The sequence below is a fragment of the Melanerpes formicivorus genome, unplaced genomic scaffold (assembly GCF_026170545.1).
Source record: "Melanerpes formicivorus ecotype bairdi unplaced genomic scaffold, bMelFor1.0.p_v2 SCAF_3, whole genome shotgun sequence".
Taxonomy (NCBI): Eukaryota; Metazoa; Chordata; class Aves; order Piciformes; family Picidae; genus Melanerpes; species Melanerpes formicivorus.
Window position 1 is genome coordinate 41,095,345 of NW_027142355.1, and position 71,629 is coordinate 41,166,973.

Below are 71,629 nucleotides of genomic sequence, written 5' to 3' on the forward strand. Positions count from 1 at the left end.
GTAGCTCTTTCTTCACTGTGAAACCATCTGATCATGCAGCAGGATTTCACCTGAGCATCACATGCATCAATCCTCTGCCAGACTCCTGGTACAGCCCTTACAACACCGTGTTGCTGTCAGGGAGAAACAAAGAGCTGGGATCAGATGAGCCGTGAGGTTCAAACTCCCCACATACCACATCGGTCTGTTCCTATCCAACACATAATTAAGAGTACTTGCATTATTGTGTTTCTTTAAGAACATAAATATATAATGAGGATTTCCACCTGGAGGCTGCATTTGCCTTTATTTAGGAAGCAAGTCGGCTGAATTCTGCTGGAATCTCTCCGTACAACGCTCGCTTCAGGAGTCAACGGTGCAGAGATGTCTCGGAAGTGCTACGGACAGAGCAAATTAACACAGCCTCAAGAAGGCAGTTTCAAGGCAGCTCTCCCACAGACACAAGTCACTAGCTGTGAAACAGAACATGAGACATGAGGCATCATGTGACATCAGGTAGCACGTTTCTGTTTATTCGCCTCTCTCCGAGACCTCATCGTTAGGCAAAGAAGTGCATACAGGATGTACAAGAAAAGGATTAAAAGAGACTTCTTTATCCCTGTGCCCTGTGGCATGAAGGCCCACAGCCTCTAGGGGTTTGGTTCATTTTCAAAAGGATACATTTTCACTCTGGCTGAAGTGTTACCCTTCAGAGAACAACCTGCCATGGGCGGGGAAACTCTTGAGGAAGTGGGAAGTCAGCGCAACGCTTTGCGAGGCTGTTTGAGCGGACACACGCTGCCAGCTGCACTGGGAGCATTGCACCAGACACTTGTCAAAGTTGAGAGCCCCTAAGTTCATAAGGACAGGAGGAAATCTGCCTGCAGAGTGAAAGGGAGAAGTGGTTGTGGTTTCTCCCCCCCTTGCAGCAGATTCCTACCTGCTTGTATACTTGTGTTTCTGTACTTCAGTACAGCTGAGATGACCCACAAGAGAGGCTCTGCTCTGGACATGTAGCTTGCTCATAGTCCAACTCAGCACATAGTAACTTTCATAGAGAATATTAAACCCCGAGGTTTGTCTCCCAGTGTCTTTCACATGATGCTCTGTCTGTTCACATCCACATTGTATGCTGATGAACTGGAGCAGCCTCGGCCAAAATCAATAAAAATGCCTTCAGAATCAGAGTCTATCGACTCCAAAATCTGATCCACTATGTTCTCAGGGCTGGAAGAGGGAATGGGAATCAAGGAAGGGTCCCTGTCCAGCTCAAAGGATCTATGTGGATCATCCACTGAGTGGAAGAGTCCTTTCTGTTGCTCAGCTGCGCTGAGTTTGCTAGAGCATTGTACTGACCCAGCGTTGGGCCTCTCCTGGTCTCCTGACAGCGAGCTTTTTGTGGCCATCATGGAGCTCTTGGAACCATTGTCCATGATGGTGGTGAGGTTGGAGTAGCCCTGGAGCTCCAGGCAGGAGGTCATCTCTGAAACAGAGTGCCTGCGGATGCCCGTTCCATTGGCAGCCATGCCCTCGGTCTCATACTCGGCCACCGGCGTCAGCAGGGGGTTGTTGTAGCTTTTGGATCGCACCACGGGGTTCTTGGTGAGGATCTCGCCCGATTTTGAACGCCTGAAGAACCGTTTCTCTGTCAACAGAGAAAGACCCAGAGTAATGTCTACAAAGTCTCCTGGGTTTGTGGCACTAACAGTTACAGAAAGTCAGTGCCTGAGTGTTCGTTAACCTCTCTTGAAGGGCAGAGGCTTTTGTAAGCGAATAGATTGCACTGGTTTGGTAGAGCCATAGTCAGATTTGAAGATTTCTTTAGCATACTGAAGACCCCAAACCTATCTTCACAAGCAATTGTTGAGCTTCCCTTATATTCATACAACTCCAGCAGCTGGAGTAAAGCAGGTAAATGTGGAAGGCCTGATAAGCAACTGCAAATACTTGCTTTAGACACGAACAGAAAGTGCAGTTCTGTTTGTGTTCAGGCCAGAAAGGTCATCACTAATTTCTAGTAGTTGAAGTGTAACTTTTCTACCCACCCTGGGGAAATCAGATCTCTTCAAACTGGAAGCACAAGGATTAAGACAGGCAATCTTATTTATTCTGGGGAAAAAAAACAACATAAGATTCAAAGCATCATTCAGAGCCCACACAAGAAGAGCACACCGTAGCCTCTGGAAACATTAACTGGAGGGCAGTGCCCACAGCGAGCGTTTGGGGCAGCAACCCTGCACGCAATCCAGCGCTATGAACGATGCCCTTAGCCGAGCGGGTTCCTTCCAAAGAATGAACAGCAGGTGGCAGCAAGTCAGCACCGAGATCCCCCAGCAGTGCTCTAGGGCTGGGGCTAGATCAAAATGAACAAGCTTTTTTGCAGACCTCAGCGCTCAGACCTTTGTGTGCCAAAGGAAAGAAATGCTAAGAATAATAAGGCTCACTTCTGAAACTTTCTTCCTGCTACTTACAGTCTCAGGCTGCGCCAGGGGAGGTTCAGGCTGGAGGTCAGGAGGAAGTTTTACACAGAGAGAGTGATTGCCCATTGGAATGGACTGCCCGGGGAGGTGGTGGAGTCACCATCACTGGAGGTGTTCAGGAGGAGACTTGACAGGGTGCTTGGTTACTTGGTTTAGTTGGTTGGGTGGTGTTGGATGATAGGTTGGACACGATGATCTTGAAGGTCTCTTCCAACCTGGTCTGGTCTATTCTATTCTATTCTATTCTATTCTATTCTATTCTATTCTATTCTATTCTATTCTACTCTACTCTACTCTACTCTACTCTACTCTACTCTACTCTACTCTACTCTCCCTTTACCATCCCTTTGAAATGGGCATGGCTGGAAAAGTCACACTCCGAAAGTCAACCACAACTGCTGCCTACAGATCAACTGCTTTAAATGTTCAAACGAAGACACTGGGATGTATTTGCCCAGCCAACCATGCAGTTCCCTTCTAAAACTGTACTTATGCATCATTGTGTGCTTACCTGGACACATAGTCCAATCTTATGCTGCAGAACCCAAAAAAGGCCAGTTTCTATCCTTAAGATTGTATTTTGCAGCTTGGGTCTGCCTCAGCAGCAAAATAATTTACAGAAGTTACAGAAACATTTACAGAATTAACCAGGTTGGAAAAGACCTTTGAGATCATCGAGTCCAACCTATCACCCAACACCATCTGATCAACTAAACCATGGCACCAAGTGCCTCAGCCAGGCTCCTCTTAAACACCTCCAGTGATGGTGACTCCACCACCTCCCTGGGCAGCACATTCCAATGGCCTTTCTGTGAAGAACTTCTTCCTAACATCCAGCCAAAACTTCCCCTGGCACAGCTTGAGACTGTGTCCTCTTGTTCTGGTGCTGGTTGCCTGGGAGAAGAGACCAACCCCCACCCGGCTACAACCTCCCTTCAGGTAGTTGTAGAGAGCAACAAGGTCTCCCCTGAGCCTCCTCTTCTCCAGGCTAAGCAACCCCAGCTCCCTCATCCTCTCCTCACAGGGCTGTGCTCCAGAGCCCTCCACCGGCTTTGCTGCCCTTCTCTGGACACCTTCCAGCAACTCAACATCAACTCAACTGAGTTCACTTTTGGACTTTTTATTTGCTAAGAGTGTGACCTGGTAAACAGAAAAGGTTCCCTGGGGCTTGCCCTGTCACAGGAACTCTGGCCACACCAAGGGTCAGCTGAAAAATGAAGGCTGGGTGTGCTGACCAGACAGGGAAGGAAAGAGAGCAGTGGCCTCAGTCCCATGCACAGTAAGCTGCAGTTTTAAATCCTGTTAACAAAACAGCTGGACAGAACTGGATGCACTACTTTGGAAGCAGAATAAACTCAGCACTTAGGTCCCCTGGATCAAGGTTCACTGACCTGTTCAAGGGTACTGCTACAGATCTACACCTCAGACTGCTTTAAGGGGACGTGCCTGGTCCACCAACATCTACCTCTCTTCTGCAGCCATAGAATGCAACATTCATTTTCAATTTCATTGGAGTTTTACTCTGGGTACATTTTTTCTGTCCTGAAATACAGAAGCCTGTATTCAGAGAACATCAATCTGGGGCTCCACTTAAATGTTTGTGGCCTTTGCATGGTAACCAAGGAGTACAAAGGAGGAATCCTGCACCATTTTCCATAAATAGCTGGCCTTTATTTATTCACATAAAACTGATCTGTTTCTTAAATGCCTGCTGTGAAACAGCTTCAAGCTCCCTTATTGACCACAAGCAGACAGATTAAACTGACTGCAGAGAACACACAATTGAGCAGTGTGACCTGGACAGGCTGGAGAGCTGGATGTGTCAGCGAGGGCAAGTGTTGATAGAGCCCTTCTGGGGAAGAATAACCCCATGTGTCAGGACATAGATAGAGCCCTACTGGGGAAGAATAACCCCATGTGTCAGGACATAGATAGAGCCCTTCTGGGGAAGAATAGCCCCATGTGTCAGGACAGGGTGGGGGGCTGACCTGCTGGAAAGCAGCTCTGGGGAAAAGGACCTGGCAGTCCTAGTAGACAAGTTGACCATGTGCCAGCAATATGCTCTTGCAGACAAGATGGTGAATGGCATCCTGGGGTGCATTTGGATTGAGGGAGATTCTTTTCTCCCTCTGTGCTGTCGTGGTGAGAACATGTCTGGAGTACTAGATCCAGTTCTGGGCTCCCCAGTTTAAGAACAAGGAACTACTGGAGACAGTCCAACAGAGAGCCAGTAAGATGGTGAGGGCATCAGAACCTTATGAAGAAAAGTGAGAGAGCTGAGTCTGTTTAGCCTGGAAAAGAGGTGACTGAGGGGGATCTCATTAGTCAGTTAATCTTACCAATATCTAAAGGGCAAGTGTCAGGAGGATGGAGCCAGACTCTTGTCAGTGGTGCTCAGTGACAGGACAAGGGGCAGTGCACGCAAACTGAAACACAGGAGGTTCCACATAAACATGAGAGTGGCAGAGCACTGGAACAGGATGTCCAGAGAGTCTGTGGTATCTCCACATCCAGCAGCATTCCAAGCCTGCCTGGACATGTTTGTGTGATTAACTTCAGTTGATCCTGCTCTGGCAGGGAATTGGACTAGATGACCTTTGGAGGTCCCTTCCAACCCCTACCATTCTGTGATCTTTGTGCGTTAATCAACACTCTTCAGCACTCTAGAAACAGCTTCTTGCATCTTCCTCTCACTGTCCACAATGCATCACATGTTAAAGCTCTCTCCTTAAAAGGTAGCATGGCAATGCTAAGCACACTCTAGATTCAGGGATTTCTGAATGAGCACTGTTGTGATGATCTCTTTTCACCTTCTGCCACTGGCAAATTCACTGGGACTTTGTGCACTGCAAGAGGCATGGCCTCAGGAAAGGAGCCTGACTGTGCTGTGTCAGTACTGGCAGTCTCCTCTTGTGTGGGCCCTGGCCACGTGTGGACCAAGAACCTGTGGTGTGCCAAATGAAACCTCTGTTGTTCTTACCCAAGATACAGGATGAGTGCGTGAAGGGTCCGTCACTGGAATAGAGGCCGTATGTGCCCAGGTAAGGAGAAACGACTTTCTGGATCAGGGACTCCAGTTTCAAGTAATCTTCAGTCACACCTTTCGACTCATGAACCCCCTGGAAGACAGAAAATACCCAAGATGAGCGCTGTCCCCTCCAACCACAAGCTCTCCTTGCGCGCTGGGGCCAGGAGAGAGGCAGCAACAATTTTCACTCAGTTATACATCCAAGCTGCATCATGGTGTGGGGCTAGTTTGCTACTACACCTGATTCCTCTTACTCTGAAGTCAAGAGGGGCAAGTTGAGCCAGAGAGGTTCACCATGCAGGTCCCACACTAATGGGAAACACTGCACCTAGAAGGGTAGAAAGGATGACCCTGGGAAATACCGACCTGTCAGCCCCTGTGCCTGGGAAGATCAGGGGCAGATCCCCCTAGAAGCTGTGTGAATGAGAGATGGATTCAGTGAGTGGAATGTTTGGTGTACAAGGAATTGGCTGGATTGTACATCCAGAGGGTAGCATTCAATGGCTTGATGTCCATATGGAGATGGGTGACAAGTGGTATCCCTTAGGGGTCCATACTGGGATCAGTGCTGTTTAATATCTTAATCAATGCTACAGACAGTGGGATGGAGTGCACTGCAGCAAGCTGTCAGATAACACTGTTATCTGAATGGGCTGAGTGGGACCAAGCAGAGGGACCTGGACAAGCTAGAGAAGTGGTCCCAGGTGAGCCTCTTGAGGTTCAACAAGGCCAAGTGCAAGGTCCTGCCCCTGTGCCAGGGCAATCCTTGATATCTGTAACAGGCTGGGGGGTGATGTGATACAGAGCAGCCCTACAGAAAAGGCCTTGGAGTGTTGGTGGCTGAGAAGCCAGGCATGAGCCAGCCAGGTGCACCTGTGGTCCAGAAGATTTATCACAGCCTGAGCTGCACCAGAAGCAGCATGGCCAGCAGATTGAGAGACATGATTCTGCCACTCTGCTCTGGTGAGACCTCACCTGGAGTACTGTGTCCAGCTCTGGGACCCTCAAAACAAGAAGGAAATCGACATACTATAGGGAGTCCAGAGGAAGGCCACAAAAATGATCAGAGGGCTGGACCACCCTTAGGAGGACAGGCTGAGAGAGTTGGGGTTGTTCAGCCTGGAGAAGAGAAGGCTCCAGGGAAACTTTATGGCTTCCTTCCAGCATCTGAAGGGGGCCTAACAGGGAAGCTGGGGAGGGGCAGTTTACAACAGCATGTGGCACTAGGGCAAGGGGGGATGGTTTTAAACTAGAGCAGATTTAGACTCGACATTAAGAACAAGTTCTTTACTATCAGGGTAGTGAAACACTGGCACAGGTTGCCCAGGAAGGTGGTGGAGGCCCCATCCCTGGAGACATTCAAGGCCAGGCTTGACGGGGCTCTAAGCACCCTGATCTAGTTGGGTCATGTCCCTGCTTACTGCGGGGGGTTTGGACTAGATGCCTCTAGAGGTTCCTCCCAAGCCAGGGAATTCTCTGATTCTGTGACAGCTCAGAAAGAGGCAATTGCTACTTCCAGGACACTTAACTGCAGGAAGGCACATCCTGCTTATTGGAAAGACATCCAGGGAGGATGGAGAATGAGATCTGTGATGGTGAATTCAAACCAGCCCTGTAACTTTTGCTATTGCAATCTGTTGTTACCGAGTTCCCGAATGAGCTGCTGCCGAGTGCTGCACTAGTGGCTGGTGCCACAAGGTGTCACTGCCATCCGTGAGATGCCAACAGGGCTAGGAAAAAGGGGAACCTGATCACAACTATTCCTTCCAGGGTATTTCCCACAAGCAATATTTACAGTCAAGAGGCTTGTATCCCTTGCTTCTCCCCCTGCCTGGCGCTCGCCATTACCCAGGCAAAAGTCACATTATAACTGGCACGGTGAGAGTCACAGAGAGGCCAAAGCTTTTGTCCTTAACCATTAACTCTGCATTTCTACTGACATATGGGCTTGTCAGCCTGCAGAGGTGACAGGAAAACCCAGTGCAGCTGTCGTTCTTCCTTCCACTTAGAGCTGCAGCGTGTGTGCAGTGCTCCTGCACTGGCTGTATGCTCGTGTGCAGGATTCCTCCTGTGACCCACAGCAAATTCACCCTTTCATGTGTTGCTCTGTGGCCATACATCTGAGCTATCTTGTTGCAGAATTAAGATCCTAAGTGTTATACTCAGCCAGACTTTTGCTTGACTTGAGCAGAATTACAGATTGCATAGCTGGTCTGGGTTGACACAGCCTGCTCTCACAAGCCCCCTTCTCCCCACACAGACAGGATGGCATGTAACATGAGGAAATCCCCTGGGCTGAGCCCAAGGGAGTTTACTGGGATGGTGAGATGCACAACCACCTTAGCCTCTTTGCAGGAAAGCACAGCAAAATGCAGCAGCAGCAGCAGCCAGTGACCAACCCCACCCCCCAGCCAGCAGCCTGCACAGCAGAACAGACCAACACCCCAGATCTGGAAACCAAAAGCAGCAACCAGAGCAGGAAACCTCTCATGTTCCAAACTGAACTGCAAGCTCCAGGGTGCTTTGCTCCAGCCAGCACTTCCATTGTGCAGCCGGCACGACAGCAGCACGGTAGTGAATACCAGCAGCAGAGTCAACTCAACCCGTGACTCTCCCCACTGACTGCAAGAGGGGAAACATAACCCCCATTTTCCAAAAGGGAAAGAAGGAAGAACTGGGGAACTATAGGTCAGTCAGTCTCACCTCTGTGCACGGTAAGATCATGTTGCAGATCCTCCTGGAGGCACTGCTGAGGCAGAAGAGCAGCGAAGAGGTGATTTGGTGTAATCAACATGGCTTCACCAAGGGCAAGTCTTGCCCTCCCAAGACAGCAGTATTAATCTCCACCCACCCTGTTCACTTCAGCCTCTTTTCATTCCCACCTTTGAAGAAGGTCACAAAACACCACCTTTACAGTGTAAAACCACCCAATACTCACACAGCCTGTCATTAGTCTTCCTCCTCAGCTCTCCCACAATCCACAAGGTGCTTTTCAAAGCATACTGAAAAGTCATAAAACGTCTGGTGCCTGCTGGAGCCATGGTGACTTCTGTTCTGCACCTTGGCACAACTGTGCCCTGTGCACCTGTGACATCCTTCCTGCAGCTCCAGGCCTTCCTTCAGGCATCTGATGGGGCAGTTCTCTTAAACCAGCTTCTCAGTGTGGAGCTCTGGGAGAGCAGGAGTATAACAGGCTGAAGATAATGTCCTGAACTTGTACAAGGATGCTTTCCCTGCATTTCTCTCTGCTGTGTTATTCAGCAACAAACATCCTCTGGGCCTCTGTATGTCCCAACACTCAGCAAGGACAGCCTCATCTTGCCAAACCTACATTTTCCATGTGACCTGAGTGACACCATCACTGGCGAGTTACCCCAGCCCAAGTGACCCAGAGGAGTGCCTGCAGGCTCAGAGCAAGCTAAAGCTGCCTCTGCCTGGCTGCAGCTGCTGCCCAGGGCCAGAATGGCACTGCACTGCAGTCACTGTGTGTCACTCATGAAGCCCAGTGTCCCCTGGCCTGGAACCAGATGGTCCTCATGCAGCTGTGTTAACATGACACCACTGGGAAGTGCCCTGGGGTCCAGGCTGTAGGCTGTCAATAGCTGGGTCACTGCATATAAGGCACTGTTCCTTTCATTAGCTTTTGAGAAAGGCCCAGAAAGAAGGTAGCTGCAGGTTCAAAGGAGGTAGCTGCAGGTTCATACATGAGCCCACAAAAGGTTACCTGAAATGTACCAAAAGTGCTAAAATGGGCAGGGTGTGCCCACAACCCTACTGAGAAAGCAGAGGCTTTCCAGTTCTGCACTTCCATAGAATCACAGAACGGTCAGGGTTGGAAGGGACCTCCAAAGGTTATCCAGTCCAACCCCCTCTGCAGTAAGCAGGGGCATCCTCAACTAGATCACTTTGCCCAGAGCCCTGTCAAGCCTCACCTTGAATACCTCCAGGGATGGAGCCCCAGCTGCCTCCCTGGGCAAACTGTTCCAGTGTTCCACCACCCTCATTGTAAAGAACTAGATCCTCATATCCTATCTAAACTTTCCAGTAATGCTTCCTTTGTGAACCCCAGGCAGAGCTGGGGCTGCCTTTGGTGCAGCTGAAGGGAAGCTCAGGTACCAGCACCACTGAGAAAGCCACGAGCAGGGAACAGCAACCTGACAGCAGCAAGGGCTGCAGAAGCTGGCAGAGGCTGTAGCCCTGGGAGGAGGGATGCAGAGTCCCATTTCTTATTGCCTCACTTCTTATTGCCTCTCTCATGGAGAGAGTGATGAATGTTTCCATCTGCATGGATGAAATCCTGAAGTTCAGTGAATTGCAGAGGTTCAGAAGGATCTCTGGAACCATTTGGTCCAACCCTGCTGCTCAAGTAAAGCCACCTAGAGACAGATGCCCAGGAGTGTGTCCAGATGGCTTTTGAATCTCTCCAAGGAGGGAGGCTTCACCAGCCTCTCTGAGCAACTTGTGCCAGTGCTTAGTGCCCCTCACAGGAAGACAGTGTTTCCTTGTGTTCAGAAAGACTTTCCTGTGTTTCACCTTGTGCACATTGCTTCTGGTCCTGCTACTGAGCACCACTGAGAAGAGCTTGGCTTCCTCTTTACAATTCCCCTTCACATATTTATAACAACTCCCTCAACCTTCTCTTCTCCAGGGTGACTCGTCCCAGCTCTCAGCCTTTCTGCATGAGAGATGCTTTTGTCCCTTTAGCACCTTTATGGTCATTTGTTGGGCTCTCTCCATCATGTCCATGTCTGTCTTGTACTGAGGAGTCCAGAACTCGACACTGCACTCCAGGTGTGGCCTCACATGGGAGAGGGGAAAGATTCCCTCCTTCTACCTGCTGACAGTACTTCGTCTGGTGCAGCCCAAGACTTCTTTGCAGTAAACACACAGTGCTGGCCCATGCTCTACTAGCTTCAGTGGGGCTCATAATTTCTGGAGGAGTCTCCATCCAAGAGCTTCAAGTCCTATAAAAATGTTAAGTAACCTCTGGGCACTCACTAAGAGGTCCTACAAGATCAGTGGATCCATTTTGAAGAGAAACCTCAGTAGAAAGAAATGTTTTGCATCAAACTAACATGAAGCAGAAAAGGGGCAAGGACTGGGAGCTTAATTTTCCTGCTCCTGCTTCTAGTTCACTTGTGTGTTTGCAAGGATAGAAAATTTCAGGTACTCCCCTCTGGGTTTCCTGAATTCCTGCACTTTTATGCCACTCTGACAGCTCAGACACTTTTTAGCCTTCAGGAAACACACTCAAAAGAGGACCAAAAACTGCTTTGAGCAACAACTAGATTTTGCTTTGTCCCAGATTGTGTTGACTAAGCTGCAACTGATCCACTTAAAACTATGTGTGCCCTCTTCTCCATTGGGGTTTCTCTGCAGCAGCCCAAAAGAAGGATTAGAAAATGTGCTTGGGCTGGGAGGAAATGGAAGCTATCATCCCCTTTGCAGACTGGGACAAGATGGAAGAGAGCAGTTCCCCTTCTTGGAGGGCTCTCTCAGCCTGGTGGAGGGGGCTAAGAATTTATAATGGACTCATTTCCAGTAAGCCTCTAAGACTATGCCACTTGTGGTCACAGACAGATATATCTCATGACAGGAGGAGGTGGCAAAAGTAGGATTTTTACATCAAATTCTCAACTGCTTTCAGTCAGAATAACCTCTCTTAGGTTAGTAATTTTAAAGTGGTTGGCAATCCCTGCAGGCCATGACCTGTGCATTACATGTCCATTCCTAGGCCCTGCTATCCTTTCTGCTGGACAGATGCAGCCACACAATTCATGGCTGTATCATTACAAGCCCCCAGCAGGGCTCCTTCACATTATTCTTCCCTCACTTCCTTTTATCTTAAGGCACTGGTGTGCTGGTAAAGTCTAGTATACTTGAAGGGTTAAAATATGTCTTGTCTACTCTCTGTCTCCTGCTTTTCTCATAGCAACAGTGTTGAAGGGAGGGAGAGGCAGAGGAGCTTGCCACTGCCATATTGACAGAAGTCAGCACTTCAGATCCCTGTGACTGCCTCAGAAACAATGCTCCTGTCATATTCACTTTAATCTCCAGCGAGTGCCAAGTTATGTCAATGTCAGCATAACGTCAGCACGAGAAGCTGCTCTGTCTCTGTCTTCCTTTCACTGGTGGCACTGCGACACAGACAAAAGATAAGGAAGACAAAACACCCAGGCAGGGTTTGTGTTCAGCTGGTGAGGGTTTTTCAGATGGCTTGGCTACAGAAAGTTAGCAATAGGATTTTTCTCTCCAGAAAGGATCAAACAGTAAGAACAGGCTAGTCCTCCCCTGACCCACAGGAATTCAGTGCATTATTCTGCTTTAAACTGCTTTAAAACTTTTTATATGAGACTTCCCTGGAGGTGTTCAAGAGGGGATTGGATGTGGCACTTGGTGCCATGGTCTAGTCATGAGGTCTGTGGTGACAGGTTGGACTTGATGATCCTTGAGGTCTCTTCCACCCTTAGTGATACTGTGATAAAGAAGATGCATAAGCAATATGCAATCATTGGATGTAAGGAAGCTACTTTGAGGCTTTAAATAAAGTACTTAAGATCCTGCAGCAGCTGAACAGCCAGTCTGCTGATAAAGATCCAGCTACAACAGCAGTATGCATTTCTGCCTTTCGCAGTTTCAGGGCTTAGAGGTTGCCTTATTCTGTACCAAGTGACTCCCCAGAGCACAGAGAAGAGCTGCAGTCATCTCAGTCACGTAAGCTAATGTGACTTTGAAACAACCCACTGAATGGATCTGCGCAGAGGTGAGTGTCTTTGAAGGGCTGTTTGTGGAATAAACTTGAGCTGGAGTTAGTTTCTCTTCATTTACAGATGCTTTAGCACTCACAGGCACACACACGTGCACAGAACTGCACGTGCAGCTCCACGCAGAGATCGCCCTGCAAGTCACCAAAGAATTAGATGTGCTGTTTAATGTCCAAGACAATAAAGCTTCTCGTTTCTTTTTAGGCTCCCTTCTGAAGTTCTTGATGCTCGAATCACATTAAGCTCATCTAGCCTCGCTGGGGAACTGGTAACTCTGGGCACTTGAGTCTTGTTGCTTGCCTTGACTTGGAGTGTTTTCTCATTTGACATTTACTACCAAAGGAAGAAAAATCTGTCTTGCTTTTATTTTCAGGTGTGTACTCAAACAGAAAAAAGGGATGGCAGAGGCCTCCCTCAGTCCATCCAAGTTCTTTTGAAGAGACATCCAAGAAATGCTCCTGAAGAGCTGCAAATGTTAAGTTGGCTGCTGTTACCTACTTGTGAGGATTTCTGATACTGCCTTTCACAGCCACGCTCCCCTTAAAAATATACTAACACACATTCATCCCTCAGCATCCTCCATGCTGCTTAGCCTCTGCAGGTGACTGAACCTACCCAACAAATTCCCTTCTTTTCTGAAATCCACTTGAATAGACTGAGCAGACACCTCAGCTGGTTTGGGAAATTTTTGCTGGTTTTGGTAGCCACATAACTTCCATCAACAACAATTCATCCTGGTGAGCCAGAAAGCAGCAGGTCACCTCCAGATCACCTGTCTGTCCTGGCATGGTTCAGACACCAAAGCTGTCTGCTCAGGCAGCCAGCCAGCCACTCCAGACAACTGCTTACCCACAGCCTGCTGCTTATGGGGGCTGAAAGCAAAGGCAGTGGGGTAACTGGGTACTAAGCAGCACGTTCCTGAGTGAGTGCCTTGTGGTTATTCTGTTGCACAAGGAGGCCAAGCCTCCATCAGCCTTAGGACAGAGAAATCTTTTAGCCCAGGTACCCAGCAACCTGGGCCTGAGAGAGACCTCCTAGCTTGTAGCAAAAGCTTTGCTGAAGGCAACACATCTCTACAGCACAACTTAATTCCCAGTTTCAAAGTCTTTGCCAATTCAAACTACTTGGAAAGTAACTGATGAGACCTAGGGCAGAAACCTTCTCTCAGCACCACAATGTGTAGAGGATAAAAAGACACAAAGACATACAATGATACAAAATCTGAGTCTCCAGCTTTAGCACGAAGCAGTGTCCTCCCCAAATGCAAACAGTACATGGGGTAGGCAGGTGATCACAGGAGTGGCTCCGAAGTGCTGACTTCCCCTCCCTTGTCTCTATCACCCACCAGGGACATGCACACTGGCAACTCCATGCTCTGGCACAACGCAGCAGCGTTCATCAGCTCTTGCAGTAACTGGTAGATCTATGTGTAAGTTGAAACCACCTGATGCCCTGACTTACCCCTTGAAGCACCACCAGCTGGTGCTTCAATTCACACAGCATCGAACAAGCCTTCTCCTTGCTTCGCTTTTAAATGTTAGGAGCTTGTCAGGCAGAACTACTCTCATCCCTCCTCTGCTACACATGGGCCTTAGCAGAGCTGCAGTAGCTTCATGCTGCCTAACCATCTGTCCTCACGTGATTCATAGAAACATCCAGTTGGAAGAGACCTGAAGGGTTAACACTAAACCATGTCCCTAAGTGCCAGGTCGTGTAGTGAGGAGCCCAGAACTGAACACAGTACTCAAGGTGTGGCCTCAGCAGTGCTGGGTACAGAGGGATGATCACTTCCCTGTCCCTGCTGGCCACAGTGTTTCTAATACAAGCCAGGATGCCATTGGCTTTCTTGGCCACCTGGGCACCCTGCTGCCTCATATTTAATTGACTGTCAACCAGAACCCCCAGGTGCCACTCCTTGAGTTGTGGCTTTCCAGATGCAGTCATTTTGAGAAACAACAGAAATCCCCCACTGCTTCTTCCAAAGCTCTGTTGTTTTCAACTAACCAAGGAAACCACAAGAAAGGCTCATGAGTGATCCCTGAGGAATAAGGGATGGATTTGTTTTACTGGGAGCCCAGAAGGCAATCTACAAAAAGAGAACAAGAAGCCAAACGTTGTCCTTAGCCTCTGGAGGACTTCTAGGCCACTAAGGTCAATAATGTATAATTTGTCATAAAATCACCTGTGGAATGTTTGTCTCCTTGTTTTGTTCTGTTCCCCATTGGTCTGGCCAGTTACACCTTGTATCAGGCTGCACAATCTTTAGTGCAGAGACTTCATTGTGTTTATACACAGCAGTGCATGAAGGCTCTTGTCTACCGAAGCTTGGAGATACACAGTGGTTGGTAACAGAAGCAGCTGATAGCTCTCAGCTGCTCAAGGAGGAGCAATGGAACTGTTTTCATGTGACAGCCACTCTAAACACAATGGCTGCATCTTGCAAAATACCTTTCTGATGATTTCAGACAGGCTGAGCAACAGCTTTTCCACTTCCCAGCAAATAGCTTGCTTCTGGCTCTGCATTTGGAACAGAGAGCACTGAAGTGCAATCCCCTGCCTGACCCCTTCAAACAGAGGCCTCTGGATTAATCTTGAAGAGCTTTTAGGTCCAGAGCAGTTCCCTCCCCTGCCTGTGCCCCTGGCTTGCCCCCTGCAGCTCCCATCCCCTTTCTGCTGGCTGGCTGCTTCTCAGTACAACCACACTGCCATGGTCAGCCAGTTGGCTTGCAGCAAAGCCATAATGTACTGAGGACACTTGGCATGACTGCCCAGGTGCTTCACTTGTGGGCACAACCTGTCACATTGTTGTCACCTTGTGCTGCAGAAGCGTTGCTGCAGCTCACTGCAAACAGGAGAAGGCTTCTGAGAGAGAGCAGTTTAAATCAAGTAATGCAGTCTGGACCCTGTTCTGTCACAGGATTGTTCACCTTATGATGCATGTATTGCCTAGCACCATGCCACATATTATTTTCTCCTGCAGCTGCAGCAGAGCTAAGGGCGTAAGACTCTGAAATTACTGATGGAGACAATTGTTAACCCAGTCCACTCACCACAGATGCCTCCAAGAGATTCATTCAGTCACTCCCCAATCTCTTGCAGATTGCAATGCACAGCCTTCTTATTTTTGGAAGAAATACACCACAAGGCAAGTTACCCTCAGCACAAGTCCCTGGGCCATACTGTCCCTGTGGGCTGGTGGATCTGGCACTAGCAACCACAGACCAGGACAGGATAGGCTTGGTGATGAGGCTTGGGTGGCAGTGCGGAGCAGCACTTTCCATACCTTTCACAATTCCTTCCCTTCTCAGTGCACGTTTTGGATGAAGTTGGAGGCTAGGACATTTTATGTAACTTGTTTTAATCACCCTGTCAGCTTAAATGGGAACATATCTTCCCATACTATTAGAATTCTACAGCATACACAGAGAATCAGGCTAGCACCAAAACCCTAGGAGGAATAGAATAGAATAGAATAGAATAGAATAGAATAGAATAGAATAGAATAGAATAGAATAGAATAGAATAGAATAGAATAGAATAGAATAGAATAGAATAGAATAGACCAGACCAGACCAGACCAGACCAGACCAGGTTGGAAGAGACCTTCAAGATTATCATGACCAACCTATCATCCAACACCACCTAATCAACTAACCCATGGCACCAAGCACCCTGTCAAGTCTCCTCCTGAGCACCTCCAGTGATGGTGACTCCACCACCTCCCCGGGCAGCCCATTCCAATGGGCAATCACTCTCTCTGTGTAGAACTTCTTCCTAACATCCAGCCTAAACCTCCCCTGGCACAGCCTGAGACTGTGTCCTCTTGTTCTGGTGCTGCTTGCCTGGGAGCAAAGACCAACCTTTGCCTGTCCACAACCTCCCTTCAGGTAGTTGTGGAGAGCAATAAGGTCACCCCTGAGTCTCCTCTTCTCCAGGCTGAGCAACCCCAGCTCCCTCAGCCTCTCCTCACAGGGCTGTGTTCCAAACCCTTCACCAACTTTGTTGCCCTTCTCTGGACTCGTTCCAGCAAGTCAACCTCCTTCCTAAACTGAGGGGCCCAGAACAGGACACAGGACTCGAGGTGTGGCCTAACCTGTGCAGTGTCCAGGGGCAGAATGACCTCCCTGCTCCTGCTGGCCACACTGTTCCTGATGCAGACCAGGATGCCATTGGAATCACTCCTGATGGAAAGCCAGCAGCTGCCAGAGTTGCTTCCAAACAATTGATATAAGCAATGATTTGTTTCACTCTGCTGTAATTACAAGGGACTCTTCCACAGCATTGCCATTCACACCGGTGTGGGATAACCACTCCATGCCTCTGTGTTGTGGTTTAACCCCAACCAGCAACTAAGAACCACTTGCTCACTCCTCCTTGGCCCCCAGGGGAGGAGAATTAGGGGCAAAAAAAAAGGTAAAACTCATGGGTTGAAATAAGAAGAGTTTAATAACTAAAATAAAGTAATAACAATAACAAAACACAGTAGCAATTGCAATGCAAGGAATATAATATATATAGAGAGAGATAAAGCCCAAGAAAAGACAAGTGATGCACAGTGCAACTGTCCACCATGCACTGACTGATGCCTGAGCATCAATTCACCCCTCCTGACCAACTTCTCCTGGTTTATATGCTGGGTATGATGCTCTAAGCTATGGAATATCCCTGTGGCTACTTTGGGTCAGCTGGCCTGGCCATGTTCTTGTGCACTTGCTCGCTGGCAGAGCATGGGAAACTGAAAACATCCCTGAGGATAAGTGCTACTTAGCAGCGTTTAACTCATCAGTGTGCTGCCAGCATCGTTCTCACACCAAGTCCAAAGCACAGCACTGTACCAGCTACTAGGAAGAAAATGAACTCCATCCCAGCCAAAGCCAGGGTACAGGGCTGTGGTGGTGCAGGCTGGGTTCCCCCCCTGCAGCCACACCTGCAGTGCCCCAAAGGGTCCAGCCCAGGGGGTGGACATGGGAAGCTACGTATTTCATACCATAATGCCCTGCTCCCTTATAAAACCATCAGCAGGGTCCTGCACTTCCTCTCTCCTCCCTCAGCACTACCTGGTGATGGGGTGAGCCATCTCATGGCCTCTTGGGCCTGCCTAGGCCCAAGGCCGTAGGGGAGGAAGAAAGAGCCCTGGGGGTTTTGGGTGTAGCCTCAGGTGGGGGTGGGATGCTTTTGGGTATGCTTTGGGATCTCTCTTTTGTCACTGTGCTTGTGGTTCTCTGTGAAGTTTTCACTGCTCTTCCATTTAAACCTTTCCACCACTTTTGCAATCCATTTGTCTGAGTCTCATTTTTGCCCATGGTGGGAGGAACTTTTCAACCTACCACAAGGGCAAGGAGCACTGACCCTCCTTTGTCCCCAAACCAGATGTGCAACTGCCTGCCTGCCAGTGCATGCAACCAGCTCCAGCTCCTGCTGCCTACATGGGACATGGAGCTTCACAGCATCTGCATTTCCACTAGATGCAGATCAGCTTCCCAGAACTTGCTCAGGTCACCACTGCCGGCAGTGGTGCTCTGCAGTTCCAACACTTCTAAAAGATGCTCATCAGTCACAACCTCCTGAGGTGCCTGCTGCACTGGCACCTTCCTGCATTGTGTGTCCTGCCACTCTGTAACCAACTGCTACTGCTTCTCAACCCAGTTTGTAGGCATAATTGAAAACAGGGAGGGGAAACTGAGATCAGAAAGAGGTGCCTGCAAGTATAAGCTTCCAGCTGTCCTCCATGTGACTAACATGCTGACAACTACATCCTTTTTTGTCTTCCTCCTTTCTGCCCTGTGGGAAAATAAGATGGGGGAGGAAAAGAGTCAGAAGATAATGTATGGGAAGGTAAAAGCAGCCACCGAGATGATGGGAGAAGAAGCTGTGCTACCAGCAAGCACCAGCGTTCAAAATCCAGTGAGCACTGCAGATCTGAGCCTGCTGCAGCAAAGGCTCAGGCAGCAGGAGAACAGGCACACAGGCTGCCTCTGAAATCTCCTGGCAGGAAATTTCTCTTCTAGCCCTGTGCTCAGCCAGAAAACTTTAGGAAGTGAGGAAGCAGGAGCATGGAGAAAACCATTCAGGGCATGATCCGAGCCACTCCTCACCCAGCTGCACCTCTGTACAGATCTGACTGAAAACCAATGTTGATTCACCTCCAAAAAGCATGGGGAAACCCCATGTATGCAACATTATGAAACAACTCTGCACAGTCTTTCTGGGACACAAACTAGAGTAAGTTGGGAAATCAGCAGCTCAGCTGGTGTGCAGGTACACCAACACATGCAGTGTGGGTAACAAACAAGAGGAACTGGAAGTCTTGGTTCACCAGGAAAACTGTGATGTAGTTGCCATTACAGAAACATGGTGGGGTGATTCACACAGTTGGAGTACTGCACTAGATGGTTACAAGCTCTTTAGGTCAGACAGCTGAGGGAGAAGAGGAGGAGGGGTGGCTCTGGTTGATGGTAGGCTGAACATGAGCCTGAAGTGTGCCCAGGCAGCCAAGAGGGCCAATGGCATCCTGGCCTGCATCAAGAACAGTGTGGCCAGCAGGAGCAGGGAGGTCATTCTGCCCCTGGACACTGCACTGGTTAGGCCACACCTCGAGTACTGTGTCCAGTTCTGGGCCCCACAGTTTAGGAAGGAGGTTGACTTGCTGGAACGAGTCCAGAGAAGGGCAACAAAGTTGATGAGGGGTTTGGAACACAAGGCCTATGAGGAGAGGCTGAGGGAGCTGGGGTTGCTCAGCCTGGAGAAGAGGAGACTCAGGGGTGACCTTATCACTCTCTACAACTACCTGAAGGGAGGTTGTGGACAGGCTGATGATGGTCTCTTCTCCCAGGCAGCCAGTACCAGAACAAGAGGACACAGTCTCAGGCTGCGCCAGGGGAGGTTCAGGTTGGATGTTAGGAAGAAGTTCTATACAGAGAGAGTGATTGCCCATTGGAATGGGCTGCCCGGGGAGGTGGTGGAGTCGCTGCCATTGAAGGTGTTCAGGAGGAGACTTGATGGGGTGCTTGGTGCCATGGGTTAGCTGTTTGGGTGGGTTGGATTGGTTGATGGGTTGGACATGATGATCTTGAAGGTCTCTTCCAACCTGGTTTGGTTTATTCTAATAATAATAAAGGTTTATTCTCTGTATATTAGGGAATCTCTTGATGCCACAGAGCACGAGGTGGAGAATGAAGGGACTGAGAGCCTGTGGGTTAAAATCAGAGGGCAGCCTAACAAGTCTGACATCCTGGTTGGAGTCTGTTATAGACCACCCAACCAGGATGAGGAGGCGGACAAAATATTCTGTAAGCAACTGGAGGCTGTCTCAAGATCATCAGACCTTGTCCTTGTGGGTGACTTCAACCTGCCAGATATCTGCTGGGAACTTAACTCAGCAGAGAGGAGGCAGTCCAGAAGATTCCTGGAGCACATGGAGGACAGCTTCCTGAGGCAGCTGTTAAGTGAGCCTACCAGGGGTAGGCAGCAAATGAATGCCAGGACATGTTAAAAATCCATGGCAATAGGGATTAATTCCACCAGCTCCCTGGGCAGCACATTCAACAACTCTCTCGGTGAAGAACTTTCTCCTCACCTCCAGCCTAAACATACCCTGGCACAGCTTGAGACTGTGTCCTCTTGTTCTGGTGCTGGCTGCCTGGGAGAAGAGACTTTCAGGTAGTTGTAGAGGGCAATGAGGTCACCCCTGAGCCTCCTCTTCTCCAGGCTAAACAACCCCAGCTCCCTCAGCCTCTCCTCACAGGGCTGTGCTCAAGGCCTCTCACCAGCCTTGTTGCCCTTCCCTCCACACGCCCCCCAAAATCAGGAGGGAAAGCAATACAACCCCCCTGTGGCTGAGATAAGGAGTTTAATGAGAGGTTACAATGCACAATTACCATGGCCTATTTCACCAAAAACCACAGCAAAAGCAGAAGCTTCAGCCAGTGACAAAACCACCCCTCCAAGCCCACAGCCAGCCTAGTGGAAAAGACCAGCACCCCAAAAGTGGAAACCAGAAGCTGCAACCAGAAACAGGAAGCCTCTCATGTTACAACCCGAACTGCAAGCCCCGAGATGCTCTGCTCCAGCCACACTTCCATTTGAAAGCTGCCATAATGGCAATTCAATTGGTTAAACCCCTGAGACTTAGATTAACTTTCTCATGTTCCCCCTGCAGGCAACTGATAAATTAGACTGATGGGCCAAGGCTAATTGTGTGAAGTTTAACAAGGCCAAGTGCCAGGTCCTACACCTGGGTCACAACAAACCCTGTGGTAAGCTACAGGCTTGGAGACATGTGGTTGGAAAGATGTGAGTCAGAGAGGGACCTGAGGGTTCTGCTTGACAGTCAATTAAATATGAGTCAGCAGTGTGCCCAGGTGGCCAAGAAAGCCAGCAGAATTCCTGGCTTGGATTAGAAACAGCAGGGACAGGAAGGTGATCGTCCCCCTGTACCCAGCCCTGGTGAGACCACACCTCAAGTACTGTGTTCAGTTCTGGGCTCCTCACTACAGGAAGGACATTGAGGTGCTAGAGTGTGTCCAGAGAAGGGTAGCAAGCCTGGTGAAGGGCCTGGAGCACATGGCCTATGAGGAGCATCTGAGGGAGCTGGGGTTGTTCAGTCTGGAGAAGAGGAGGCTGAGGTGAGACCTCATTGCTCTCTACAACTACCTGAAGGGAGGTTGGAGCAAGGAGGGGGAAGCCTCTTCTACTTGGTCACAAGCAACAAGACTAGAAGAAATGGTTTCAAGCTGTGCCAGGGGAGGTGCAGGATGGATTCTAGCAAATACCTCTTCACAGAGAGGGTTCTCAAACATTGGAATGGTCTGCCCAGGGCAGTGGTGGGGTCACCATCCCTGGGGGTGTTCAAGCAGTGTGCAGAGCTGGCGCTTAGGGACATGGTTGGACTCGGTGATCCTCGAGGTCTCTTCCAACCTTAGTTAGTTATACTGTGATACTGTGATTTAGTGTTGACCCTTCAGTGCTGGGTCAAAGGTTGGACTGGATGATCTTTGAGGTCTCTTCCAACCAGGTGTTTTCTGTGATTCAGTGATACAGCATAAAAGTGCTCTGCCTCAAAGGATTCTTGCACCATGGGAATGTTTTTCAGCAGTCAAAATGTCTATGATATCTTTTCAGGCAGTTTTAATCTACTGGCCCAAATGGGACCACAAAAGACTTTTGTACAAACTAATGCAATTGGTTAAAACCTTCTCCCTCTGACTTGATAAAATTATGGGGTTTACAGGGACATACTAATTCAAGTAAATAATGACTTCGGGGATTTAACTCTGTTTTGTGAAGTGATTAAGGATTTGCCTACCAATGAACTTGTACTGGTTTTAATAGGCCAGTGTCATTAATGGAGGCAAACTCCAGGAGACAGACATGTAGTTTTGTAAGGACAACCTGGTTTAGCTGAGGTTAGAGACCATCTAACTGACTGGGGCTGAAACAACTCACACTTGGGTTGCACAAGTATATCATTGTGGCCTAAGGCAGTTTCAGATGCCGTAGGCAGCAGTTACACCACAACTCCACACACACCCACTCCAGCACCAAGGCAAATGTTGAGTCATTGAAGGAGGACAAGTAAGCACTTCTCACCAACCACAGTGCAAGACAGCAAATGGGCAGTAACTGCAGAACACTCAGGCCAGTCTAGACTGCTGCTGTGGTGTTTGACCAACTCTGAAGCCATACCTTTGGTTAGCTGATACCCTTCACTGAAGTGACTTTTTACTCCATGAGAGACACTTAAAATGCCCTATGAGACATGCCCAAAAGGAGTTTGCACAATGCAAATGGCCTTCTACAGCAACTGTGTTTAACTGGTATGGACAAGGTTATGGTTGTGTTTCCTTGACCACTGTTCTGTTAAGAGAAGGACCAAGACATGTTTGAATTACCACATTATGGTGTGGATTGGACAGGTTCATATACAATAGAATCCCAACAACTCCAGCATTTTATGTTGCTTTGCTCTTTTTCTGCTGCTTAAGGTTACAGAAGTGGCAACATATTATTGTTGTCGAATGTGCTGAGTGTTGTGGAGAATAATTGATTTCAAAATGAAATCTGCTCTTTGCAAATGGCAATGGTCTTCCATGTGCCTTAGTTACATGAGCACAGATCTTTCAAGGTCTGTGGTGCAGAACAGTGGCTGCCCTGGAGCTCCTAATGAAAAAGCCCCACCAGTGAGGCCTACAGAATGGTTAAGAGCAACCACCTATCTTTGCCCCCAGGGAAAACATGCTTGTGGTGAGCCACGGAATTGGTGCCAAGTAGAAACAGAGCTAAAACATTATAGAAACAAAATACCTCTGATGTGGTTTCCCTCCTTAACTGTAAGACTACAGTTTGCAAATGGAAAATGGATAGCCACCAACTGCCCCTGACTCACATCCTTACCACTTACACCAAGCCATGGCAGGGCAACAGCCCTGGACTGACACACAAGTAAGCAAAGGTTGTATTTCATTGAGTACAAATAGTGTATTTAGCACTCCTGACTGGCAGCATCAGCCAGCCAAAGCACTACTGTAATGGGCATTTAAACCTTTCTGGTTCTCTTGTGTTGCACTCAGGCTACTGCTGCTGCCTCTTTTTCAATCTCCCCAGTCAGCTCCCAACTTCTTGTTCAATACTCATTCACACAGCACATCCCAATCTGCTTGAGGCAATACTCCTAGACAAAAGAGTTCCAGCATTTTTGCTGCTTCCATGCAGAAATGTTTCCCAGCACCAGGAAGCTACCACAAGCATAAAAACCATATGAAGACATTCAAACTCAAATATGGGAAGTACTCTTCAGCAGCCAAAAGAACACAATTTTCTTTCAGAAAGCAAGTTTTCCTGCAACAAATGAATGCCAGGACATGTTAAAAATCCAGGGCAATAGGAGTTAGCTCCAGGATAACAAAAAGCATGCCAATTCAATTACTGTAAACTGCACTTGCTGATAGAGACAATAAATATGACACAGTAAGACAGAGAATATTGCTTAGAGTTGTTTCTGCATTGCACTCCAAGGTGTAAATCTTGAGGGTCAGACTCTCAGTGGTGTGTCAGTACAAAGCAATGGAGGACTCTTCCCGTTGTATCAGGTAGTGTCCTGGCTGCAGAAGTTTTTACCTGACTCCTTCACAGTATCACAGTATCACTAAGGGTGGAAGAGACCTCAAAGATCATCCAGTCCAACCTGTCACCACAGACCTCATGACTAGACCATGGCACCAAGTGCCACATCCAATCCCTCTTGAACACCTCCAGGGATGCTGACTCCACCACCTCCCTGGGCAGCACATTCCAATGGCGAACGACTCTCTCAGTGAAGAACTTTCTCCTCACCTCCAGCCTAAACTTCCCCTGGCACAGCTTGAGACTGTGTCCTCTTGTTCTGGTGCTGGGTGCCTGGGAGAAGAGACCAACCTCTGCCTGTCTACAACCTCCCTTCAGGTAGTTGTAGAGAGCAGTGAGGTGCCTTTGGGGCTGATGCAAACTACACAGACAAGCCACCCTTCACCAGGAAAGAGGAAAACACATTGAACGCATTTATACACAACCCAGGGGGAGTACAAGGGGTTTGACACGCTGATTTATATTTAAAGCGGGTCTACAACACCTATATTTATTGTTTTGTACTTGTTTGTGTGTCTCATAAACCAGTAATTCAGAAGAAGACAAAGAGAAATTAGAAGCACGTTGGAACCTCGTGCCCACCCCACGCCGCTCAGCCTGAGCTTCAGGTCTAACAAACTTACCAAGACAGCCTCCCAAAAGCAACCACCAAATCAGACAACACCTCTGGCCAAAATGAAGTGACCCCAGTTGACCCAGGCTGTAATCTCACAGCAAATCTGTTGTTCCACAGGCAGGAGCCTGCAGTTTTCTGACAGCAAAGGGCATTTGGTTTTCAACCACATTGTCTTTGGTTTGTTATGAGGCTGCTCAGACGGGAAAACAGTGCTCTGCATTTTGCTTTCAGCTTTTGCAACGTGCTTTTCCACCCCTTTAAAGCGTGGGGAGCTGAACCTGCATTTAGAAGTGTTTCAGAGGTAACAAAGAGGTCCCACTGGACAGCTTGAGGTATTTATCTTGTCTTCCTTTACAGAGAAAGACAATGGGTAAGGGAGTTAAAAGGAAGCTCAGAGAAGTCAAAAAAGGAAACCACAGGTTTTATTTTTCTCTGTAGAGCTTATGTTTGGTGAGGCCTCATCCCTGAGCGTGACACATGCTATGCTCTGCTGTGCTCCTCTAGGGGTTTTAAATACCTCAGGTCACCCAGAGAGATTTTGTGAACTGAAATAATCTGATGCTGACCAAAGGATTCAGATAAACACTAACTATTCTCTTCCAACTTTCTCAGACCTCAGGAGAGATACCTGGAGGAGAAAGGATGTTGCAGTTTCAGCGGCAAAGGTCTTCACTGCCAGCATGCTTTGGGGACTAAGTCAGACTGTTTATTCTGCCGTGGTAGTTGTGCTTTCTTTGGTTCACAGAGCATAAAGGAGAATACTATTTTCTAACCTCTCCTTCTGTTTACCCACCTTCCCCCACCTTCCTAATTTCACCCCAAAACAAAGGTCACCAAGGCAAGACTGGCAACTCGGTGTAGCTGCATGAACTCCTGCACATTGCTCTGTGCTCAAAAGCAGTTTTAGCTCTTTTACTTCCCTCAGTCATGACTCTGCTCTGGAAGGTCCTGTAACTTAAATAGGAGCATCCTGCAGGCACTTCAGCTTATGGTGTCTATGAGCAGCCACAAAGTATTAACATTTCAGTTTGTGCTTTGTAACTGGGTCAGGCTATGCTGGCAATAAAAAAATCTGAGTGGTATATGGCACTTCATCCAAGCTGTGATAAAACTACAACTGACTTCAACAGCAAAGGAATATCACTTCCCCCACTTCTGTGGGACTGCTTCTTTCCCCATAGACTGTTGGTTTGTAATTGGACCAGAATATAGCACTGGTGGGAAGTGGCTCTACTGGATTGGAGAACCCAAGTCTAATAATTAACTTGAGGACACATTTCTGATCCTCTAAATGGAAAGTACCTTGCAGCAAAGCTTCAGATATGCATCCTGCTATTATAATACCTGCAACAGCTTTATCCCAAAAATGGAGCTTCTTTCCTTCAAAGAGGGAGTGCATAGTGTAGATACAAGATGGGTTTTCCCCTGCCTTCCCCCCCCCCCCCCAGTCTTTTATGGCTCAAACACAAAGACATTCAGGTATTTGGGTCTCTGGGCAAATTGTGAGAGATGTGTCAGGTTGGGGAGCCTTTCTGAACCAAAGTGCATCTTCTATCACATCATTGCATGCCAGAAGATTGCTGTGGGTGTTAAATGCATGGCTGGTAGGCATACTTCCAGTAAATAGTTTACTTTGGACAGGAAAAAAGATTTGATGCAAAGAAGGAGAAACAATACCCTGAACAATGAAGTAAGAGGTACAATTTCATTTCAGGCCTTTTTACTCAGGAGGTCTTTGGCAGGGACTGTTTCATTCTCCTTGCCAGAGAATGGACAGCTGAGTAAGCACAGAATGTGTGCAACTTGCAATAGGTCAGTAACGTCACAGAGGTCAATGAAATTGCTCGTGTGCTGAAGCCAATGAAGCTAACCCGAGCTCGGGTAAAACATCTTCATAAGCTTTGCCAAATCATCACCTACCTCCTGAGCAAAGCCCAAGGATTGCTGCAACTTCAATTTCCTCTTTAAAAAGCTTCTCTTCCCCTCCATAAGGAAAGTGTCTTCTGCTGACAAATTAACAGAGCTCTTCCCCTACACCATGACAAGCTGAAGCATGAGCAATACCAGAAGCACCCTGAATCGGTTACCAAACCTCTGCTGCTTTATCAAGCCTAACAGGACAGACTGGCTCCTGTCAGCGCGGGCCTTTGTCAGTCTGTGACCTTCAGCTGCTGTCTTGAAGAGCATGACCTGCTCCTTAATTACATAACACAGCCACACAAGGCTGTTAAGAGCACAAATGGGGCAACTTAGTTCAACATTTGGTCCAGGGCTGACATCACTAGACTAATCTTCCAGACACGGGAGCCTGCTCCAGCGTCACTGAGTTTGTTATGAAGGAGTTATCCACAGCAGACAGAAGTAGGGACTAGACAATGTCCACACCAAGTCATTGTCTCTCAGTCAGCCTGGGAAATCCAAGCACCCAAGTCCACTATGTGCTCTTTGGGCAGCTGAATTGTTACTTCTCTTCCACCTCTATTCACATAATGAGTAAAACTACACCAGGAAAATGCCATTATTATGCCATAAATGTATAACATTTACTTTTGTTTAATGTGACATTTGAGTTTGGGAAATGTCTTTGCTCTGCAATCCAATTATTGGCTAACACTGCTAAGCAGGCAAATGGCTCATTCCCAGATCTTCTGACCTTTTCCTGTCCATTCCATTAGATTTTAAACCATGAATTGGGCAGAGCTATTGCTGTGAAAGGACTTTCACCGCTCCCACCACACAGCCATAGGTAATGTATGCAGGAATAAACACCCAGGGGCAAACTCCCTCTCAATTGGTTATTGATTTCCAACAACTGCTTTGCAATGGGAATGGATTTGGCCTTCCACCCTAAACAGGCATCCACCTCGTTAACACTTCTGGTTGCTGAAGAAAGAAGATCTTCAAAGAAACTGTCTCCTGTAGCAATGATCCTGGCAGATGACTCCACATCACCTCCTATGAACTTTCTAAAGCAGGATGTTACTCAGTTACTGGCTCACTGCTGAACTTACGCAAAGCTGGATCCCGCCTGTAGCCAAGACAGACTCTCTAAAGCAGAAGCCACACAAACCCTAGCAGATCTGTTAGCAACAACACTGCTGAAGCCTGGTTAAGAATGGACAGTTTTCCTCACCTTTGAGAAGGGCTGGGGCCTCACAAGACAACCTTGCTGTGATTAAGGCTTTTGTGACAGTACTGTCTCATGCGGGGCTCTCTAGGGTCTACAACCCAGCTGGGCTCACAATTCAATTAAGTGAATTCTTTGATGTCTCATTACGCAGTTAAGCTCAATCTCCAGTTCTTCCCTGAGGCTCCTGTCCTCTCTCCAGACACTATTTTCCATGAAACTCCTAGGAATCCTAATATCTCTGATACTGCTGCTGTTGTGCCATGATTAGCCAGCGGTTTCAAGGAACACTTGGCAAGTTGGAGGCTAGGGAGAGGCGAGACAGGCGGCAAGCAGACATCCCACACAAGTATAATTTCTGAGAAATCTAAGTTGAACACACCATTATCCTCCAACAAATGTACACTGTGATAGCAGGGCTGAAATTTCATCTCTTGACCCAGCAGAGTGTATCTTACTCTTTGCTCCACGTTTGTCACTTGCCTTTAGATAACCCTATCAAACAATTTCAGACATAGAGCTAGTTAATACAGCATTGAAGTACAAAGAAGCACATCCTTTTGTTTGCTTTAAATCTGCTTTTGTTTTGTTTACAGAAATCACCAGCTAGGAAAACCTCAACTTCCTCACCCCCTAAGAATCCACTCCTAGCTCTTTCCCTCCCTTCTACTTCATATTCCTTCTTTTCAACACAAAATGAGGCTTTCTCTTTAATTAAGAAAAAATAAACTTCAACTTGCCTTTTGCCTGGAATTCCTCTTTCTGTTTCCCCTCACTACTCTGATCTTGAAGGTCTCTTCCAACCTGGTCTGGTCTGGTCTATTCTATTCTATTCTACTCTATTCTATCCTACTCTATCCTATCCTATTCTATTCTACTCTACCCGCCCCTCCCCTCCTCTCCCCTCCCCTCCCCTATCCTATCCTATCCTATCCTATCCTATCCTATCCTATCCTATCCTATCCTATCCTACCCTACCCTATCCTATCCTATCCTATCCTACCCTATCCTATCCTATCCTATCCTATCCTATCCTACTCTACCCTATCCTATCCCTAAATAAATTAAATCTAATATACTGAAGGCAAATGCCAGTATATGATCTTAATGTTTTTTTAACAACAACTTGGATAGAATTTGGTTCCAGTGATCAAACATGACTGATTCAACCATAAGCTGCATATTCACTTTGTTGCTTACTCCAGATGTGAAGCTTCGTATCCAGAACAGTTTAATGCAGCAATATGCAGCACTTAATGGAAGTCATATCGTTACCACATACACTGGTCTGCTTGCAAAGCTTTGTATTGCAAGGCTCAAAGTTTCAAAACAAGTCTTTATTCTCAGGCCTTCTGGATCTTAAGGCATGAAATATGAACAGCTACAGTCTGTATTTTTCACTGTTAGGACCACAATCAATTGCACAGAAGCTCTGGCATTCTGGGTAAGAAGTTTTCAATGAACGAATAAAGTCAGAGACTGCCTAAGAAAACTTCAGCAATACAGCAAAGAAAGAGAGGATAAAGGAAACAGGCAAAGAAAAATTACCAGTTTACCTGGAGTATTAACAGCATCTGAATAATAGAGGGTGGAACTCTGGCTCTGGATCGTGATAATGCATCTTCCAATTTAATGTTGAGGGTAATTATATTCCTGAAATGCAGAAGCGCCAGCTGCCGAACCGAGGGCTCCTTTCCCTTAGAAACAAAGCAAGATGGATTATAAGCAGTGTGAGAATGAGTTTCAAAAGCCTCTGTTAGAATTCCTTCCTCCACTTCTGAAAGAGTACCAAGAATGGCAAACCTGAACGAGAAGCAAAGGAGCCAAACAAAGTACACAGAGCAGCCCGCAGGTCTGCAAAGCGCATCTGATCGGGCAGTAATGAACGCTGCAGACAAGGACTAAGTGTCTGAAGATGACAAAAGGTGTGGGGTTCACACCTGAGAGCAGGATTTATATGAACATTTAGGACTTTAAAAGTAATGAAATGCATCATTATGTTAAAAAAAAATAAATTAAAAAAAGCTGGAAAAGGGTTGAGGAAGGGTTGAGGAAGGGTTGAGGAAGGGCTGAGGAAGGGCTGAGGAAGGGTTGAGGAAGGGCTGAGGAAGGGTTGGACCTCCATTATCTCTCCAGATTTTGAATGCTGGCTACGTACTGTCTTCACATCATGGTGAGAATCCTGACTCTGCCCATCGATGGATCTAGCCTGGAGAAGAGGAGGCTCAGGGGAGACCTTCTTACTCTCTACAACTACCTGAAGGGAGGTTGTAGCCAGGAGGGGGTTGGTCTCTTCTCCCAGGCAACCAGCACCAGAACATAAGGGCACAGTCTCAAGCTGTGCCAGGGGAAGTTTAGGCTGGAGGTGAGGAGAAAGTTCTTCACTGAGAGAGTCATTGGTCATTAGAATGTGCTGCCCAGGGAGGTGGTGGAGTCCCCATCCCTGGAGGTGTTCAAGAGGGGATTGGACGCAGCACTTGGTGCCATGGTCTAGTCATGAGGTCTGTGGTGACAGGTTGGACTTGATGGTCTTTGAGGTCTCTTCCAACCTTGGTGATTCTGTGATTCCTTTTCTGTACAGTTTGGAGGCTATAAGGCTGGGGCAGAGCTGAAGTTTCATACTGCATTTCTAAAGACATATTTTTGCAGTTCATGAATACCTTCTCATCTGAAGAACAAAATGTTAAGCTCTGCCTGCAGAGATTAATGTTGCTTGCCTTACGAGGGGTTGTAAAAGTGTTCCTGTTTCTGGCAGCAGGGCTTTTTCCTTGGTTATCTATGGCTGTACATACATATTTTTGCCTGCAGTTATGAGTTGCTGCCAGCCCAATATTAACACTTCTGGAAGGTCTGGTATTCAGCCAGTATTGGCTTATCTTAGTTTGGAATAATGAAGCCTGACCCAGCCCTGCCCCACTGATTCCTTTTCATTTTGTTAATTATTTATACTGAAGTAAAGAAGGCTCCAGATCTGCTTCAGTTGCTAATGAACAGAATTTGCAAGAGCACATAAGCACCAGCTGGGCTTTTGGAAGTAACCTCCGAGCACTGGGCACCCAGATCTATTCAAATTACACACAGCACTTGAAGCTCTTGCTCCCCTTTAGGTTCCTTTGATACCTCAAGCAATTATTTCCATCTGAAAGGTGAGGAGATTTGTGCTGCAAATCTATTTCCAAAGGCCTCAGGAATACAAGAATGAGAAGGAGTATTTGGTGCAGCTTTCAAATCACCCAAGCAAGTTCTAATTTAGCAAACTGCTTTGGAAAGCCAGGCTGAGAGCCTCTCTACACCTCCAGGTGCCCAGATGTCCTGGATCTAAAATATGTGGCACTTAAAATAATCTCTGATTGTGTCCTAATAGGTTTTCAATACTAGCTTATTTCTACTGTTTTTGAAGGTTCTACTGGTAAGACACAAATCAAGCAGTGAAATCACCCTGTATGTTTTTAGAGCTCTTCTCTGTCAGAACAGAATTCTGTGTAAAGCTGCAGATTTTCCACAGAATTCAGATTTCATGCCTGTCATTACCTGCAGATGCTAACATCTGGACAATCATTTGAGGCATAAAATGCACTTGGAAAAATGGAAGAAAGTTTCTGAAGTTTCCCCAAACATGATGAGGCTCCAAGCTCCCACTAAAATCTGTAGGCATCTAGGTCCATGTACAGAAGGTCAGTTATACCTGTCTGGTACAGATTTCCCGGGGATTGAAGAGGTAACACTCTGTGGCAATCACTGAAGTAGAAGGTTGAGCCTTCTTCCACATCAGAGTCTTGAGAATAGGTCTTATGAGGAATGGCTGAGGGAGTTGGGGGAGTTTACATGGAAGAAAATGAGGTTGAGGGAAGACCTTCTCACAACTACCTAAAAGGAGGTTGTAGAGATGTGGGTCTTGGTTTCTTCTCACAAGTGACAGCTGATAGGACAAGAGGAAATGGCATCAAGTTACACCAGGGGAGCTTTAAATTAGACATTAGGAAGAACTTCTGTACCAAAAGCTTTATCAAAGACTGGGGCAGGCTGCCCAGAGAAGTGGTTAAATCGCAGTCCCTGGATGTCTTCAAAAGCTGTTTAGGTATGGTGCTCAAGGATATGGTGTAGTAGGAGCCCTGGTAGAGCTAGATAATGATTTGACTTCGTGATCTTGAAGGTCTTTTCCAACCACAGTGATTCTGTGACTATCTCTGACCCCTGAGAACAGCAGAGACTTTCATCTTGGAAAGACAAATGCTTTTAAAAAGTGGAGATACTTCAGAGACAAAGCCACACTGCAGAGGCCATGGCTCCAGCTATTTCCCTGTGTACATACTCCAGTTTAACATTCATAACCTTTTCTGACTTTTAATGTGAGCTAGCAGAAGGACTAACCATCCCTCTTGCACTCCACTTTTGTTTTCTAGGTTCCCCCTTCATCTTTTTCACTCCAGCATTTCAAACCTGTTTGCATTAAGTCACTTACTTGCATGACATGACTACACAGAACATCTGCACTAGGAGCTTGCCCCAAGGAGAGAGAGTTAAAGATTGCATCAATCTCTTGATGAACCTGTAAAGTTTCTTTTTCCAGTTTTACAAGATTCTATAGTAACAGTGTAATTTTTCACCTGCACAGGATAGAAAATAGCCTGAAGCATGGGCAGGACATCACTGAAGAAAAAATCCCAGGTTTCAGCTAAGGTATCCAGTAGTTTCTGCCCTGCAAAACCACAAAACAAACTAGTGAATCATTGAGGCTGTCATCAGCCAACTACAAAGTCTAAAACAGGCAGGAAACAATATGAATCTGTTATACACAAGATGAATCATGTACCAGCTACTATTAGCAGAGTGGAACTAGTACTCCCTTCAGTGTACACTGCTCAGTATTTGTGTCTTTTCAGGTCTCTTAGTACACTCAGAGACTTTGAGGGTAATATTTACTTGGAAAACAAACATGAAGAACCCAGGTTACCTCCTCCTCCTCCTCCTCTTGCAGTAATACCTACTGGAGAAGACTGTGGAGAAGAGCAGGAGGAGGAGAACACAGCAGGTTAAATGAGTCCTGTATAGCTTGCCCATATCCCCAGTTACATAGAAAAGCTCACTCAAGACCTATGTAAAAAAGCCAGTGGTGCTGTGGCTCTATTTGTCACTATAACTTGCAGTCAAGACCTGCTAGGACTCAGGCTGAGGTGGTCTTTATGGCAAGACACCTTCTTTGTCCATTCCCTCCCAGATGCAGCCACCTAGAAGCCTCCTCAGCGGAGAGTGAGGAAGCTCTGGCCAGGCTGTACTGCCAAGCTGGACACCGAGTTCCCCACAGAACATTTTGTGAAACAGAAAGGCAAATGCAGGAGCCATGACCTCCAGGTGAGGAAGTCTGGCTTGATAGCTGAATGCTGCCTTCAAATCCCTGTTGCCCAAAGCGACCTGTGTGACCATGGGGAAGCTTTTTAGCACGCCCCTGCCCCTAACCCCACTATGAAATGAGAGCAATGCCACTCACTGCATGTCCACTGGCAACTATTATGAAGATAAATACATCAATGAGTGCAAGGCACTCAGAAAAGACAATATGACCTATCAGGAAGTAACTTCAATAGCCATCCATCAATGTTACTATTGGTGTCAGACACTATTCTTAGTTTGTGTATTACAGCATTACTTAAGCCAGGGAACATTTTGCCCAGAATCACCACACCTAGCACACAGAAACTCTGCATGGAAGCATCTGCACTCAAAGTTAGCCACGTGCCAGTTTTTATTATGGGGCACTGGATCTCCCTGCATTTTTAAGCACCAGCTCTGGCCCATCTGCAGCTCCTGAGTTGCTCCTGGGCTGCTGCCTTTAAGTGCTTTCAGTGAGAAATGTGCACCACCATGATAGCTGCTGGCTTGTGAACCATGCCAAGGTCTTCCCCCCTGCACCCCCAGGCAGTTCTCTCTGTCCTACACCATGCACAAGGCAGAAAAGGGTGTTCTTGGTTTCAAAGTCTTGAAAACTTGTCTAGTTCTAGTGAAACACAGCAGGGATCCAGGTCCAAACCTTCCTAGCAGCTGTAGCAATCATCATTGACATCACCATGCATGACAACCTTCATTACTAGTGTCTGAAACACAAAGTGTGTCAAAGATATAAATCTGACCTTGAAGGAGAAGCCCAACCACTCCATGCCTTGAGGGCAGAGTTTTAAAAGGAGCTATGCACGTTAGCTGCCCACAACTTGAGGTTAAGTGGGAACTAAGCCCTTACAAATCTGGCTCCAGATGTGGGTGCTGAACATGGGTCCTTTCCAAGTCTTGCAGCTAGTAGGGCATGAAGTCAAATTACCCTGCAGAGATGAATGTGCCTTTACTGTTGCACACTCCTTTCATCTGTGGGCAGCTCGTTTTGTGCAGTGATGGATTTCTGTACAGCAGCTCGGAAAGGTTGCAGAGCCACCTGCCTTTGCCAGCCAGGCCTTTTACAGGGGATGAAGAATTCCTGCAGTGTGCTGATGATAAGTATCTTTCTCAGACAGACACATCACTTCTGTTTCCTTTCAAGAATGTGTTTGGCTTACTGTCAGGCAGAGATCCCTACACTGCCCACGAGTATTTGCCAGGTTACAGAAAGCTGGGTTACTCTACATGCTCATCGTACTGAAGCACAACAGTCAAAAAGACAGAACAATGCATGTGGCACTCTTCACAATGCTTCTAAAAGTTAATTGAAACTCCTGCAAGAAACAGAATAATAATAATAATAAAATACTTTCAAAAGAGAGGTGATAACTTTCACAGCCCCCTGCAAGACAACAGCTCTCCAGTGTATGCTCTGCAGGAATGGTTCTCGTCTCTTTTGACAACTTCAACACCGACTGGATATGGAAGCTCAAACCATGGGGTGCAGGACAATCTGGGACTGGAGGGCAGGACCATTGCTGCTGCAGACCTACAAAGGGAAGCCTGCTCAGAGTGAGAGCTCCCAAACTTTGTGTTGGGTGCTTTGGGCGCTATGGCATCACTTGACTATGGGATGGACTCTGAGGCCATGCTGCTTCTGCTGCCGGGAAACCCAAATTCCGGCCTTGGAAACTCGCATCCATCAGCACGTCCCCAGGCAAGCTAACTGAAAGCTGTCTTAGAAAGACCTCTGCCTCTGAATGAGACTCCCAAATTACAGGGACTCTGTAGTAACTTCACAGTTTTAGTGAGCTGACATTTCTGAGGATGACCTTGAAAAAGCACATGACTGATTTAAGCCTGACCTTCCCAGTGTTTCTGACCCTATTGCTAAGGGCATCCACAAAACGAGACCCCAAATTCAAAACCAAGATAAACTTAACAGCTTGCTGATATTTTGCATTTGCTAAACCTTGTCCCCCGTTTGAGAGCCATTTTGTGACTGCACATTCCAATTTCTCACCTCAGCTTTGATCTCAGACATAGTATGTTTTACTGTCGGCCAGGAGAAGCAGGGGGAAAACAGAGGCTGGGCTTTGGTAGGTCTCTGCATCTAATTTGCTGATGTGGTCCTTAAAGAAAATATTCCTTTGTAATTAACAAAACAGCTATAAGGACCTCAAAATCTTTGTAGCTTCCCTTCTGCCCTCCAAGCTGCTGCTCCAAGGAATTCTGTGCTCAGCTGAAAGAGTTTGGCTACAGGGGTTTTTTGGGGGGGGTTATGTATTTAATGTGAATTCTGTCCTTATTTTGCAGTGTTCAGGGCTACTGCCTTTTCATCAGGAAACCTGGGTCCCATAGCACCATCTTAATCTGATCAACTGTATTGTCAGCAAAGAAAGGTCACATTTAGGATACAGAGATAGCTGAAACTAATGGCAATGGTTGTCTCCAGCCCCTTTAGAGTAAGTGGTATTATGACTGCAGGTTTGGAGAAGGACAGGCACATTTCTTTAACACTGCCTCAGGACTCACCAAAGTCCTTCAGACTTTTTCTTTTCCATGGGCAGTAATTCTTACAGATACTCCAAAACCATTTGACCCTTTGATGTCACACAGAAGCATAGAATCATTTAGGTTGGAAAAGACCTTTAAGATCACTGAGTCCAGCTGCAAACCTAACACTGCTAAGTCTACTGCTAAACCACGTCCCTGTGTGCCACATCTACATGGCTTTTAGATACCTTCAGGGAGGATGACTCAACCACTTCACTGTTCCCTGTTCCAGTGCTTTATAACCCTTTCAGCGAACAAATTTCCCCTAATACCCAATCTAAACCTCCCCAGTGCAGCTTGTATGCCTGGGTCTGGGACAAAAGAGCAGATTGAACAGTGTATCTAAGTGCCACACAATACCACAGGACACAAAATGAGGGTGACTGGAAAATGACACATTGGGTGGGGGTTATGCTTGATGTTTACTTCCAGAAGGTGCAGACAGACAAATGGAGCCTTGCTGCAAAAACAAGAGACAGTGTCTGACCTTGATTATGTAAGTCTGACTCCAGAGTACCTCTTAAAGCAAGCTGCAGCGTTATTTTGGGCTTAGCCAGACACTTCAACCACCTGGGACCTTACTGTTTAGGTTTTTGTTTATTAAGATACCTCACCCCAATTTCCCCATTTTCCTGTAACACTGAGCAGGCTATAAAAATGCTCTTGCTGGAGGTAATCTCTCCTTTACTCCCCTACTGCTGCTGTAGGCAATCACCTTTCCTTGATGCAAGCCAGGAAACAGAATGCAGGAATGAATAGATACAAGCTAATCCATAGTCCTGGGGAGATAGTGGAAAGCATCACAATGCCTCCAGGATGCCTTTGCTGAACCTCCTGGGACAGAAAGAGACAGCCACGCTAAAATCCAAGTTACCTTCATAAAAGCGGATCTTGTCCCGTAGGATCACCATGCCTTTCGTGAGCAGCTGGTTCTGTGAATAAAGCACAGACTACCTTTACTCAGTTCTGTACTTCCCTACTGTCATCTTAGTTCACATTGTGCTCCTTCCTAGCTTCTGGCACTGAAGGGGGTCTTCCATTTTAACCATCAGTTGTCAAAGGCCTCCTCCTGTGTCCATATTGCTGCAATCACTCGGGACACTTGTCAAATGATAGAATCACCTACTGCTTACAGGATAGAGCACCTGTTCTGCGTGGTACAAAGTGCTCCCCAGACTCTACGTGGCTGACCCACAAAGCATGTATCCTGTCTTAGAGAAACAGAAAGAGTACTGCTTCAGCAGACAGTGTCTGCTTGCAGCTAAATATCTTTCCTAATAACCATAGCACAATAAACTTAACTGAATAATAATGACCATACCACAATAAACTTAACTCAAGAACTTCAATTTTAAGTTAAAAAAAGAATGTCTGAAGTCCACTGAAAGACAGCAGTGTCTCAAAGAAACACAGTGGCTGTACAAATTGGGCTTTTGCTATCTAAATGTACAGTATCACAGTATCACCAAGGTTGGAAGAGACCTCAAAGACCATCGAGTCCAACCTGTCACCACACACCTCATGACTAGACCATGGCACCAAGTGCCACATCCAATCCCCTCTTGAACACCTCCAGGGATGGGGACTCCACCACCTCCCTGGGCAGAGAAGGGACAATGCTGCCCAGAGAGAACACTCCTGCCCACTGCAGGCTTGAACTCATGACCTTCCCATTAAGGGTCTTATGTGCTACCAACTGATACATATATATAATTCAAATCTCACTAATCCATAAATGGCAGAACACAGAGGAGTCAGAGGACATCTCAGAATGGTTTCAAGAGTCTCCAGATCAGCATTTAGAGTGGGTGAAATGATCATGCTCCATGCTCGGTTGCATACAATGAAATCTGATTTAAACGCATGCTTACCTGTAGATATTCAGTGAAAAAGGATCCCAGTTCTGTTTTCAATAATTGCCTGTATCAAAAAGAACAAGAAAGGAGGATCTGTGTAATCAGTAAATCACATTAGGTGTGCACTGCACAGAAAAGCAACAGCAAACCATTTTCCTATGAGCCCAGAGCCTGTCCATAATGCCTGCTACGAGAAAACAACACCAAGGCTCTCAACCAGCGGCTCTGTGTGTTGAACAATATCTGCCATGCTTTTGGATGGCCCTGTTGCACAAGGAAAGGAAATGAAGAGTTGACAAAAAGAGGATGCTAATACTAATCTAATACTTGTAAAGCTGCTAGAACTGTTCTCTTGCTGTGCCAGGGTTTAACTGGTGCCTGGTGCTGCACACACGGGAGAACTCCTGATGCTTTCTGCCCACCTGTGGGTCTGAGCCAAAACCAAAGCATGTGACTTGGCTGGGGTGTTCAGAGCCAGACCATCCCTCTCCTGTGTGAAGCTCAAAACACTGAGCAGGTGACAAAACCATTAGAAAGAAACAGGAAGCAAGATGATATTCTGTGGCTTGTGTTGTGTGTGTGAAACTTGGGCAGTTTGCATTGAAATGGTCGTTATCTTCCACCCAGGAGGCTCACCAGGGTTCCAGTGAAGAAACAGGTAGGAATCTGTCAGTTCATCTCCACCTTTCATGATCCCTCTACACTAAAACTTACACAGTAATCTCAGAGAGCAAACCAAACTCACATGTAAAAAAACCCCACAACTAAACAAAAGCCTCGCAGTGCCCTCCGTCATCAATGGAATTCACTGACGAGCCCTTGGCAGAGGTTAAAATGTACCTCCCTCAAAGACTGCTGAGGTCTCAAAGCCTTAAGAGGATGGTAATGAGTAGAAGGCTGCTATTGGCCAAATTGTGGCATGCTCACTCAAAGTGGAAATCTGCTTTCCAAGTGATGTCATTTTGTTTTCTGGATTGTAAGTGACGGCACTAAAGGCTTTTTGGTTTTTACTTTGAACGTGGATAAATAAACCAGTTTTAGGTTAAAATAACATGCAAGTTGCAGGCTTGGATTCTCCTACGACAGAGAAAATGTATCCCAGAGATCTCTTTGGGCCACTGCTCCAAAAAAGTACTGACACTTCATGTGGACAGATTTTGCTTAATTTCCTACCCTCTCCTCGAGCTAACAGCTCTTTGAAGTCTAGTTCTCAACTCCTCATAGCCTTGATATGAAAATATCTTCTCTTTTCCTATTTTAGGAATAATTCCTGGCATTTAGGGCAGGAAATACAAAATCATGTTCCACTTATTCAATAACTAGCCCTCTGATAATACAAAATCCCACCACACACCCGTTCTTTCTCCTATGAATGATATAAGCAATCAGACTGTAATTAATTGTATGCACTGGACTGCATCACACCAAGCAGCACTATGGCTACATGAGCTGACAGAGTAGAAGAGCTGACAGCACAATTAATGTGTCTTGCTTTTTGAATCCCTAAGAATACAGACACTTCAAGTTACTTCATTAATTTCACAGTATCAGAGTACCACAGTATCACCAAGGTTGGAAGAGACCTCAAAGACCATCAAGTCCAACCTGTCACCACAGACCTCATGACTAGACCATGGCACCAAGTGCCACATCCAATCCCCTCTTGAATCCCTCCAGGGATGGTGACTCCACCACCTCCCTGGGTAGCACATTCCAATGACCAATGACTCTCTCAGTGAAGAACTTTCTCCTCACCTCCAGCCTAAACTTCCCCTGGCCCAGCATGAGACCACAGCATGTGGTCTGTTTGGCTACCTGAGATGTTGCAATACATTCCATGTAATTATATGAGCAAGCATCCTCATGGTGCAGGATTTGTGCCCAAGTAAATTCCAGGCATAACTCACCAAATAAGATCTACCTACCCTCTACTTGTTGGTTCATACAAGATTGTATTTGTCTCTGTCACATTAGCAGATAATTCTTCTTCCATCCCTCATCAGCAGACAAGCATCCTACAGTACATGCCCTGGCCCAGGAAATCTCAGCCCAGAGCTACCATTTTTTGTCATTCAGATGAAACCGAAGAATCTGAACTGCACTTACAGTAATAACAATCAACCATTATTTCAATACCTCAAAATGATTGATGGATCATGCTAACTGACAGCCATCCTAGAAAACCTCTTATTTGTATGTCACCCTCTCCCCAGGGGAAAAAAGAAATAACTGGAGAATAAGTCTCTTTTGATTTCGAAAAGACAAAGAGAGGGGGGAAAAATGAGAGACCACATGTCAGGCACTTGGACTCCTCCCAAGCTATCCAGTCCAGGAACCAGACAGGGACTAGAATACCTGGATATTCTGTGGATGTTGTCAGAGTTCAGTGCCAGGACAGAATGGGAATAGGCAGTAAGGGAAAACAAATCATAGAATCAGTCAGGGTTGGAAGGGACCACAAGGATCATCTAGTTCCAACCCCCCTGCCATGGCCAGGGACACCCCACACTAGATCAGCCTGCCCAGAGCCTCAGCCAGCCTGGCCTTAAACACCTCCAGGGATGGGGCCCCAACCACCTCCCTGGACAACACATTCCAGGGCTTCACCACTCTCATGGGGAAGAACTTCCTCCTCACATCTAGCCTGAATCTCCCCACCTCCAACTTCATTCCATTCCCCCTAGTCCTATCACTCCCTGAGATCCTGAAAAGTCCTTCCCCAGCCTTCTTGTAGGCCCCCTTCAGATACTGGAAGGCCACAATGAGGTCACCTCAGAGCCTTCTCTTCTCCAGACTGAACAGCCTCAACTTCTTCAGTCTGTCCTCATAGGAGAGGTGCTCCAGCCCTCTGTTCATCCTCCTGGCCCTTCTCTGGACACCTTCCAGCACTTCCAGATCCCTCTTGTCATAGGGGCTCCAGAACTGGAGGCAGTACTCCAGGTGGGGTCTCCCCAGAGCTGAGCAGAGGGGGAGGATCACCTCCCTTGCCCTGCTGGCCACACTTCTCCTGATGCAGCCCAGGATCTGGTTGGCTTTCTGGGCTGCAAGTGCACACTGAGAGCTCCTGGTGAGCTTCTCCTCCACCAAAACAATGAGGCTCTTATCTGAAGACAGCCAGAAGGGACTGTCTGTCCCTTTTAAGTGCAGCTCCTTTTCCATTGTTTATCCTTCAAAGTGTTGGGAAAGATTTCTAAAAGGCAGTCTGCTACTTTGCCCTTATCAGTGGGAGAGGGTTCAGTAAGTGCTAGGAAAAGTAGTTACAAAGTGAAGTGCTGTAAATCTAGGTATCAGCTTCACTCTCGGTAAACTCTTCCCCCTCCCCCATGTATAACTTAACTCAAATGTTAGGATTTTCACTTTTTCTCTTGTTTTTAAGGAAAATTGTTTCCACCATATATCTTGTTAGTCTATATTTAGTCTGTTGCAAACAGTATCGTCACTATGAGAGAGAAATAGAGAACACTAAACTTTGTTACTCAGATAACCGTGCTGACAAGACACTTTTATAATGTCTACAGCATATTCAGCCTGTACAAATGGAGCAGTTAGGTGTAAGGGACCACCAGGCTGGACACCTTCCCTTGCTGAGTGCCACAGAGCAGTTGGAAGGTTTACATCCCCCATGTATGCAAGCACCTCAGAGCTAGTGTGACCGTTTGAGGCTGTGCCTTTAAGAAAGGGAATACGGTGGACGGAAGTTGGTAAATGGAAAGAATAATCTAAACTAGTTTCATTGGAAGAGTGGGAGGAAGCACCTCCTGAACTGGGACAGCAGGAAGGTATACTGGGCTTTCCAGCACTTTTCTGCAGTCTTGCTTCCACCTCTTCTTCAGGCAGCAGCTTTCTGTGCTGGGCTTTCTGCCAAGGCTTCGGCCTTGAAGCCGATAAGCTACCAGGCCTGTATTAACTCCTTTCCAATTAACACGAAACTGCCTCTAACTTTTTTTTCTCTTTCTCTCTCTTTTCTAACCTGCTCTGGGGAAAGGGGGGAGAGAGGGGAGAGCGGAGGTGGGGAACCCCTCGGCAAGGGGGGTTACTCTCATTTCTGTGTTACTTTATTGTGTATCTTTGTATATATTGTAGATATTGTAAATTTGTATATATTCCCCTGCATATCCTACATTGCTTTGTAAATATACAGCTCCACTGCTTTGCTAATTCAGCTTGTGTGGTTTTTTTTCCTTTCCCTTCAATTTTCTTTCCCTTTATTTTACAAGGGGGAAGGGAGGAGGCTTCTTGGCCTTACCCTTCCAACCCTCGACAGCTAGGCACCTATGGAGAGGGCAGCATCATTGAACAGGGCTGCATTTCTAGAGGGATCCAGGTTTTCCCTTCCTTGGTTTCGATCCAGTACATCAAGACTGACTGAAGTAATCTATTCTTCTGGCAGCTGAATATCTCCCCTGCAGAAGGAGGAACCCAGGTTTCACACAGTGAGGTGCTGACACATACCAGGAGCAGCTATGATCGAGGCCAAACCGACAGTACTGGCTGAAACTACCATCGGGAAAAAACCACGCTGCAAGGCTGCTGCAGAGGCTTCCGAGTGCAAGCGCTAGCAGACAGCACTGTGCACGCTGCCTAATAGCACCTTGCACAGACTCGAGTCTCTTACCTGACTCCTTCATTGAGGTTGTAAAGTTCGTGGTCTGGGAGACCCTTCCGCTGGAACACGGCTATTACTCCATTGTGGATACTGAAAGAGAACATTAACAGTCATTAGCACCCCATCGCATTTGCCAAGGGTATCACTCACACAACAAGCCTAACACCTCTGCCTAGGCACTGTAGACCTCTTTAAAAGTCATAGATGACTTCTGGTACCCTACCCCCGATGCCTTAAAATGAATTATTGCCTAGAAAATAGATGACATCTCTGAAAATCAGTTCTTTATTATTTGTTCCAACTTGGTCAAACTTCAACAGCTGCATGTCTGAAATGAGTGATTTCCCAAAAGTCAGTATCACACATTGTAGGCACTTCAAGTATATTGAGTATAACTTTTAATATGTTCAGATACTAAGTATATTTGAGGCATTTTAAAGGATATTGTTGTCTCTTTGTCTCAACACAGAGACAATTAACAGCTTAGCTATGAGATCAGTGATGATATTCTTGGCATTGTTGGTATGTATTTGTCTGAGCTTTCTTCATCAATAATCAGCCCCTTTCCAGGATGGAAACCATATCTGAAGTTTATCCCACCAATACAACATCCCTAGGATAGGATAGGATAGGATAGGATAGGATAGGATAGGATAGGATAGGATAGGATAGGATAGGATAGGATAGGATAGGATAGGATAGGATAGAATAGACCAGACCAGGTTGGAAGAGACCTTCAAGATCATCGTGTCCAACATATCATCCACCACCACCTAATCAACTAAACCATACAACCAAGCAGCCCCATCAAGTCTCTTCCTAAACACCTCCAGTGATGGTGACTCCACAACCTGCCAAGGCAGCCCATTCCAATGGCCAATCTCTCTTTCTGTGTAGAACTTCTTCCTAACATCCAGCTTAAACCTCCCCTGGCACAGCTTGAGACTGTGTCCTCTTGTACTGGTACTGGTTGCCTGGGAGAAGAGACCAACTCCCACCTGGCTATCACCTTTCAGGTAGTTGTAGACAGCAATAAGGTCTCCCCTGAGCATCCTCTTCTCCAGGCTAAGCAACCCCAGTTCCCTCAGCCTCTCCTCACAGGGCTGTGCTCCAAACCCCTCCCCAGCTTTGTTGCCCTTCTCTGGACACCTTACAGCAACTCAACAGGAGGAGACTTGATGGGGTGCTTGGTGCCATGGGTTAGTTATTTAGGTGGGTTAGATTGGTTGATGGGTTGGACATGATGATCTTGAAGGTCTCTTCCAACCTGATTTATTCTATGTAACAAATTATATGTAACAAACATCTTTCCTAAACTGAGGGGCCCAGAACTGGACACAGGACTCGAGGTGTGGCCTAACCAGTGCAGTGTACAGGGGCAGAATGACCTCCCTGCTCCTGCTGGCCACACTGTTCCTGATGCAGGCCAGGATGCCATTGGCCCTCTTGGCTACCTGGGCACACTGCAGGCTCATGTTCAGCCTACCATCAACCAGTACCCCCCAGGTCTCTCTCTGCCTGGCCTCTCTCCAGCCACTCTGACCCCAGCCTGCAGCCTGTAATCTCAAGAATGGTTAGTTCTTTAAAAAAAAACACCTCCAAACACCAAAAAACCCCAGAAAACCACTAGACAATTATGTTTTAAAAGTCAATTTAACAAACTTCTCATTGTCAAAAATGAAACAACAGAAAACAAGCAGTTGCTTAACAAAGATTGTTTCCAATTGCCACTTTTTTTTTGTTTCTCACAGATTTGTGTTCCTGCTTGAGCTACAGGAAAACCTGCAACAACAGGTCTAGAGTTTCAACAGCAGACAAAGAGAGAGGCAGTAATGTGCTTGGCAGAGGCCAGCCAGCTGTCCTGCAAAACTATTCCCTTTTCACTTTCAATGCCATTTTTAACTGCTCTGCAACAATTGAAGAGAGAACTGAAACCACACGATTCTCTAGCTCAACAGGAAGTCACATATCCGACACTGTCCAACCCTGGGGCATGTTGCCACCAGCCCCATAAATTCAGGGACTCTAAATGCCAAAAACATGCCAGGTACTGCAGGCTACCTGGCAACCCACGTGCTTCCCAGTCCCATGAATTTAACCAGTCTGCACCTCAAAGGGTTACTGAAATGAGTATATGCTTTAAGATGAAGCTCTGAAGTGCTCCTGAAATACAGCTGACATAATTAGTGTGATGACACATCAGTTTGTCCAAGGACACAGGTAAAACAATGCCAGTGAAAAGTGAGATGAATCCTGTTCAAGCATTTGAAAGGAGTAGGAGTCTCTTTCCCTAATCCAGTGGCACCTTTCATAGCCTCACAGCTCTGACTCCATCTGCCAGCTCATCCCCACTCCTCCACTCAGGGACCTTCTTGGCAACTTCTACCACATTTATACTATGGAATGGAAGTCTCCAAGATATTCCTGTCTTTTAGATTTCAGCTGGGGCAGAAGCAGCATCTTTTAGTGACCAAGAACACAGTGCAGAGTGAGCTCAGCCTTTCATTCAACATGCACACAGGTGCTTTAGTTTCCCAAAATTGAGCCACAAGAAAGCAGCTTTCATCTGCTCCACTGCTTGTACTACTTCCACTCCATTCCCAGTATGATTGACTTGAAATGACCATGCCCATCACCAGCAGTAACTGCTCACCCCATGTGTGAGATGAAGATGATGGCACTGACCACTAAGAGGTACTTTGAGATACATTTATGAGAATCAGAACAAAAGCAATGGGTGTGATTGTCACTAGCAGCATCATGTGCTGTCATTGTCACCAGCTTTTAATTCTTCTCTCACAATCCTGCTAATCCCCAAGGGAAAAGACAGATTTTGGCATGTGGCTCTTCCTATTGAAGGTTGCACCTGAGAAGGGGAGATGACACCTTACCAAAATCACAGGGGAGAAGTCTTTCTGTTCTCCCTGGGTGTCTCTCATTCTGCATGCAACCTCCCAGCCTGTACTCAGCAGGAGCAAGGAACGGCAACGAGGACACTCACAAGGTGTATTTAGGAGCCACCAGACTGAACCTCGCTCCTAGAACATCTACTGAATGAGAACATGAGAAGTACTAGAGCATCTTCCAAGAATGAGAAGCTACAGCATGCACACCCTTCCTGAGGATCTGCCTTTACCAGTGACATTACAATACTGCTTTTCAGAGCTTTGCAGCTGACCTGTCTCTGTGCACACTGCAGGGAGTTCCGTGCAATAGAGCAGCAACCAGATTTGGAGCTCTGGAAAGCAAGTCCAGGACTAGTCTTGCCCACCCTGGAGGGACCAGGATCTGGAGTTGCCTTATCTTGTGAAGGAAGCAATATCTGTAAGGTCTCCAGAGAGATTAAGCCTGGTTCCTCCTGGCAGATGAGCTTGGTCAGCTCTAGCCTGGTGTTGGCTCCAGGGCCAGACTCATCCACTGCAAGGGGATGTTATTGCAGGCACTATGCCAAGCAGCAGCAGAGCATGCCTGGGAACTTCAGGCACCCACGTTAAACCTTCCCAGGTCCACAGCAAGACAAGCCTTTCCAACAGCTGCTGCTGGAGCAGGAGACTGAGCTGGAAGGTAAACCTGACACCGTTCACTGCGAGATTTGAAGCACAGGCACACAGGGATGCTGCCCAGCAAAGCAGCACTGTTACAGAAGCTCAGCCATGTTCACCTGTAGAAAAGGGAAATTAAAAGTGGCAGGTGAAGGATATGACCTACTGTGGAGAAATGCACAAACAGATAAAAATAGAAACCATTATTCCCTGCTTTCTTTTGCTCCTTTGACAATGTTCCAGGGCACTAAGTACTCTCTCTGCCACAGTGGTCCCTCTTTACCTCCTACACCCAGATGCACAGAGACACACTCACAATCTAACCCATCTTATTTTGGCTGGCTTAAACAGACACACTCAATTTGCCATGATTTCAAAATTGGCAGCTAAATGTCTCTGGTACCCAGGGAAGCAGCTTGGGTGTTTTAGCGTTATGAGTAATACGTGAAGTGCGGTTAATGGAGTGCATAAAACAAGCAGCCTTTACACGCTCCTCTGATTCGGAAATGAACTTTGCAGCCAGCCTTCTGCTGAGAAGAATGACTAAATATCTCTCTTGAAAGACAACATGCTCTCTCTCTCTCTCTCCTCTCTGGCACTCCTTTCTAAATGAGGGGGAGGTTTTCTCTTTCCAGCTTAACAGGTTCATTATTATTCCTCAAAGCAATATGAGAGAGCAAGCTATTTAAAGAAGAATTAAAGGGGACAGGTTGTGAGTATTTAAGTTATTGCCTGTGTAGTAGAATTGTCCCTACATAAAACACCTTTTAATCTGCCTGGGATCTCCCCTGTAGTGAGGGACAACTGCCTTGTCTGGGAAACAAGTCCTGATCCCACCACATTGCTCACATTCCTTTCCCTCCAGTTGCAGCCAGTAGCACTTGCATGCAGGGTGTAGGCATGGAGACCCAAACTGCAGGTGATGTGGGAATGCTACTGCAACCTGGCCCTCCACGCTTGATCAAGAGGCAGCAAAGTGGAGTTGGAATAACCAAGATGCTATTGGTGGCATAAGCTGGCACTGGGATAATAAAAAGAGAGGTTCAGTGCTCTTAGTTACCTTAACCTAATGAAGAAAACCCCAACAAAACCAACTGACCAAAAAACCCCAAACCAACAGAAAACCCAAAGCCTTGCTTAAATCAAAGTAATGCTATGGTTTTGATAATGAGTGATTGCTTGAAAGGGTTTTGTCTGAATGGTACAAGCCTTTGGTGTAAAGAAAATCTGAGCTGCCACTTACACACAGGAGTCCTGAAAGATGCCTGGGGTTGGGTAGATCACCTTCATTTGTGCTTGCAACTGGCTGCCACTGAGGCTTAAGTCAATAATGGATGCAATTAAACTGATGTTTAAATAGTTAAACTGAACTGGAAAAGCCTTGTACTCTCCCTTCTGTGCCTCTTTCACAACATGAAAGTTAATAATAGGTGTACTCCTGCACTGGTATTACTCCCAACACCTTCCTGGTAGAGATGCTGCGTGGAAAAATGTGTGCACAAGAATACAGCACTGCAGAAGAGACAAAAAAGAAACCCCCCAAAAGTCAGTTCCTGAATTGCCCATGCAATAGCACTGACTAAAATGCCAGTCTCTTCTCAAGACCAGACCTCACACTGCATGCCCAGGGCTATAAATGTTTCTTGGTTTGCTGTACTGTACCGACAGCCATGTTTCCCACAGGAGGGCAGATGTAACCCCCTACTCCTGCAGCACTGCCTGCTCTCCTCCTTAAGGAAAGCAGCAATCTCTAATGCTCCCTGACCTGTATCTTCTGCTGGAACAAGGGGGATCTGGAAGCTCTGTGCACCTGAGCAGTGCACCTTTGAAACAAGCTACAGACACCTTTCCAGGGTGACAAAAGATAAATCTCTGAGTTACAGGATTATGACATTCCTTGAGAGCACACCACCACTAGCCAGCTCTTCAACTGGTGGAACTGGGGTAAATTGCTGTGGCAGTATTATTTAACCCCAGCCCAAGCACTGTGATATTCCCATGAAAACATTATGCCATCAGTCTCTTGTTGGAAGAATATAGCAAGAAGAAGGCACTTTGAGAGCCTGGGAGAAGGCTTCCCCTGTGTCATTGGGTGGACAGAGCAGCATGGCTAGAGCAGGCTGGCTCTAGGAGGGGAAATTAGGATCAGAAAACTGCAGAGACCAGAGTTTTGGGGTGGTGGGTGGGGGTGGCATTTAGAATTAAGACAAAATGTCAACAATGTATTGATCCCACAGTGGCTCCAGGTTGCCAAAAGAAAACTACAGATGACCCAGAAGACACTAACAGCAGAAAAAAATCAAGGCAGTGCCCTAAGACAATTCTCCTCTTTGGAAAGATTGCTCATTCTAGGTTTGCCAGATCCTCCCAGGGGGGTGGTAGCTCTAGGACTCACTATGCAGTTGCCCAAAACCTGGGGAATGGCAGCTCCATCACACAGAGCACAGACCTGCCCCACCACTTGCATCAATAGCATGGGATGTGGAAGGTGTAAATCACCATGAGCATCATGTTGGACACTCGCTGATGGCACACCCAGCCAGCCTAACAGCACGAGTGTCAACGCTGGGGCACGGGGGGTGTTATTATTCCAGTTTTTTCATGGTAGAAAACCTTTGCCTATGCCTCAATAGCACCTAGCCATACAGAAGCCAAGAAAGGAAAAGCACTGTGAGTAAAACACTGTTTTCTGACAGGTCACAACCAGTTTCTCCAGAGTTGAGGAGCAACTACAAAGCTGAGCTCCCAAGTCACCATCTGAATTCCAGCCTTACATTTGCTTCAGCCATGGCCACGCTCCTTCCAGCTCATCATTTCCTGGCAAAGAAGGTGGAGTGTCCCAGCTTTCCATTCATGCACAGCACAGCACACAGGTCATTTTGGTTCTCTAAAGCACTCATTACCTTTGCGTGCAAGCTGTGTGAAAGTATCATGGCATCTTTTTATGTAGTATTTGCGATCACCTCCCTGCCCAGAGCTCCAGGGGAAGTCCACCAGCAAACCCAGTAACGTATGAATAATCACACCCTGCAGGTACTGCATAGGTAGGGGCAACATTTCCATTTTCAAAAGGGACTAAGGGAGGAAAAAATATTTTACTGTGAGGGTGACAGAACATTGGGACAGGCTGTCCAGGGGGGTTGTGCATTCTTCTCTCTGAAGATATTCAAAACCCTCCTGGATGTGTTCCTGTGTGACCTACTCTAGGTGACCCTGCTCTGGCAGGGGGGGTTAATTAGATGATCTTTTGAAGTCCCTGCCAACCTCAAACATTCTGAGATTTTGTGGCTGAGTGCTTATTTCCTCTGGACAGTTACAGGAATAGCTGGACAGACGGGCAGTGTCCAAGGGCAGGAGATTGAACACATCCAAGTGCCAGGTTCTGCACATTGGCCACAACAACCCCATGCAGAGCTACAGGCTGGGGTCAGAGTGGCTGGAGAGCAGCCAGGCAGAGAGGGACCTGGGAGTACTTGTTCACCAGAGTAGAGGCATTCACAAGAAGCATCATGGCTGAAATGTTGGATTAGAAGGGCAACAAAGTTGGTGAGGGGTTTGGAACACAAGCCCTATGAGGAAAGACTGAGGGAGCTGGGGTTGCTTAGCCTGGAGAAGAGGAGGCTCAGGGGTGACCTTACTGCTGTCTACAACTACCTGAAGGGAGGTTGTAGACAGGCAGAAGTTGGTCTCTTCTCCCAGGCTACCAGCACCAGAAAAAGAGGACACAGTCTCAGGCTGTGCCAGGGGAGGTTTAGGTTGGATGTTAGGAGAAAGTTCTTCGCAGAAAGAGAGATTGGCCATTGGAATGTGCTGCCCAGGGAGGTGGTGGAGTCACCATCATTGGAGGTGTTTAGGAGGAGACTTGATGGGGTTCTTGGTGCCATGGTTTAGTTAATTAGGTGGTGTTGGATGATACGTTAGACATGGTGATCTTGAAGGTCTCTTCCAACCTGGTCTATTCTACTCTACGCTATGCTATTAACAATAATTAAACTGACATACTTGAAGACACCCTTGGTCCAGAATAAAACCTCATTTGTTCCTGAATTAGCTTGATCCAGCTTGACCCTTCCCAAAGAAGTCTGTGGCTGCTAGCTCACCTGTACTTCTGAAATTTCTAGGCAAGGTAAAGCAATTGGCAAAGAGGGACAGGAGGCAACTACTCCCTGGATCATACAACTGAAAGTAAGCTGGTCTGCAAAACTCCATCTTTCAAGATCTTAAAAGGCATTAGTTCAGCAATTCTACAGGTTAAGGGACTTCCCTGAGGTGTTACTAAGAGTTAATATCTCTGTGCAGTGTAGGACCAAGGAAATTTTGGCTTCCAATTATACCTGCGTGGAAGAAAGTATAAATATCCTTGGAGGGCCACGGGGAGCAGCAATTCTCTACTGCCATCACCACATTCTGTGACTGTAGTCAAGGCTGGCACATGCTGCATGGTGCAGTGGTGGCTTGACCAGCTGGTAAGTCCCCTTCCCCACCTTGTCCCTCTCCTGCATTCACAGCTTAGCTCTGTCTGCCCCCGTGCACACACACAGCCAAGCGTTTCAGAAAGAGCTTCAAATAAAGGGTCAGGAAAAAGCAAGTGGCCTCAGAGGGGCAGAAATATTTAGAAACACTGGAAGAGAGGCAATTTCTGAGAAGCCACAAGTAAATATGCTCATTTGAAAGGTTTCCTCCACTGGAAAATCCACCCTGTGATCTGAAAAACACAACCCCACATTTATTTCTAATTAGCAGATAAAATATGGTTCCTCTAAGTGTAAAAATGACTTTGCAGCAAGTTACTGTGCTCATGACAACCCTGTAAAAGTTAGCTCAAACCATAAAACTCTTTCTGATTCCAAAAGTCTCATTGCTGATCTCACTGTGGTCGCAGGCACCTCATCTATGGTTTCTTCACCTTTTCCTTGCTATCTCCTACTCCTTCACATTTCTGTGAACTTTCCCCATTTTCTTGCACCAAAAAGGATATAAGTGCCTTGGACTAGAGGCTTTCCCACAGCACAACTCAGACAGTATTAGCTCCTGATTAGGCAGTCTGTGCTAGCTCACTCAGAAGGAAAACCTAAGGATGGCTTTGATTTGCCCTGAGAGGGCCCCCCTCCGGCTTGCAAGCTCAAGATTCAAACCCCTGGGTTTCTCAGTCCAATTGGTTTAGTCAGCATTCAGCTCTCATTTTTTTGCCTGAAGCAGAAAAGGGCGGGGAGAAAAGACATTGAAGACAATGCTGGTGAAAGAATCGAAGATATTTTAATTCAATGCAAATTCTGTGAGCTGTAAGGAAGCTGCACTGTTCCCCTGTGTTGCTGTTGGTTGCCAGCTAACGTGCCGGTGTTGCCGTACAGACCTTTCGGGGCTCGTGGGAAAGCAAGCTCAGAGAAGCCATGACATAAAGTCTCATTTGCATAGCAGCAGACAGCAGCTCGGCATCAATTTCCCTTTGATCTAACAGCACTCAGAAGTTTTACAGCATTTCAGTTTGGAGGTGAAGGAAAGTTATCAGGGAGGAATAGACCTTCCTTGCTAACACTGAGCGCCACGTGCCCCTTGCACACTGTGGGGGCAGTTAGGCTCCAGGAGTTTGCCCTCCATTAGGGTCTGAAAGCAGCAGACACACTCTGCTATAAATATGCTCTGAGGGCTGAGACCAGGCTGAACAGAGTGGAGGTGGTGGAGGGGATGTCAGATTGCAGCCACACACAAAGCAGTTACAGACAGGTAGTTGTGCAGAGCAGGTAGCTTGCAGCAGACCTCACCAGCATGGCAATGTGGTCCCCAGCAGAGCAAAGGCAGCATCCTCAATCCACCTCAGAGGGCTGACTTTCAGCACCAGATCTACAATCTCATGTGGGGCAGGGCCTGCCATGGGATTGTGTTTTGCCTCTCCCCACATCAGTTTTGATGAACTTGGTTCAAAGCCTCTTTCAAAAGCAGATAGACACGTGCCACACCCAGGCACAGCTGCTAACATTAGGCAAGAAACCAGCAGACATTTAAATATAGAACAGCCAGGCTTGGTGAGAAGGAAGAGCTCTGCTGGAGCATCTCGGCTTCCTCCATCAGCAAGCTCTCATGCTCAATATTGCACAGGATGCAACAGCACAAGCAACCCTTTCCTTTGGAAGAACAAATATTTCCATAAACCACTGTTTAGTATGCTTGTTTTCTGTTGGGGTGTTTTCATTTTGTAGAGGAAAACTAAATAACCTGAGATTTCCAGAACCCACCCGAGATTTCTTAGCAGTCAAAGTTTAGCTGCCCAGTTTGTGACATGAACATCACAATCCCTCCTACACAGATGAACATAAACTCCCTCAAGACCAGCCCATACCTGTTACTCATGCTAAGATGGGCATGCACTGATGAAAGGCAGAAGCTACAGTGGATAACTTCTTAATACAGCTAACACAAGACCACTAAACCCCTGGCTTTCCGAAGGATAAGCTCCAGTTTTACACTCTGCAGAGTATCTAAGTTTCTTAGAGCCAAGAGAGGATGCTTGAAAGAATTACCCTCACTCTTTCTGCTACTCAGAAGAAAGACTTGCCTTATTAAGTAAGAAATAAAGGGCCTTCCCTTTGCCCTGACTGCGCAACTAGCTCATAACCTGAAGCACATGCCATAGCTCTAGGCAGCTGGTTAGTGCAGGGTAAGCCATGCCCACTCAACTTGCCACTGCAGGTAGCATCAGCTTGCCACCATGCAAGAGCAGCCCAGATGGTGTTCCCAAGGCATTTCGGAGGTACATGGCCTGGCAATCCCTGCACAGGGAAAAGGCTAGGTGTGGCAGGAAAGGTGTTAGACCTGAGCTCACACAAAGCTGTGACAGGATGAGACATTCCAGGAACAGGCACCAAACGATTGTCCAGTCGTTTGGATGAAGGATGCAGATGTCTAGCTCTCTGATTGGCAACAACTTCTGGCCAGAGGTATACCTGTCCTGTCCAAATTAAAATTAACAAACTCTCACTCCTGCTCACCTAGGAAATCCCTCTGGTTTGAGTAGCAGCAGCCTCTAAGCCTAGAACTCTTCCCCTCCCAGGAGGCCTAGTGTCTGACCTCCTCTCCATTCACCGCTCCCTCCCCACAAGCAAGACCTGGAAACACTAATCCCTGCCAACAAATGCTATCAATACTCTTCTATCACCTTGGTTCACACCAAGGAGTATCATACTTCCAGCTGTTTCCCGTAGAGCCAGTGGCCAAATAAAGTCCAAACTGGCACAAGCTGAGGTGTTTCAGTCTAGCCGTTAATTACCACCAGCATCAGGTGCGTCTCCAGGTCATAAACACATCATGATATTTGTGCAGAAACTCAGCCTCTTTTGAGACTCCTAATTCAGTGCTTAGTGTGCTGCTGGCATTCAACAACTAATTCATAACACTGACACAAAACCACAAAGTGAGAGGGGCAGAAGATGTGATATTTTACAACACTTGTTTAATCAAAGCTGAAACACCTTTAACAAATGCCTTAAATAGTTCACGCTGTTTTTCTCCCTACCACCATACTTCTTATACAACTGTAAAAGGTTATGAATGATTCTTTCCAAGCTGTGACCCAGGAGATGACATTTCATTTTCAAAAAGACATAGGAATAAAATTCCTAGTGGCTTAAGTGACTTAGACTCATCTTTAAGAGTGTCACTGGAGTGGTCATTGAGGTGCTTGAATACCCACGCTAAGGAACTCATTCACAACAAAATGTTCACAGGGGTTTTCCTGTCAAACAGCAGGAAAATACAAGTGAATAAACAATAAAGGAAACAATCAGGGCTTATTTTTCCCCGTCCAAAGTGCACGCACTTGTGCCTGCGTGCGCACGTATGCACGCTGACACATTTGTATCAATGCGAGAAGATCGAGTGGATTTTGTCATGTCTGTGTCCACAAACAGCAACAGATATAATTATGCACATGAAAGTAATGCATTTTAGAGTGGTGTGTATGTGAAACTAAAATAAACCAAACCAACCCTGAATGAGACACAAAGACATATTTGTAGCTGGACCTGGTGAAATAAGTCCTTGCCGGTCACAAGGAAGAGCAGGCTGAGCCATCTGCAGGAGAGGCCCTTAGTTATCAGCCTTCTCAGAACGGTTAAAAGCAGTGGGGATAAAGCCGCTCCCATCTCTGACTTGAGCACCCACCCTGGTACATGTTAACACACTAAATCAGGAGCCCGAAGTATCGTAACCTTGGCAAGCCGGGAGCAAGGCAGCCCAGCCGGGAGCAAGGCAGCCCAGCCGGGAGCAAGGCAGCCCAGCCTGCGAGCTGACGGAGCAGCCACCTGCACGTTAACCGCAGCCAGGAGAGCACGGAGAGGCTGGAGGGGAGCCGGCACATCGTGTGAGACCTTACCTGTTCCAGGTAGCGTTGGAGCAGGCCCGTCGCTGCTGGGACCCCCGCTCATCCAAGGCTGCCTGCTCTCTCTTGCCCAGATCACTGAGGCTGGGAGAACTCATGAACTTCAACCTGCGAAGAGTCCTCATGGTCAAATGTGTGTTTGTGCGTGGCAGCTACAGCTACAGCATCCTGTTTACACACACACGCGCGCGGCGGGAGCGGCAGCAGCAGCAGTGCAAGCAGTTCCCTCTGTTTGCTGTTCGAAAAAAGAAACTTAAAAAAAAAAAAAAGAACAAAGACAAAGAAAAAAAAAAAAAAAGAAGAGAGAACCAGTCTCTAGGGAGCACACTTCTGCCAGCAAGAAAACAAACCTTTAATCAGATCAACTCTGACGTCATCAACCGGGGTTAATAATTTCTCCAGTCCTTTCAAAAAAAAACAAAAAAAAAACAAAAGTCAAACTTCTGACTGCTGCTTCAGCACTTTGAAGGGGCCCCTTGCAAGCGCAGCTGCCTCGAGTGCGAGGGTTCCCCTCCCCCAGAGCCTGGGCACCGCAAGCCGGGAGTCTTGCTGAGTGCCGCCGCAGCGTGCTCCACCTGTCGTGGGAATTGCTCTGCTCCTCCAGAGGCTTGCTGGCGGGGGGGAGGCCTGCCAGCAGTTCTCAACCTCTCCCCATCTCTACTCAGGAATCGTAAATGGAAATGAAACTGGAGGGCAACAGACAGGGAAAAAAAATCCAAACCGAAAAACCCAACCAAAGCCACAACACCCAAGCGACCAATACTGACGCGCCGAGACTTTATTGGGAAGTTTCATAACTGCCTGTGCCCTGCCACGTTACGACACTGCACACAGGCGCCCTCGCTCCTTCGATCACGCATACCGAGAGGCTCACTCCTGCACTCCCTCTTCTCCCGGACGCGCACGGCACAGCCGCGCGGCTGCTTCAGCTGAAAATGTCACACAAGCCACAAGACAGAAAGTACTTGCGAGCAACACAACTGCAGAATGAAAAGCACTGGTTTGGGTTACAGCCTTTTGAGGAATTTTTATGGTGGTGCATAGAAGTGCCAGATGCTGCCTTTCTCTGTCTTTTTTCTTTGTTGTTGTTGTTAAATAGAGACAGCAGCTGCACAACTCGGGGCATACTTAGTTTCTACGAAAGCCTCAGGCATCTTATCTTCAAAGGAAAAATCTTCTTTCTCTCTCTGGCTGCAGCACTGGAGATGAAGGATATGCTGCTACAAGAATCCATCCCATGCTTAGCTCACTGTCACTCACTTCCAGTTCTGTTTTAAATTCAGGAGTGCCTGGCTCATCTGCTAGGAAGCAGCATAAGAAAACAGCGATTAGCTTTCGCAGGAAAGAAACTGTTCGCAAGAGACTGAGCCAGGGCGTAAGAACTGCTCTTCTGTTCCCACTGCACTGCTCTGCAAACGGTCCAGTACAAGCACGAGGGCTCCTTGCAGAGTAGCCTTCAGCTCACTGGAAAGGGGATGCAACATAGAAGAAATCATCCTTCCTTTTTCACCCAGCTTCTTACTTACTCTTGTCAGCTGGGGTAACTTACTATCTAGAGTTGGGCTGCAAGCATTTGCTTGTGCTCAAGTAATACAGCAAAGCTTGCATGACAGGACAACTGAACTTCTCACAGTGAGATCTGCCCTACATACATCAACTACTGACATATTCCAGTAAGAGCTGACTCCTCTCACTACTCACCCAAGCTCATTTCAGTTTCTGCATATAAATATTTGCTTCCAAAATGTACACTTGGTATTACCTTAGTGGGAAGCAGTTGCAGAACTACCAACGGAAGTGAATCCGTTTTCACTTTGTGCTACTTTTAGCAGTTGTGGTTTTATCCAGCTGCTTGGATTAGCTCTGTATTGATTGTATTTCCAACAGCAAAACCCTCAAGTATACAAACGAGCATCACACTTGACATTTGTCTTTGAAAGGAACCTGCAGCTCCGCACCTAACCTACGTACAAAGACATCGCTCTCCAGTCTCTTCCAGATGTTTAAATCCTTCAAACAAATGAACAACAATCCACTGTGTACACAGCAGCAAAATGAAAACAAACACAACAATATATGGCTGTATTCTAAGGAATGAGATGGCTTCTACAGCATACAAATCAGGCACCAAAAATAGACACAGCAGAACACGGCTTTGTTCAAATTGAATGAAGGACACTGCATTTCAGCGGGGAATACAACCCAGGAGAGCACAGCACCACAACTTGGTCTGAGCTTCTGCTGAGGACTGGCACAAATGTGCATCTACCCTGTTAAGTGAAACAACTAAAACCTGGGTCAATATAAGTCTCTCTAATTTAGTTTTTCACCTGGCTCAGTTGCTTTTCTGCTTTTCACTTGCTGTGAAATTAGTATACTGGATGAAACCCTTGGAATCCCTAACTCTGATCTTTCAGCAGCACTGGGGACTTTATAAACTCTACCCTGATAATGCCAGTATGTCAGCAGCCAGCACCAGAACAAGAGGACACAGTCTCAGGCTGCACCAGGGGAAGTTCAGGCTGGCGGTCAGGAGGAAGTTCTACACAGAGAGAGTGATTGCCCATTGGAATGGGCTGCCCGGGGAGGTGGTGGAGTCGCCGTCACTGGAGGTGTTCAGGAGGAGACTTGACAGGGTGCTTGGTGCCATGGGTTAGTTGATTAGGCGGTGTTGGGTGATAGGTTGGATGCGATGATCTTGAAGGTCTCTTCCAACCTGGTCTATTCTATTCTATTCTATTCTATTCTATTCTATTCTATTCTATTCTATTCTATTCTATTCTATTCTATAATAATGTATTCTCTGCCTGAAATCCTCAACTAGCTAATTGACTAGACCCAGGGAGCTGCTGTGCCAACCTTGGATATGCCAGGCAATGCTGCAAACATCAGTACTTTGTTTCCTCATAAAACACCGAATCTCAAGAGACGAGAAACGAAACAGGACCTCTTCTGGCTGTATGTTGAAATATTACACCTATAGAAGTCAGGACTATTTTTATGCCACGCCATCAATCTCAGTAACTAGATTCAGTTGACATGCACAGAACACATGGGGGAGGCAGCATTTCAGTTTCCTGAAGAATTTCAGACTGAAGTAGCAGAGGACAAGCTTTCCTCTACACTTCTTCCTTCCCACGGTTCCACCTGATCAAACATTGATTTATGGTAACATAAATCATTTTCAGCAAGGGCTACCTGCACCCATAATTACAGGGTAACCCTTCACATTTACATTGTGCTGTGTGTCCACAGACATGTTGCATTCACAGCACAGTTTAGCCTGAGCAGCTCTTGGGTAGGAAGGTAAAAGATACAATCTGCACCTCACTGTCTAAGAGTGAAGATGAGAAAGGTGACGTGACTTGCCTCGGCCACCCTATGAGAAAGGTGGCAGAGATGTCAAGAGACTCCAGGACTTCTGTCATTCCAGCATGCTGCTGAGGGGATGTTGCAGGGATTGGGCCTAGGCTGTCAGAAAGCAATGCAGAAGTCAGGGTTCCTTGACAGAGCTCGTGGTTCTGTGGCCATCCATGAAAAGAGTTGTTGCAATACAGCAGTGCTCCAAGATCAAGAAGCTAAGCAGCAGGGATTGCTTGCAAACGGTTGTGGAGAGGTACAAGAGCACTGACCGGACTAATTAGGAGGGAGGGAAGGATGAGGGATTGGCAGGGGCTCCCCTGTAGGCTCAATAACAAGCACTACAAGCTTCTTGAATAGAAAAACTGCACTCAGCACATTTACAGAGCTGAGACTGTAAAGCACTGTTAGGTTAATTCATTTAATCCCAGCCTGCTGTACTTGGTGCTAACACCACTGCTTTACTCGTATGAACTTTGCAGCTCAAATGTCAAACATTAACATTTCATCAAAACCATGCAACCACCTCAGTGTGGAAGGCATATCCAACCCTAGCTCCTGATGCCTGCCTTCCCCTCCAGCATCTCTCCACATAGAAGCAGGCCTGTTTCCAATAGACACCATTCTTTGATCTGCGGGACCCACATGCTGGAGCTACCATAGATGTAGGGGAATTCTGCTTCCTGGCTATCTTGAGGCCTAAAACAATGTACATGAATACAGGCTGATAGCCCAAGAGTTATGCTGTTATTACAAGACAACATTAGCACACAGACCCTGTAATAAGCAGGGCTTTTAAACTAATGACCAAGGGTAACTCTCTAGTTACCTCCAGCTATGCCTGTTAGCACCTGCAATGATGTAGCCAGGAGCTGTGGTTAAAAGACCACATTTCTGGCCCTAGCAAACGTTAAAAACAATCCTGGCAGCCCCCTGCCTCCCCCCAAGCCTGTACTTTGTTTCAAGAGAATGAGATTGGCTAAGAAAACAAAACAAAAAGGAAAACAAACAAGCAAACACAAAACTCCTCTGCATTGTCTTTGTGCAATGCTATGGTAATTTTTAGAAAGTAATCATATGGTCTTCCTACAAGTTTCTCTTCAACTATGATGAGAGAGGAAAGGAAGCAAAAAAGCAACCTACATGAATGGGAACATGGAGAACAAGGCTGGTGAGAGGCCTTGAGGACAAGCCCTGTGAGGAGAGGCTGAGGAAGCTGGGGTTGTTTAGCCTGGAGAAGAGGAGGCTCAGGGATGACCTCATTGCTCTCTACAACTACCTGGAAGGTGGTTGTAGCCAGGAAGGGGTTGGTCTCTTCTCTCTAGCAACCAGCCCCAGAACAAGAGGACACAGTCTCAAGCTGTGCCAGGGGAAGTTTAGGCTGGAGGTGAGGAGAAAGTTTTTCACTGAGAGAGTCATTCACCATTGGAATGTGCTGCCCAGGGAGGTGGTGGAGTCCCCATCCCTGGAGGGGTTCAAGAGGGGATTGGATGTGGCACTTGGTGCCATGGTCTAGTCATGAGGTCTGTGGTGACAGGTTGGACTCGATGATCTTTGAGGTCTCTGCCAACCTTGGTGATACTGTGAGATTAGCAGTGTATGAAATGCTTAATAAGGCTGCCAATGCTGTGACTGCTGTGGGTCAATGTGCCTTTGGCTGCACCATTCTGTGATTGCAATGACAGGTGAATGCTGCGGCGATCGTGGTGCCAGTGGGAGGATATCATCAGCCTGAGAATTTGCTATCTCAGCTTTATTCACCAGAGCTTTGCCATGTAAAACACAGCTCATGACAAACTTTAATTGAAATAGAAATTTACAAATATAAATTTTAATTGGGGAAAAAAAAAAAGCAAAACCTTCCTTACTTTTCTCCCCTCATTGTTTGGAGAAGAGCTGAGTGAGAAATGCTGAATGGCATACACTCTGGGAAGTGTAGAGCAAAGAGGTGAAGCGTATCTATGGCAGAAAGGAGTTAAAAACCTCCCTAGACAAATGCACTTCAGTTTTTCATGAGCCACATCACAAAACACAGGGCATGCCTCAACACATGCCAAGGCTCAGGGACTAGTCCTCTGGAAAGAACCACACTTTCTTAAAGGCACAGCACATTCTGCTGCAGCAGCAGAGGAGGGGCAAGGCATAAAGGAAGGAGATGTGACTACCAGGGGAAAAAAACATGAAGAGCAAAGGGGGAAATGAAGTTGCAAACTTTATGACTCATCAATCCCTTTACTAAAATGTGCATGTTGAGCTCCTCTCTCATTAAAACAAAAAAAAAATAGAAGAAGAAAAGAAAAGATGAATAAAGAAACTATGAAACCAATTATTAGGCACAATATTATGAGTAGAACACACCCCTCCTCCTCTATCCCACTGACTGCAACCTCAGGAGATAAAGGCAGTCTCAAGGACAGTTTCTGTCTGTTGTTTAATGAGGCTAGTCACAGGACAGCCTTGGTTTTGCTAGTCCTTTATTTCTGCCCTTACCACAGCCAAGCACTGATTTACAGGGGGGAGGGGGCTGGGCTTACTGCACCCTTTCCCCAACCTCTGTAACACCTCTTGAGTACTCCTGTACTTCTATGACCAGTCATGTCTACATGTCCAATTTCCTTCAGAGTTGGGCTTTCTGCTCCTTCAGCTGCATGTAGCTCTCACACACGGGGTTTCTTCATTACACTGTGAAAAGAAGGCATGCTCAAGACAGCATGTCCTTCCTGAACAAGCATAAAAGTGACACCTAAGAAGAATCCCTTGATCACTGCTTGAAAGGGATGCTCCACACCCCTCTCCATTTCTGCAGTAAACATTTGCAAGTGCAGCTCATCTTACAAAATGCAAAACGTCAAACCAAATTCACAGGCAGCTGTGGCTGATGCAGCTCCACTGCCTCTCTTGGAGATACACCAAACACACACCAACAGGAACTGCAGCCTGCGGAGGATCAGGGCTGATCTCCTGGATCTTCCTTTCCCAGTTTTGTCTCAATGTGCAGTAGGCACCAAATGTGTCCAGGAGACACTCTCAACAGAAAGAGTCACCTGTGTCTAAGAAAAGGACTGCTGCATCTGGGCTGCAGCAGCTACCCATGTCCAGTCCCTTTTCACAGCTTTCTGATGAATTACATTTCCATCTGTCCTACTTCCCATCAAAGGATAATTCCTCTAGCTCACAGTTATCATTCCTTGTGATCTCTTTATACAGGTTCTGGTAATTGAAGGTAGTGCAGTAATCTGAAAGAGCATGGTGATTATGTTGGAGGAGGTGAGGAGCAATGCTCCCAATGACAGGACCTACAGCTTTATCACCTTTGCTATTCACATTACATCCAGGGAAGGAGGTGAGCATCGCACACGCCCGTTCCAGGTTCCGCTGTTGCCTGCTCACTGAATAGAATAGAATAGACCAGATCAGGTTGGAAGAGACCTTTGAGATCATCAATTCCAACTTATCATCCAACACCATCTAATCAACTAAACCATGGCACCAAGCACCGCATCCGGTATTTTCCTAAACACCTCCAGTGATGGTGACTCCACCACCTCCCTGCACAGCCCATTCCAATAGCCAATCACTCTTTCTGTGAAGAACTTCCTCCTAACCTCCACCCTAAACCTCCCTTGGTGCAGCCTGAGACTGTGTCCTCTTGTTCTGGTGCTGCTTGCCTGTGAGAAGAGACCAGCCCCCACCTGTCTACAACCTCCCTTCAGGGAGTTGTAGAGAGCAATAAGGTCACCCCTGAGCCTCCTCTTCTCCAGGCTGAGCAACCCCAGCTCCCTCAGCCTCTCCTCACAGGGCTGTGCTCCAAACCCCTCCCCAGCTTTGTTGCCCTTCTTTGGACACATTCCAGCAAGTCAACATCTTCCCTAAACTGAGGGGCCCAGAACTGGCCTCATTCCCAATCCATTGCAAGCAGAGTATACTCTGAAGCAAGCCCACAACTTTGCTGCTAAATGGAAGTCAAATCTGTAACTGTGATTTTTAAATGTAAGGTCCTGAGAGTTCTGATCAATAAGCAAATCAAATGTTTAAACTATTTTGTGCTCTCATTAAAAGATCACGAGTTAGTGGAAAATTAATCCTACAAAGTAACAGAGCTGATTATGCATATGGCTTTTCCTGATTCCTGAGTTCTATCTGAATTCTATCCTAAATTGCCTGTCTTGCATAATTTTAATTGGATCCCAGAACACCATGACCTTGCTGTAGCAACTCCAGCATCTCAGTGCTGTCTCCTACAGCTATATATGGTACAGTGCCTTCCAAATCTGTGAGCCCTGCAAGATCAGAATCGTGTGCTGCACAGTGCTATTTTTCTTATATCCAAACATTTCTGATTCAAGGTCTTCCAAGAAGGCTCCAATTGCCTTGGAAGGTCACCAAGATAAAGAAGCCACTTAGCTGAGTTTCTAACAAACTGCACTGGTGGCCAGCTGTTAGTGATGAGTGATGTCCTGGCTTTACTCTCAAAGCCAGGATATTGCTTGTGTGGTGTGCTCTTTCTGTGAGAATGTGAGTACGGGGCTGGAGACATGAACCATGCCTTGAGATTACTGCCACCTCCCCTGCAGAAGTCAGGGAGGTCATTTCACAGTATCACCAAGGTTGGAAGAGACCTCAAAGATCATCAAGTCCAACCTGTCACCATTTCAGTACTGAGCAATGCATGAGACAGCTCTGCACATTCAGGTGGTCTTGGACTCGGGTGGCACCACACTGCTGTTACTCAAACAGCACTGTAGCTCTTTGGATCAGTCATGTAGTCCTGTACAAGTCACAAAGCCAGGCTTTCAACACAAATGGATTGTTTCAGAAAATCTATCCTTCTCCCTTGGCATCTCAAAGATCTTTTTCTGAACAGAGAAGTCCCCAAGATAGATTTTAAAGGTAATCCAAAATTGCACCACCTTTCTGTGTAGCTGGAGTCTGCAAACCTCAGCATGGTGCTTTCCTTAGGAACTTTAAAATGGGGACCTTCTGCCACCTTGTCACACACATCTGCTCAGACAGTCCCTGCAGGTCAAGACACAACACAGTGGAAACACTAGGTGTAGAAAAGGTCCTCATCACACAAATTATTCTACACTTGTAGCTTTAAATCTGCATTTCACCATGTAAGCAGCTCTGTGACCTCCCAGTATGTATCACAGTAATGTTTCCCCAGGATACTCTGGGAAATAACTTATCCAGAATGTTTTTAGACTCCATGGTAAGGTTTGGAAGAATTCCTTTCAGTTCCACTCCAGCTCATTAGCTGGCCTCAAACTTCAATGAGACATCTACATGACATCATTGTTTGAATTATGACCTGGAATGAATGGCTTGTTGTCAAGGAAGCAAGAAAAATTGCATTACATTTCCTTCTAGAATGCCTTTCCCACCCCCCAAGTAAGCAGTCAAGGTACTCCTCCCTCCCTCCCTCCCTCAAGTCAGCAAAACTATCAGCCTCCTCAAGCCACTGAAGAATGTGGTAGAGCAGCAGAGGGTTTGTGGTATCTCTCCTGTTTCTCTTTGCTGACAGGTCACAGTATCACAGTATCGCCAAGGTTGGAAGAGACCTCAAAGATCATCAAGTCCAACCTGTCACCACAGACCTCATGACTAGACCATGGCACCAAGTGCCACATCCAATCCCCTCTTGAACACCTCCAGGGATGGGGACTCCACCACCTCCCTGGGCAGCACATTCCAGTGGGCAATCACTCTCTCTGTGTAAAACTTCCTCCTAACACCCAACCTAAACCTCCCCTGGTGCAGCCTGAGACTGTGTCCTCCTGTTCTGGTGCTGTTTGCCTGTGCAAAGAGACCAACCTCTGCCTGTCTACAACCCCCCTTCAGGTAGTTGTAGAGAGCAAGAAGGTCACCCCTGAGCCTCCTCTTCTCCAGGCTAAGCAACCCCAGCTCCCTCAGCCTCTCCTCACAGGGCTGTGTTCCAAACCCCTCCCCAGCTTTGTTGCCCTTCTCTGGACATGTTCCAGCAAATCAACCTCCTTCCTAAACTGAGGGGCCCAGAACTGGACACAGGACTCAAGGTGTGGCCTAACCAGTGCAGTGTACAGGGGCAGAATGACCTCCCTGCTCCTGCTGGCCACACTGTTCCTGATGCAGGCCAGGATGCCATTGGCCCTCCTGGCTGCCTGGGCACACTGCAGCCAGGCAAAAATAAATAAGAATAAAGGGGAGGTAGAGAGGGAGAAGCTAGCAGCTTCCCCTGCTCTTTGGCCAGGGGAGTCCTTGTGCTGCTTATTAATTATAAATACTGTACATATTCATTGCATTCCATTGTAGACTGTAGTTTTGCTTGTAAATACAGCTTTCATTTGCTTCCCACTGAGCTAGTCTGGCAAACTCAACATCAGGGAGGGAATTTTCACCCCACCACACCAGGTGACTGCAGGGGCTCCCCTACCACACTCCCAGAGTGCACCTGAAAGGCAGCTGTAGCACTGAATCTCCAGTTTTGTCGTCTGCTTTTCACACATCCTTACAGCTTTAGCCCCTGCTGCGGTATTCAGGAGACACCAGTCCAAAGATATTGAGACACGCAAGCCTTTGTGTGTTTGTTTTTTCCTTTCTCCCCTAAGACTCTGAAAGGTCAGATTTGGAATTAATTTTGTCCTGTGTAATGTGTTGGCTGGGTTTGTATTTATTCCAAGTGAGTTCACCCATTTCTGCTGCAGAAAGAAAAGGTCATGAAACCAGTGAATTCTCCCTCTTCTAAAAGGAATGAATCCCTTCTAGGGAGTGAATCACCAGTGAAGTGTATCAAAAGAACAGAAAATGCAAGACTATGTACTGTGGGACTGTAATCACAGCTGGGTACAGCTATAAAATGCACAAGGGTACTTTGGATGCAATGTGCTTGCATGGATCTTTAAGCCATCTGCTTAATTTGATTAATGCAAGGGAAAAAACCAAAAGTTAACCAAAACTGTATACATATTTGGGTTTGAAAAAATAAAAACAACCCCAAAGCCATCATCCTTTCTGTAGTATTTGGCTATGCAGCAGCAGACAGCACAAAGATTTGGCTGGACTGAGAGAAAGGAGGGGAACATGGAAGGGAAAGCTGAAACACTTTATACATAAGTCTAATCCAAACCCATCCTAGCCCTCAACTAGTATCACAGTGTAGACGATGGAGATAGGAATCAATACGGCTGACCAATGTGATCGAGTATTGTTCCTTTATTGTTCCAGTGTTGCAGGCCTATGGTGCAGGCCTCTAGTGCAAGTATAGCACAGTAAAGTGTAGAAGAAACAGGAGACAGGAAAGGCAGAAGTGCGTAGCAAGGCAACTGCTACAGCTTATATAAGCTTGGACTGCCCTGTTGGCAGAGCTCCATTGGTTCCCTCTGAGTGACCACACATTGCACTATTACAGATTATTGGTCCAACTGCTAATGACACAACGAGGTTGTTGATGCAGGTGCATGTCCTGTTGTCCCAAGATAACTGTCCATCTTTATAGCTACCGGTGTCTTGTTTTAGTTACATGCTGCAGGCACAGCACTGTTTTGCTCCACTGCTAGCTGACTCTGCATTTATGCTGGGCATGGCCTGCCACCATGTCAGGCTCTAGGCCTGCACTGCCAGATTGCTCACACTGCTGGTCGCTGGCATTGCCACATCACAGTATCACAGTATCACTGAGGTTGGAAGAGACTTCAAAGATCATTGAGTCCAACCTGTCACCACACACCTCATGACTAGACCATGGCACCAAGTGCCACGTCCAATCCTCTCTTGAACACCTCCAGGGATGGTGACTCCACCACCTCCCTGGGCAGCACATTCCAATGCCCAACAACTCTCTCAGTGAAGAACTTTCTCCTCACCTCCAGCCTAAACTTCCCCTGGCACAGCTTGAGACTATGGCCTCTTGTTCCAGTGCTGATTGCCTGTCCAAAGAGACCAACCCCTTCCTGGCTACAGCCTCCTTTCAGGTAGTTGTAGAGAGCAATGAGGTCTCCCCTGAGCCTCCTCTTCTCCAGGCTAAACAACCCCAGCTCCCTCAGCCTCTCCTCACAGGGCTGTGCTCAAGGCCTCTCCCCAGCCTCGTTGCCCTTCTTTGGACACATTCAGGAGTCTCAATGTCCTTCTTAAACTGAGGGTCCCAGAACTGGACACAGTAAATACAGGAAGGTACAATTAAGGCACTCCTGTGATGAAGTTTGGTTACTCTATCTCAGCCTTTGTATCTTTAAAGCTTATTCAGCACTAGCTGCTAGGAAACAGGGTAATGGACTTCTGCAGTGGCATGTGTGAGATGTGTGCATGCACAAGCAGAGATGTACAGGAAAATCCAGACCTCATCCTGCAGTTGCTGGAGAAAACACCAGAAAAAGTGCACATCCAGGGTGCACTTCTCATAGGCTACAAAGAGTATTTAAACCTGGTCAGGAAAGTCATACTGGGGACCTGTCTGTTCTCTTGACCAACTATTAAGAGAACATAATATGAGTAGATCAGATATGAATGTTACTCCAAGTTGTAAATATCTGAAATTGCCTGAGATTCCTGCAACCCCGAATATTTTCCTGCCTGCTTATTTATGATACAAGTGTAAATAATTTGGCATCCTACAAATGACTATTTTACTTCCTCAAGTACATGCCCTGTCCTAGACAAAGAGACCCTTGGGAGCAGTCTCTGGCTTACAAGCTCAGTTGGTATTTCAAAGAGGAAAACATTAAATTAGGAGCATTTCTAGAAGAGCTTGATGACAGCCAAAGGAGTTGTGATGCTGGGAGAGTAGAGCAAAGGCTGCAGCCTTCATGGGATGGCCTCAACAGAAAGGGCAATGGAATTGGCTGGTTAAGAGCATCCTCTGGCTAGGCAATGGCCCCCACAGCAAACTCCTGACCAAGCTGTCAGCCTGTGGCTCGGGCAGCAGCACTCTGTGCTGGGTTAGGAACTGGCTGAGAGGGGCGAGCCCAGAGAGTGGTAGTGAATGGTGCCACAGCCAGCTGGCAGCCAGGCACCAGTGGTGTGCCCCAGGGATCAGTGCTGGGCCCCATGCTCTGTAATATCTTTATCGATGACCTGGACAAGGGGATTGAGTTCATCATCAATAAAATTTCAGATGACACCAAGCTGGGGGCAGTTGTGGATCTGTTAGAGGGTAGGAGAGCTCTGCAGAGGGACCTTGACAGGCTGGGCAGAAGGGCAGAGGCCAAGGGCATGAGATTTAACACTTCTAAGTGCTGGATTCTACACATTGGCCACAACAACCCCATGCAGTGCTACAGGCTGGGGTCAGAGTGGCTGAGAGCAGCCAGGGAGAGAGGGACCTGGGGGTGCTGGTTGATAGTAGGCTGAACATGAGCCAGCAGTGTGCCCAGGTGGCCAAGAAGGCCAATGGCATCCTGGTCTATATCAGGAACAGAGTGTCCAGCAGGAGCAGGGAGGTCATTGTGCCCCTGTACACTGCACTGGTTAGGCCACACCTTGAGTCCTGTGTCCAGTTCTGGGCCCCTCAGTTTAGGAAAGATGTTGACTTGCTGGAAGGTGTCCAGAGAAGGGCAACAAAGCTGGGGAGGGGTTTGGAGCACAGCCCTGTGAGGAGAGGCTGAGGGAGCTGGGGTTGCTTAGCCTGGAGAAGAGGAGGCACAGGGGAGACCTCATTGCTCTCTACAACTACCTGAAGGGAGGTTGTAGCCAGGCAGGGGTTGGTCTCTTCTCCCAGGCAGCCAGCACCAGAACAAGAGGACACAGTCTCAGGCTGCACCAGGGGAGGTTTAGGCTGGAGGTTAGGAAGAAGTTCTTCACAGAAAGAGAGATTGCCCATTGGGATGTGCTGCCCAGGGAGGTGGTGGAGTCACCATCCCTGGAGGTGTTTAAGAAGAGACTTGATGGGGTGCTTGGTGCCATGGTTTAGTTGATTAGGTGGTGTTGGATGACAGGTTGGACTCTATGATCTCAAAGGTCTTTTCCAACCTGGTTAATTCCAATTCTGATTCGATCAGATGAAGTTTCAGGGAACAGCTGGGCTGAGAGTAGCACTCTCTCCAGCAGCAGACAAGAAGAATTAAACAATATATAAAAATACTGTCAGGGCCTCCTCTTTGTAGTGGAGAAGGAGAAAAAGGTAGCAAACAAAGAGCTACAGCTTTGTCAGGAACTTCTCATAATGCTAATTGTGAAAAGATTGAGTGTTCCTCAGCTGTGAACAATAACTACTGCTAACCTCCATTATTATCTCAACACTCTTCTACTGACTTCTATCTCCCTGTGAGCACAGCAAGTATATTACTTTGCTATTTATGATTAGGCCCCTGTCATGCCAAGCCTTCTGTATGTGCTGGATTTGAAACCTGTGGCATTTCCATGAAATAATATAGGACACATCCAGAAAATAAAACCTACCCACAACCATTTACAAAGGCCTGCAGATGTTAAAATAATGGAGGCCTGAAACCTTCAATATAGTCCCCATTACTGTAAAGCCAGCCTCCTAAGTCCTTTAAATTACATCATACCACAATGAAGAGCAAATAATAAAGTGTAACTGTGAAAACAGGCACAGTGTTAGAATATAAAATGGGCATACAATAAAGCTGTAAGCATCACTTAAAGTCCATTACATTGACAGCAAGTTATGGCTTTTGCAATGGAGGACCCCCAGTGCTTATGAAATGCTGCATTTGCAGCAGGCAGGAATTGTTTTTTCATAAGGTGTTGCTATTTCCAGCCTGCAGACACTCTGCCAGGGTGGTGGTGAAGTTGCTCAAGGCAAAATGTCTAATAATGCCTCCCTGCGTGGTAGGAACTCTGATCTGACTGTCCATCATAGTCAAGGCAGAGATTCCACAGGAATCTATAAACAGTTGATGGTGGGATAGTCTGCAACTGCTCTGCTAGAAACAGAAGGCATGCACATGTACTCTGGGGAGCAGTTGTCTACAATACTGAGAAAGTTTTGTTCATGCTTAAACTTTCCAAAGATGGAGTGCACACACTGGACTCTGCAAACTATTGCAGTGAAGCATTACAGCAGCTTTTAGTTCTGCCAGTGTAGCAGGTTGGGCTGGGTGCCCTCTGCTATGGGGGGTGCTTCCTGTGTCCAGAAGTCCAGCCCAGTGGGTGGACACAGGAAACTAGGTATTTCCTACCATAATTCTCTGCACCACTGTAAGATCCAGCACAGGGTCTGCCACTTCCTCTTCCTTTCCTCGCTGTCACCCGGTACCTGGGTGAGATGTCTCCCAGCCATGGGCCTGGCTAGACACAAGGCCATGGGGGGATGGCCAGCTGAGACTAGCCTAGCAGTGGGGGGGGTGGGGGTGGGGAAGAAGGAGCCCTGGGGGTCTTGGGTGCACCCTCAGGTGGGGATGGGATATTTCTGGGTGTGCTTTGGGATCTCTTTTGTCACTGTGCTTCTGGCTCTCTGTACACATTCACCGCTTTCCATGTAAACTTTCCATCACTGCTGCAATCTGTTTGAGTCCTTGTTTTTGCCCGTGGTGGGAAGGCAGTCTGCCTCAACCTGTCACAGCCAGCAATGGTTGAATCTTCCTAGCAGCTGTATTCAGAGTTGCTGCTGTCAGGACTCAGGTTTGGTAACAGACCAGTAGTGTAGACTGCTAACCCAGTTAACAGCAGGCACAGGTATTAGGTTTAGAGAAGGTTGTGAACTTCGGAATCAGAAACTTCCTGGCCGTGCCTGAAATAATGTAGGCAGAGGCAGCAGGGATCTCCTGACTGAGTTATACCCTGATTCTTCCCTCAGACTTCCAGAGGAATCTCTTATAAGAAGAACAGCAATCTCCACACCCATACTCTTCATGAGCTAGGACTATCAAGTTCCAGTTGCACAATACTCCCTCTCTGCTACCGATATCACTAACTTCTCAGCAAATCCAGAGAGGTAGTAGCTAAAAATGCTCCGGACATCCATAGAGCAAAAAAGTGCAGCACCAGTGGAAATTGTTTCTCTGACTCTTAAACATTTGTGTCCAGTTTCCTGACCAAGCTGAATTCTGCTGTAGATCACAGTCTTGCCCTGGATTACGGTGCAAGGCTTTGGTGGGAGCTGCAGAGTATAGGGGACCATTCACTCCTGCAGCCAGAGATGAGACCAAGTAATCACTATAGCAAAATCCAGCAGCTACTGCAATGAGGTAGCATGGAATAGGCATTCCCATCACCTGCCACTTGATACAAATTGGGAAGAGAGCCTGCATTGCCAACAAGTAAATCAAGATGTTTTCCAGAGTAAATGCTTTAGAAAGGGCCTCTTTGCTTAAAAACAAAGCCAAAAAAAAACCACCACCACCAACAAAAAAACAGGAAAAAAAGCTGGAGCCACAGCAGCTTAATGATAAAGTAAATAAATCTTTAAAAGAAAATGAGTCTCTCAGTAGAATCATAGAATCAATCACACTGGGAAAGACCTCAAAGATCATCAAGTCCAACCTGTCACCCAGCACCTCACGACTACTAAACCATGGCACCAAGTGCCACATCCAATACTCTCTTGAACACCTCCAGGGATGGTGACTCCACCACCTCCCTGGGCAGCTCATCCCAATGGCGAACGACTCTCTCTTTCACAGTCTCACAGTATCACCAAGGTTGGAAGAGACCTCAAAGATCATCGAGTCCAACCTGTCACCACAGACCTCATGACTAGACCATGGCACCAAGTGCTACATCCAATCCCCTCTTGAACACCTCCAGGGATGGGGACTCCACCACCTCCCTGGGCAGCACATTCCAATGGTGAATGACTCTCTCAGTGAAGAACTTCCTCCTCACCTCCAGCCTAAACCTCCCCTGGTGCAGCTTGAGACTGTGTCCTCTTGTTCTGGTTGCCTGGTAGAAGAGACCAACCCCCTCCTGGCTGCAACCACCTTTCAGAAAGCTGTGGTGAGACCCCACCTGGAGTACTGCCTCCAGTTCTGGAGCCCCTATTACAAGAGGGATCTGGAGGTGCTGGAAGGTGTCCAGAGAAGGACAAGGATGATCAGAGGGCTGAAGCACCTCTCCCATGAGGACAGAGTGAAGGAGTTGGGGCTGTTCAGTCTGCAGAAGAGAAGGCTCTGAGGTGACCTCATTGTGGCCTTCCAGTATCTGAAGGGGGCTACAGGAAGGCTGGGGAGGGACTGCTCAGGATCTCAGGTAGTGATAGGACTAGGGGGAATGGAATGAAGCTGGAGGTGGGGAGATTCAGGCTGGAAGTGAGGAGGAAGTTCTTCCCCATGAGAGTGGTGTGACCCTGGAATGGGTTGTCCAGGGAGGTGGTCGGGGCCCCGTCCCTGGAGGTGTTTAAGCCCAGGCTGGATGAGGCTGTGGCCAGGCTGATCTAGTGTGGGGTGTCCCTGCCCATGGCAGGGGGGTTGGAACTAGATGATCCTTGTGGTCCCTTCCAACCCTGACTGGCACTATGATACTAAAGGTCTTTAGGAAAAGGAAATTGGCAATTGTTTTATGAGAAACCATCTAAGTCACTTTCAAAAACTGGTTACTCCTTGCAATGATGATGTTAAAAGAAAAATGGAACAGCATCAGAGAGAGATTAAGCACATTTACTTTCCTTTCACACAAATGCACACCCCTCTATCCCCCCCATGCACACTCTCCACTAATGATGAGCACAAAACTGAAAGAGATTTCAAGCAATCTGTAAAAATTTCCTCCTTCCTAAAAACCTTGAGTCTCAAACACAGATCCCATTCTAGCAATTAATATTAAGGAACTCTAGGGGGTTGTGCAGAGCAGCTCTGCAGAAATAGCTGCAGCTGTGTAAGGTACTACTACTGCTCATCTGTTGGGTGCTGTTTCTTGCCACACTCACCTATCCACCAATCATACATAGGTCATTTGAGAATTCCTCCCATGCTTCGGTGCAGTCAGCCAGGGCAGCTTCATCTGTTTCTGCAATGGTTGTCTGGCTATGATCTTGGTGAAAAATGTCTGAACCCTCTCACTCAGCTTCAGGTGGCTGTGATGGGTAAGATCCAAGCTTTTCTATCACCCTTTCTGGATCTATGCTTCAGGGTTTTTTCCCCCCCCAAGCATGTAAGGTTATTTACAGGCTCCCCTCAGGGAACAGAAATTCAAGCACTTTTCTATATTGCTTGCTCACAACCCTGAGCCAGCTGTAAATAGCTTCACAGCTGAAAGTTCATGCATAGCATTTTTTAAGCTGCACTAAAGCTAGAGGGATGTAGACTGACATGAGCTGATGGCAAAAATCCCCCAAGTACTGCATTGTTATTCAGGTGTTTTTCTACAGCAGAAAATGAGAGTGGGTTCTGTGGGAGATTTTGGAAGAGCAATGTTAACCCTAGCAGGTCTAACAGAACAAACTCTTCAGGTTTGTTCTTCAGCTGTCTGAAGTGGGAAACGTTTCCCAGTTGCAAGGAGTGTTGAAGATACATGTGCTTACCTGCTACAGGGAGAAGAAAGCAGGACTGAATAGCAAAAAGGGAAGACTCTGCAGGAGGTTTCACGTGACAGTTCTTGACAGGTGATACAGTTTGCTTGAAAATAGTCAGCCCCTTGCAAAAAAAGACAGCTCTGCAACAAAAGATGAACAAGAAGTTGTACTGCAAGTACTGCTGTTACAGGAATTGTTTCTCAAGAGTGCACTCGTAAGACCATACATGACACATCCAAAACTACAGTAAATGCAAGGATCAGTTCACAGTGTCACAGTATCACTAAGGCTGGAAGAGACCTCAAAGATCATCAAGTCCAACCTGTCACCACAGACTTCCTGGCTAGACCATGGCACCAAGTGCCACATCCAATCCCTCTTGAACACTTCCAGGGATGGGGACTCCACCACCACCTTGGGCAGCACATTCCAATGACAAATGACTCTCTCAGTGAAAAACTTTCTCC

General features: G+C 47.0%; 1 protein-coding gene across 4 annotated transcripts; it reads right to left on the minus strand.

Moving 5' to 3' along the window:
• Positions 1-486: 486 nt before the first annotated feature.
• PRR5 (proline rich 5) lies at positions 487-54,308 on the minus strand. Of its 4 annotated transcripts, XM_068170701.1 has the most exons (10): positions 53,992-54,148; positions 53,767-53,820; positions 53,411-53,524; positions 41,510-41,590; positions 36,910-36,958; positions 35,913-35,970; positions 31,723-31,814; positions 28,672-28,812; positions 5,440-5,578; positions 487-1,624 (listed from the first exon to the last, which is right to left on the minus strand). In XM_068170701.1, the coding sequence occupies exons 3-10, from the start codon at positions 53,512-53,514 to the stop codon at positions 1,074-1,076; spliced, it is 1,215 nt and encodes a 404-aa protein (XP_068026802.1). In that variant the 5' UTR covers positions 53,515-53,524; positions 53,767-53,820; positions 53,992-54,148; the 3' UTR covers positions 487-1,073. The 4 variants fall into 4 exon arrangements, with proteins under 4 accessions (XP_068026802.1, XP_068026803.1, XP_068026801.1 ...); XM_068170702.1 differs by lacking the exons at positions 53,767-53,820; positions 53,992-54,148 and adding an exon at positions 54,279-54,308; XM_068170700.1 differs by lacking the exons at positions 53,767-53,820; positions 53,992-54,148 and having other exon boundaries at positions 53,411-53,668.
• Between the last annotated feature and the right edge of the window lie 17,321 nt (positions 54,309-71,629).

Coding starts and splice junctions, on each gene's coding strand:
- PRR5 (XM_068170700.1), bottom strand. CDS start 53,541: ATGAGGACTCTTCGCAGGTTGAAGTTCATGAGTTCTCCCAGCCTCAGT. Junction 41,591..53,410: donor TCCAACGCTACCTGGAACAG/GTAAGGTCTCAC, acceptor GTTCTCTTTCAG/TATCCACAATGGAGTAATAG. Junction 5,579..28,671: donor AGATGCTGTTAATACTCCAG/GTAAACTGGTAA, acceptor TCTGTCTTCCAG/GGGGTTCATGAGTCGAAAGG.